The sequence below is a fragment of the Diadema antillarum genome, unplaced genomic scaffold, assembly GCF_040938485.1.
Source record: "Diadema antillarum isolate AM-2024a unplaced genomic scaffold, OU_Dant_1.0 seq00000348_RagTag, whole genome shotgun sequence".
NCBI lineage: Eukaryota > Metazoa > Echinodermata > Echinoidea > Diadematoida > Diadematidae > Diadema > Diadema antillarum.
Window position 1 is genome coordinate 872,608 of NW_027271358.1, and position 72,089 is coordinate 944,696.

Here is a 72,089-nt window from a genome sequence, read left to right on the forward strand (position 1 = left end):
CAAAAAAGACCCACGAGTTCGATACTCTTTAAAGAAAAAAAAAAGAAAAAAAAAAGGTCCACAAGTTTGACACGAGGTTAAACACCACCCACGACTTCGACATTACATCATGGGCTGAATGTGAGGGTCTCGTGGGCCTTGTTTGCTTAGTGGTGAATTTGTAATAGAAATAGAGTCTGACCTAGTGTTTATACAACAACACTGAACAATTTTTCGGTTTTTTTTTTTTGCGCTGTTCCTATTAAAGTGTAGATATATATCCATTGTGAAAGAAAAAAAAAATCCTTTATGTGCCAACCCAGTGTGTTTGGGCATTGTGAGGATAAGTCTCCGGACAGCGCAGGGAGTTCCTACGGGGTAGTTTTGCGCAAGTCAGCAAAGGTGGATTCCCGAACGAGACCCGCCTGACCGGGGCCATACAAGAGCCTTCGGGTTTTGCATGTGAATGGGATCTCGTAGCCCGATTGCGCAATGTAAATTCTTTAATAGCCCAACTTTCTTTTCACAATCAAACACCTTCTTAGGTTTATATACGGACAATAAGGAAAATCTTATGTCTCCCTGCGGCGCTCCTCTCTACATGATGTTATCCCATCATGAGAAAAGTATCCCATAAAGAAAGTTTAACCCATTGATTCCGGTGTAACAAGAGCAGCATCTTATAGCGAATGCTATGTAAAATGATATTTAAAAAGCCGTGGCATCTTGAATTGCAAGAAGTCAGTTTTGCACTCTGTGTATTTTCACATGAAGCACTTATGTTTGACATACAGATTTAGATTCAATTCAGATTCAATTCGGTTTTTATTGTCACTCATCAAAAAGTCCAAAGACTAATAGTTTGAGCTCGCATGTGGTTGACATAGAAATAAAATCAGACAGTGAAATCTAAAACAGCATTGCAAAATTGTAAAGCATGCACTTTAAAAGACAAATGTACATATAATAAAAAATCACATCAAAGAAACATTAAAATTCACCCTAAAAATTAGCACTTATATAAATGAGACTTGAAAATGAAAAAAAAAACATAGCAAGGGAAATAGGTGTGTAAGGATAGAGAGAAAGAGAGAGAGAGAGAGAGAAAGAGAGAGAGAGAGAGAGAGAGAGGGAGAGAAAGTGACAGGGGTAAAGAAGGTTGGTGTAAAAAAAAGAAAGCCAAAAAAAGTAAGAAGAGCGCCCCAAAATGTACATAAGAATACCTTCAAAACTGTATGTACAAAAGGACAAGTTTTGTTATTACTCTTCTTTGCAAAGAGAGAGGGAGAGATAAAAGAAAAGCAGAAAGAAAAACGAAGAGCAAGGAAGAAGAGTTCAGAGAGAGGGAGAGGGAGATGGAAGAAAAATGAAAGAATAGGAGTACAGACAGCCTAAGCCCTAGGCGAAGACGTAGCCATCGTCCGCGCTGCCTCGCCAAACGTCAGACGCGACGAGACCACCGTCCCCACTTGTCTTGTACCAGAAACGTATAACCAATTTTACCTCTTCTCTGATATTATAACTTGCTCTTTATGACTTTCCTGATCACTCTCCTATACCTTACACTTTATACAACCCAGATAAGCGTGTATTTTGTGAAGGACAATAAGAACTGCTTATGACTTTCAGTGACTTTATCAGTTTCCTACCTGTGTGCATATTACTGACGTCTAATACGGTTAGCTGGGGCGTAAAAATGATTTCAAAATGATTTTTTAAGGAAAGTCCCTTACATTCATTAAGTTTGAAAAATTTGTTACCTAGATCTCAAAAGTAAAACCAACGAACAAACGAGCAAAACAAACACAAGCTTCATGAAAAAAAAAAATCGAGGTCCTCGTTATGGGGTCCTTATTATATATATATATATATATATATATATATATATATATATATATATATATATATATATATATATGTGTGTGTGTGTGTGTGTGTGTGTGTGTGTGTGTGTGTGGGTGTGTGTGTGCTTTGTTTTGTTTTTTCGAATCGGGGTGAGTTCGAGGAACTGGGACTGTAAGAAATTTCTGCTGTGCTTAATTATTTAGGATGATGATAGATGTGAGGATTTGATTTTTTTTTTTGGGGGGGGGGAGAGCTGAATGGGCTTGTACGAACGATTTTATTCTTGACTTGTATAATGCATTTTCATATGTATTATCCTCATAAGTAAATGCAATTTATATGATCCAACATACAGTATTCAAGGGGAATATGATTGCGTATGTCAATATTTTCTTGTTAGTATTGATAAGTTGAATTGAATAACTGATTTACTAACACTTTAGATGTTGAAGAGAGAGATTATTGCAGGACAATTATATTGACAATTAATTTGTTTTGGTTTTGAATCATATTTGTATTGCCTTCTTTCATGTTAAACCTAGCATGGGTAATATATGACTTGAATAAAATCAATAAAGATCAAGGAAAAAAGCAAGTGACCAGCAGATATGGAGTACATCCCGCCAGACACGTGACACGTAACAAAATATGTTTTTTGTTCTTCTTTGAAATTCCATATCTGACAGAACATTCGTTAAACAACAACAACAACTGACACTGAAACCGGTAGACCGACAATAATCAATTTGGGATTCAAGCAAAATGATATGTACATAGCCCTTGTGCCAGAAGTACAGTAGATGGTTTAAAGGAGGGAGATTTTTTTGGGGGGGGGAAGAGTTATGATTGGCTGGTTCCCGCCATTGGTGAAGCATTGGACACTAACTCCTGACATCGACTCCCTCCCCATAAAACAGTTTTCGTAGCATTTTTATAACTGGTTATCACAAGGGGTGATAAGTTAGGAAATGAATGGTAGATAATTGCATCACGTGGTCAATACGTTTGCATATTATCTTGGGCAGCATCTGATCTGGTTGGAAACCTGTAGATTGATAATTAACTCAGTGCCTGGCTTTGTCCTTGTCCGCTCCTTTGTTTGGGAGCCGAAACAGAGAGAAGGGACCGGAGTATGAACCAACAAAACTGAATTATGGTTTCTCACCCGTACATCCATCGAAGTTGATTTTGGAGACAGGTGCATGTTAATCCGCTTAAAGACGCTGTAGTGACTTAAATGACCCCCCCCCCCCCACAAAGACATTAAAAAATAGAAGAAGATCATAATAAATAGATAAAAAAATGGGCGAAGTATGTAAACTGAGACTTATTATATGATATACATGTAATATACGCATATGTACATACGTACATTTCACTTTCATTTATTTCATTTACTAAATTTTCCACTCAATTACATTTGTTATGCACATTATTATGTAATATATAATATACATATAACTATACTACATTTCATTTTCATTCATTTCATTTAGACCTACTTTTTTTTCACTCAAATTACATTTGTAACATATATCTACAGATTAATGCATTATAATATGTATTTCAAAATCCGGGGCATAGCTACAAGCCGAACTTTAAATAGTATTTCATCTACAGAATGGACTTATATCAATATGTCATATTCATAGTAGAGAATTTAGATACATGTTAGTTATGTTTGTGTATGTATAAGTTTGTGTGTGTATATGTATTCAAATGAATGGTAAACCACTCATACATACACAAATCATGCCGTCACCACCAAGATATAATGGTCAAATATTACCTTGCCAATACCCACAAAAGTAGTTTTTTAAACACCTCTGTCTATGAAAGCACCGAGTATGATAGATCCGGTCACCCACAGAAAACCTTTTTTTAAGCATGTAGCGTTCATGCACGTCTAGCCGCAATGCTTCTATAGTGCCATTTCAAACAATATCAGCGACGTTGGTAGTAAAGAGGACCATGCGTCTCAGGTTCTGTAAAGTGGAAATATTATTCACAGTGCTTTTACGGTACAAAAACTGCTTCACCTGCACAAACAAAGATTGCAGTTCATTCCTCATCACAAAGTTGTCCACAGTATACAACTTACGAGCACTGCTTTTTAGTGAACCCTAATTTTTTTTTCTCAGAACATGAATAATGTAACAAGTTTGGTTTGAAAGTAAAACTTGTTTTCAATTGGTTGATTTGAAAGTAAAACTTGTTTTCAATTCGTTGGTTTGAAAGTAAAACTTGTTTTCAATTCGTTGGTAAACAATAATTTTCATCATAGCGTCAACCGTTGAGTAATCAAAATAATTTGTTATTTCCTTATACTATGCTATGTTCTAAAACAAATACAAAAGAACTTAAATAAATTGAACTAAGTTGAGATGTACTGAATTGAATTAATGCCATGAAAGGTAACTTTTAAAAGCACAGGTATTTATATATAAAAGAGAAAGTGAAAGAAGTTAAATCAGAATCGGACGAAGAAATGAAATGAAATCTTTAGGTTTTACATGTTTTCACAGAACTGTGGTATAATGATTGTAACCAAATATGCAAATAAGATGAAATGATGATTTCAACATTTGGTCTCATTAGTTTTTACATTATTATCAAATTGTATTGACTCATGATTCCTTGCATTATCAGAACCCTCATGAATTAATTATCTCTGTTTGTGAAGACAACATGTTTTATCTCTTAGATCTCATTCCCCCATCACTACCCCGAACCAACCAATCAAATAAAAAAAAATCAAATAATAGTTTCAGTGAAGTTGTGTGCAGGTTAAAGACAGCCTTTATAGTAATGTCATTATGTGTGTTGTTTTAATGAATTTTTTAACATTTTGTTTAACAATGTTTATCTTAATTGAACTGCATCTTTCCGACATGGAGTAAGATTGTGTCCTATGGTCATGCTATAGTTGATAATATGTTGCGGTATGTTGCATTCCATCAAATCTGAAACCGATGCGTTCTTTCCATGATGTATTCGCTCTAATCTTATGTGCTTATTCAACAAAGTGTTTAAAACATGCAATTCAAGTAGAAGTAATGTAGTACATGTAGTACATTTTTTTTTTCATTCTGAACACTTACTCTGATCTACCCATTAAACGCTGAAGATGTTTGTTATTCATGTTACACGCCATAGGTTTCGTTGGCATTGCGTCAAATATAATTATAGAAAATAATCTGAGATCTCCATTTTGACCTGTCGTGTCAAAAATAGAAATAAGTATCCTGGAAATCGTTCATTTAAGAAGTTAAACCATCTCATCTTGCAATGAAGATTCCTTCGGAGTAAAGAAGAAGTAGAGAGGGAAAATAACACTACGACAGGAGCTGCAATTCCGATTCCTTAATGCTCATATAGCACAGACAGCCTGGCACCTATCTTTATTTTATTATTTATTTAAAGAAACAGCAGACATTGTTGAAGTTGCGCATAGACACAGAGTCGTTTCACCGTGGTTTTGTGCATACCCTCTTCAGTCTCTACGTTCTTTATTCACTACATCAAAATCACTGCTAAAATGACCATCCAGAACATGCAGAAATGAATGAGAAAGACGAATATTTAGCATGTTATACGTGTATCGGCTTTTTCCCCTTTGCTGCTGGTTTAAGGGGGAAACCATGCAGATAAAGGGACGGTACAATGTTGATGGAGATGAAAATTGGGCTTTACCCTTTTTTTGCGAGATACCAAGAAAACACTTATGAAATAGTACAGAGCATACCATTTTAAGAGGAATTCAAAGTTTATTCGAAAAAAAAAATCGAGTTTGGAATAGCTGTAACATCCAAACACATCAGGTAAAACAAAAAACGATCGTAATAAAAGGTGGGTCCCACACTTTATTATGATCGCTCTGTTTTGGATATCTTGGCCATTTCAAAACCAATTTTCATTAAACTTCAATAAACATTGAATCCTTCTTGGAATTATATGCTCTTTTATATTTCATGAGAGGTTTCTCACTATATCACCAAAAAATGATAAAAACCTGAAGTTAAGTCTAAAAAAAAAAACAACTATACGATCCCTTTAAAGGTACTGTTTACCATTGGAAGCAGTAATTTCAAAAATGTTCGAGGTATCACATTGATGCACATGTGTAGGTCAGTTGTATCACGAAACATCTTTCCATGCAAACATAAAACATGAGGAGATATCACTATTTTTCTCAATAAACCGCAACTGCATAGATGGTTTAGTCTAGAAACATTGTTATCATAACTATTGTTCACATTTTGTACATTCAACTATACTTAACAGTACTTAACATATATAAATTATACCGATTCAAATTTTACATTGCTTGTTTCTATCCCTGGAGCCCGCCGCACACTATATACAGCTCACAACTATACGACTGACAGACTTTGAATCTGAAATAAACAAACTTATTTATTCCAAGGCAATTGTGATTTATTTCTTTGTTAAGTTAACAAGCTGATTTTGAATGTTGATAAGACTAATTGTATATTATTAATTTGGAACAAGAACTAAAATTGATAGTAATTTGAATTTGATGTATAGAGGTAAGGAAATTAAATGAACATATTATATACAATTTTGGGGTGTTTTTATAGATGATAAATTGTCCTGAAATCCTCATGTGAATCACATGTTCAACTATATCGAAAAGTATTGGTGTTCTCTACAAATTACAATTTCTTCCACAGAAAATTGTAAGGATGCTGTATTATTCTTTTGTTTCATCTCACATAAAATATTATAGTATTGTTTGGGGTTTCACTGCAAAGAAAAACATTGATCGTATTCATAAATCACAGAAACGCAGAATTTGTTTGATAACCAACTCTTCATATTCAGCTCCCGGTAAAGCCATTAAAAAATTTTACCTGTTCAAGAAAATTTTACCTGTTCAAGAATTCATTTCTTTTGAAAGTGTGATTTTTATGGATTTTTATGTTTAAAGTTTGTAATAATATTCTTCTTGAAGTATTTCAAAATTAATTCACTCTGAATTGCTCCATTCAAAATTACAACACCAGGAATGCTCAAAATATTCACACACCATCAAACTGGATTTCAAAAACTCAATCTTTGATTTTTATCCCCATGGCCTCAATTTTTAGAATACCCTTCTTCCATCAATCAGTCTGATGATTGTTCAGTTGAAATATAATAGTTGTTTGCAGAGGATCATTTCCAACAAGCCTCTTGTGTGCTTTCTATGATCTCCATTCAAAATGTATAAATGTTCTAAGGCAATTATTGTGTTCTGATTTTTGTAAATGTTATATTTTGATATGGAAATAAGTGAATGAATTTAGCCTTGAGGACATTATGCAACAGGACTCTGCATTGCTTTCAATTTCCGTGGGCAAACAATTTACATAAACCACACTAGTGACGCGTAAAAATTCGTACTACTATAGTATCCTGTACATACTGACAACATGTACGAGATGAGAAGGGGAAATCCGAATTGAATTATTTGGGTGGTTGCGCAACATGATGTAAACTGAATGCTACCGGAGATTAAACGAGGGACTATTCAAAGCAGCCCCCAATTCAATGCTCGAACACACCTTCACAAATAGAGACAATCAAACAGATAGAAAAATAACTATGTCATTTAAATTTTGACTTGAAAAAGAAAGCCTGAAATTTTTAACTTATCACACACTTCGAGGTGAGGGGCCCACACTTTACAAGCATTGTCTTTTCAGTGGGTCCCTCCGTTTTTCGCAAAGTGCACATCGATATTTCACTTTATTTCATTTTACTTCAGGCATTATAATGTAAAAATTTGGAGTTTGGAGTTTTTTATCTTTACTGTAAGTTTACAAGCATTATTTACTCTGTTAAATTCACATTGTTTTGTTTATACGATTTCTATCACTGAAGAAAGTGAGATGTATATCACGTTATTCCTATTGTCGAAAAACGGAAATACATTTGAATTTGAATTTGTACTCGAGGTGACAATGATACATGATATTATTCTTATTCTTATTCTCCCTTATTCTTCTATACCCTTTTCATTGCCTTAAAGGGTTGTGATACGTCACTAATGGAGGATATAAGGTTCATATTATGTATTATGTAAAACGGGTTTGTTTGTTTGTTTTTTTCACTCAACTCCGTTTTTGTTGCAATATGATTTATATACTGAATGTATTTCCACTACTGATGTTCTGATGATTTGTCTTGTTGTTGTCGTAATGATTGTATTTTGTTCGTGTTTTGTATATGTATTCAAGTTATTTTGTCTGATTGTATTTTTATCGATGTAAATCAGACACAATTCAGCCCCGTTCGGCTGCGAAGTTTGATTAATAAACCATTCCATTCCATTCCATGATATCATTCCATTCCATTCCATTCCATTCCATTCCATGATATCATTCACAATTGCATCATTATTTTGATAAAGATATGATATAGTTATCTCAAGTTACCTGCGGACCCAAATAGAACATTTTACAAAATCTGTCCCTGTCGAAATGAAATTGAAATAACAAAACATTTTCTTGGAACGAAATAAACAGCCTTATAGTTTTTTTTAGGCGGAAGGCTGTGTAGTTGCTGAATTAGCGACGTATGATGAACCATGATTTCTATTCAAATCCTGCGATATGCAAACCAATGGGATCATTGTTAGGCGATGACTTCAACACTTCTAGTCTCATTCTCAAACGTGATTGGACCACTGTCACTGTTTCCGTGGTTTCTGGAAGGAGTTAAAAACTTTCAAATTTGATAGTTTTCTTCTTGTTGTTCCAACTTCTCATGACACGTAATCTTGCCCTGTTTGTTAGATTTAAACTGTGTTAGATAAAAGAATGTTAATCATAGAATAAAACTGGAGTTGCCCTTTTATACGTTCATTTTTGTAAGCACATAAAAGCAGTATAACTAACTGTGGAAAATGGCGTTCTGTGACTCAAAAATATATCTCAAAATCTCAATTATAAAATGTGTCTTTCTGAAATATCTCTTTGATTTGTCGAATGCGTCTTGTTGTTTCTGGCTCGGTGAGAACTTTAGGCCTACTTTTTTTTTCATTTGTATCGGTTCGTGGTTTTGTTTGTAGATCGATGTGCAATGTTTGTGCATCAGTCTCAGTATACCCACTCGTGCAAAATAATGATTCCCTTGTTTACAGTCAGGTTTTCACACGGTAGTTCGAGTTGCATGCACCGCTGCAGCAGTGCATGCAACTCGAACTACAGCGTGGCAAACAGCGCACTGTACAGTGCTGTATGCCACGAGCGGTTGAATGTCATTCACTTAAAAAGAAATGCCACTCATAAGGGAATCTTTCTTTTCTTCTCAGAGCTACATTGATTACATTAAAGAGAGGCATCGACGGAACAAAGATTAGATCTGAGCAGTACCGCATAAGAGTCTTACCCTTAAATGACCAAAAAATGGAACAAGCGCAAACAAGAATGATCATAGAATCAGGGGGAAAATGTATTCTTTATAGATTTGTGATTCGCCTGGCTTGATGTCTAAAATATAAAAATATGGTCATCAAATTACAAATGAAATTTTAACACTGTTTTGAGCAGTTTTTCTTCTTTTTATTCTCCCCTAAATTATAGTTACCTAAATTCTGAATCTTTAAAGTGTAATGATTTTTTCCGCCAGCTTCAGTGACTCTGATGGAATGAAAAGATATCGTTTACAATCTAAGTCATTTTACAGAAACAAATAAACAAATAATCAACAACTAAAAAAAACACTTGTTTTATGTTCCTTTCATAATTGATTCAAACACAGACTGGACCTTAATTCCCCTTTTAAAGTGCGTAAATAATTCACTGCTTCTTGCAATGTACTGATATACTGACAATTCCTGATGCCTTTTTTACCTTCTTTACTAATATCTACACAGGGGATCACTTTGTCTCAAGCCTTTCGCTTTCTTTGTGAACTCCCCGACATATTTCATACTGTATATATTTCTATTTTTATGATGATCAATGAAGTGAATTGAATCAGATTAGATTAATCAATTAATTGATAATCTTTTCTCATTCCGTTGTTTTCCTATACGAACATATTTTTTAGATTCTTATGAGTTTTTATCTGATTACCGGGTGCATTATTTGGCGGTAATTACAAATGAGTTTCTGTTCGTCTGAAGGAGGATTTTGTGCGACGATGTACACACGCGGCAAAGAGTTCAAAACACGTTTCCCATGTATTTGTTATCACTATAGAAATCGCTGCAAAGTTCATCTAATTTTCGTTTCACTTAAAGGCATGAATTACCATTTGCAAATGAACAAAAGTCTAGCATTAGTGCATTAAAATAGCTCTAAAATGTGAGTTAGGGACGATAACATCCACTGTAAAAGTAAAGAGAAAATGATTCCGATGTTAAGTATTGTTTAGTATACAAACTGTGAACAATAGCTACGATAAGAATGCTTCCAGACTAAACCGTCTACAGTTATGGTTTATTGAGAAAAATACTGATATCTCCTTACATTTTAGGCTTTATAGCGAAAATTTTATGCGGTAGGATATTTAGTGATACAACAGACCTACACATATGAATCAAATGTGATATCTCGAACATTTTTAAAATCACTGCTTCCAAAGGTAGAGTGTATCTTTAAGCCCTTTTCACATTGGGATCATTTCTCTCATCCTTTACCTTCACATTGCGAAGTCTTTTTTTTCTTCTTTTAGACTGTGTTGTGTTGAATATCATATTTTTTTCTTGGTATAAGTAGTGGCACGACATAGTGAACACGAACTTGACGAAGTTTCGGACCCGGAAGGGGCAGGGGATACATTGAAAAATGCCACGCACTTTGTATTCCTTGAGGTTGTAAAATAATTTAAGCCTGCTGGGAAAAGCAACGAAATGTCTAGAAGCTGGACTAAAAGAAAGAAAGACTTTGCTCAAACGTCATGGTTCTGTTGCTTTTATCAACTTGTATATCATTATCATTCTATATTATTTTGTGTGTTTTCTCAATTATTTGTTTTTTAACCGAATATATTGGTTTCGTCTCTTGCCCAAAATTAATGATATAAAGGTGGTTTAGCTCAGGTAGGTGAGGCACAGGTTCATGCTGATAGGCCAAAGTTTGCCATATTGCCTTAGCCGCACGATGCCATCTCTGCCTACTTATCTCCCTGACTCTACCACTGTCTTAATCAATGTCGTCATTGGCCCCACGAATGAGTTTTCTACATTATCTAATCAATGTAACCTACATCAATGTCAGAATGGGACGTGTTGATGCTTCACCAGGGAAAGCCGTAGACAAAACACACGCACACTTACACACACAGCGCAGAGATTGCATCGCTCACAAAAGACAGGCATATTAACCTGTTGCATTGCACTTTATGTTGTTGTTTTTTCCACGACACCGAGTTCATACTAATACGCATTATTTTTTTTCACAGCAATGAGCTAGGACAATCTTTTTAACTTAGGCCTATCATTTTGATAAAGTCAAGAGTTAAACATTATTGATCTTTGTCTGGGGTTCTTGTTTGCCTGGCCCCTGGTGAGCACCAGAGCACAATGGTGTGAATAGAGCCATGCCGGGGTTTTCTCCCTTTCAGTTCCCTGTGCGTCATGCTTATTTTTAGCTGCGTATAGTGTGCGGCGAGTTTACGAAGACGTGTCGGAATGGCTGTGCGTGCAAGCACACGTTTTATCGTGCGCTTTGTGTATCGCACCTGGATAGGCCTATACCGTACACAGTTGACCTCACACCAACCAGCCCACCTCCCTGCACCAACAAAACTCCTTCGAAGTGTGACGGACTCTTCCCTGATGTATGCAAATACTCAAAGGAGACACTAATGTACACATACTTTATTGTAACCCGACTGAGTCAAAAGAGAGGGAGAGGGAAGGGAGAAAGAGAAGGTGTGGGTAGGGGAATAACCTGGCATCATACATAAGCTGCTTGGTGGAGTGTCTGTGTGTATGCGTATCGAACCGAACTGAAGACTGCACTACGGCACCCGGCTCAGTGGAGCTGAATGCAATATCTCCGAGCCAGTGAGGCGACTTGACAAGGCTAGACCTAAGCGCCCTTTTCCTGTGGCGCTGCCAGAAGTTTCGAAGGCGCCGCAGCAGTCAGTGCCCCTGTGCCCTTGCCTGTAGCACCCAATGCACCTCGGAGTCGCCTTTCTGACCAAACCTTCAGGATACGCGGGGACAAAGTTATACGGCACAGGTTTCCGTTCTCCTCGAGTCATGTGATATGATATGGAGTAAGGGACGCCGAACAGGACTTCAGGTAATGTTCCCTATTGTCCTGAGATCATCCTCTCTCAATATCAAGTGGCAATTACTTCACCCTCGATAAGCTTAAAGGCTTCGTTGTATTAACTTCACCAACTTCATATCTTCTACCATTCCTGGCCACAGTTTGTAGCCCGTTAATCTTCGTATTAAGGTTGACCCCTCACTTGCAACGTTTGATGAAATACAAAATGAAATTGATAGAAAAAAAAAAACATAGGATGGTATTCCTTGTAAAAAACGAGTCTAAACACTGAAAATACTGTTGAACATGAATATCAACTGAGCAGTTTCAAACTTAAACATGCAGTATTTGGTATTTTTCCATTCGGAGATGCGTTAAAGGAAGATTTTTTATTTTCACTGTGATTAACATCAGAATTTCGAGCTAAAATGTGGTTCATTACGCTGTTTCTGTTTCTGAAAGGTCATATATACTTCGGTTGACATTGAGAATTGTGATGGTTTGAGCTAAAATCTTATGGTGAAACAATTGCTTCAACAAGTTATTGCAACATATGAAATGAAACGTGAACTTGCAACAAAATTGATCCCATGTATGTACAGGATAAAGTCTCACATAGCAGGTTGAACCAAGTTTCCCTTGAACCATTTCTTGTCATCAGTTTATTGAATCAAACTTTCCTTCGCATTATATTTTCTAATAGGTGATATATAAGGTCGAATTATTGTTCATGCTTCCAGCAACTTACAAAAAGAAAAGAAGTCACTTGCTCACATTAGAATACCGTGGGATCTTGTGATAGTAAGAAACAATTTCCATGAATGCTTGCTATGAGAGTGGATGTGTGTGTGTGTGTCTTTAAACGAGCATTTTATTTCACTTTTTAACAATTCCGCATTGACACCCACGAAATCCTGATATTACGTTTTCTTTGTGCATTAGCAATATCTTCAGAATGTATTACATACTATTTTAAAGTAAATGACATCACCAACTCTCGTGTTCGTGGGAAATAGGTCATGGACTTGTTATGATTAATGCGGTGGTGTGCGTGACAGTTTGTGATGGTTTGATTTTAGAAATAGTGCTGGACATATTGTCAGAATTTAAATTTGTCATTGTAACAAAGAAAATATCATACATACTATAGTCAAACATTGTTATCACTACCTGATACGTTATAGTCAAAATGAATGAAAACGAGTAATCATGCTTTTCTTCGGGTTGAGTGGTATACTGCGATATCAGAAGGCTCTATTCAACAATTTATTCCGTTATCAATGTAGTAATCAATGAATGCCTATTGTCAATCTAGGCGGTCATGGTGTGTGAATAATGAAATGCTCTGAATCAGGGCACTATTGTTGCGATATTATGAAAAAAAAAATCAATATGATTGTAGTAGCGGCACGCATAGATCACTGCTAAGCTGCGTATAACGTTATACGGAGGAACTAGATATAATCAGGTGGAACTTTTTATCCCACAAGAACTAAAAAAACATTGAATCAATAAAGTTTTGATTCAACGGGATGGCACTCATTGACATCCACACGTTTCGGGATTTTTTTTTACTGCAAAAAAGTAATGGATATGGCGATTGTATCAAGCCTTCAAGATAATAATAATATTCAAGATAATGTATTGACTATGGATCTCGCATGATTGTGGTACACCTAAAGAATGAAGGATACACATCGAGCCTGGGTTGACAAATATATAACAATACTGAGCGTTCACCTCCACAAGCTCATGATACTGCATGTAGCTCACCCTTTTATACATCATTCAAAAAATGATTCTGGAACATGGCTTATTCATCTGTTCGAAGTATGATAACCGCCAAGAATGACAGCACCGGGCGATGTAGCCTATTCTGAATCACGGAAGAGACCGGGGTAACTAGAAATAACGACAAGGATCAATACCCCATACACTCTATTTATACACTGGATCCTTCTGCAATGCACTAGACACAAAATGCATTATAGATTTGGAACTATGGTTGTAATGATCATGAGCTACACAAAGAAACACAAGACATTTAAAGACTTGTTTTATGAAGCAGAAAGAATGAAATCATAAACGTCTGGAAATATTTGTTAAAATTTATTCACTGTGCTTGGTTGCCTAGAGAAATACTGTCAGTATTTATTTGCAATATCGTAATGAATCGAACAAATGTTGATGATATGATGACAGTGTCGTGGCCGAGAAATACATTTCGATATTGATTCGGGAACCATAATATTGCTTTGCAAGGCGTTATCATGGTTATATTCAATATGTAGACTAAAAATCTGAAACCGATAAGTTGACATTCCTACAACTTGTATTTCATTCTTCTAAAGATATCTATGAAAAGAAAGCAATTCCGTTTTATTTCAAAGAATTCACTGAAATCATGTATATCTCTGTTTTTGTGTATTAGAGTGTATAATGTTGATACACCACGTTCTTGTTTCATTTACAAGGATCATATTTAAGTAGCCATGACTCATAGATGCATTAAGGAAGTACAGGTCCCTTTCGCGGTACAGGTGCAATTATTATGGGTATGTCAACACTGTAAGTCGCATATAGATTTATAGACATGTGGCTTTCATGTCTCTGCCTTGTGGTAGCCAAGCGATATGGTGTTAAATGGAACACTTGTACGATATTGTCTTTGGTTAATATCATTTTACCGTGAACATTTGCCTCGGTAAAAACTACCTGGCAGAAAGGCTGTTCGATGTCAGATGGATCAATTGTCTTAGTTTGCAACCCCGGCTCTCAAAAACGCATAGGTCCCATGAATATACCTTACAAAAACTTGTAAAATAAAACCACTAGCTAAAGATTACACATCACGTATGTAGAAAAATTACGATAAAGTATTACATACATATTACTAAATGAAGCTGATGGCAGATAAATAGTTCTTCTGGTGATGTTGCCTTCGATCAAATTCATCCAAAGTTTTACGGAAGTAACGAATTTCCCCACAGTTTTAAAGCAACATGGCAAGGGGACCTACTCATAAGTAGAAAATGATGCTACTGAACACAACGAAGTGACAGGGGAAAGCAACAAAAGGTCACTCGGAGGCTGATTTTCAGAACGACTGTTATGCCAAGTTACTCATGTTCATTCTAGGCGCACTGTACTAGGATGTGACGGTCATCAATGTGGGTTTGCATTTTATATGTAGGATGATCATACCGGACTTCGAGAAGGGAAGGAAAAAATAGACGGAAGATAGTTAGGAAGAAGTGGCATTTAAGAGGAAGAGGAAGAGGAAGAAGGAAAGAGGTTGTAAATTAAGATGAACACGTCCTCACATGATAAGAGTTTAGCTATTGATTCTCCAGGATATTTTTTCCTCCTTATGAGTTTAGAATTACCATAGTGGATACTTTGTTGCAGAAAGTTGACAGTTCACTATCTGTGCGTGAGCGAGGGAGAGCGGCCGCCGAACCGGACTATGGGCTGGCCGCTCAAAACATACGGACAATCTTAATATTACGTTCCTACTCGGGGTACCTACATGCTGCCTTGCGTGGATAGGAACGAACTGGGACGATATTGTGAATAAAATACTAACAAATGTTAGCAAAAAAATACATCTGTGGTGAAGCTACAGGATATAACAGTCAAGACACCTGATACTGACAATAGTATGATGTTACCTACCCATTTTTGTCTCATTAGTGTGACTGACCAGTGTTAGCACTGTTCACCTTAAAACCCTCAGCCGTCACTGTTAATAGTGCACGGACATTGATATGACCCATTGGCCAAGACTGATACGATTTGATTTGAATTAATTTCCACTTTGTGTTCACAAAAGAAATAACCGACTTATAAAGTAAATATCAATATACAGTAACATTTTGTTACTGTATATATATATATATATATAAATGTATATACGTTATTGAAACGTATATATTCTTACAACGTCATGGTATACATTTGCATCAAAATGGTGAAGTACATAATAGTCATAAGAGCAAAAGTGGGAAGCCTAAATCAAAAGCACAGCTTGTATTCAATTCAATTCAGTTCAATGCGGTTCAAATAAAATGTTATTATTCTTATCGCACAAAATTTGTGAAAGCAAAATGTACAATGTATCACAACAACAACAAAAAATACATACATTTTGAAACTAATTGTTCAAAATAATTGCGTTAATGGAAAAGAGGGACCCAAGCTGCTTATGCCCCCAATGATCATTAAAAAGGAGGGATCTTGTCCAAGGATGCACGCATCGGGCAAGAATCAGTCTCCATTTCGTTTAGCAATCAATTGTTAGTTAACGCCATTTTGAAAATTACCATAGTGCTCCGTGTGACTTTGCTAGGGAAAATGCAGCCTTGTTGTAGCAAAGTGAAACCTGTAAAGCTTTCTACACCAATACCAACTTCATAGAGACACAAAATATATGCACTGAGACAGACACACACTCACCATGCACACACACTACACAAATACTCCTTCAAACATAACATAAACGAAATGAGGTCTGAAATCTGATGCAGATAATGACAATTCAGCCAGTTTTCAAAGAAATCTTTATAGGAATAGAAACCTTTCATGTAAAACGCCGCTGTATGAAAACATGGAAGGAAAAAAAAATATGAACAAGAAAAGAACGTTTCTGCTTATGACCTAAAAGTGTCATTTTGCATGGACATTTATAACTCAATGAGGAGAGATGAGCGCAGAACAGGTTCGGGGCTCAGATTATTGTATTTGTCAGTGCAACAATATAAGCTCACGAAATGTCCGTGAGTCCTTGTGATGTGTAGGAAATGAAATCGGGCTGGAATTTCGAGTTTGCATAGTAGAAAATGGCACTCGTTCTTGCGATCCACATCATAATCATGTATTTGCTTTTCTCGCAGAGAGCAAACCAATTTGTTATTTTGTGAGGGTTGAAGCATTTCGCAAAATATTTTAGGAAGACGAATAAAGACTCAATATCCCAACCTACTAAAAACCGATACTTTTCATTATAGCATATAAGAACCCTATACCGTCATGACCGTAGAAAAGCCTCGACTTTCAATGCCGCCAGTGGCAAAATACTGAAGGAATCAAGTATATCATATCATGCAGTATAATCATCGTATCCTATAGGTTACTGCATTGTCGACTGCTTAAGCACAATTTAATTCGTCTACCACATTAGTCTACCACATGGTAATATTTTCGTTAAAATCTGCATACTTTATTTTCTTCTTCGTATATTGCTCTATAAATTGTGCTTCTCGATGCACAGTAATATTGGGGGGGGGGGGTCGACAGTTAGTTTTGTTAGTCGATCATGTAATGACGAGCTAGTCCACCACTACCTAAAGTAAGTTTGATTTTGTTTTGTTTTGTTTTGTTTTGTTTTGTTTTTATGAGGAGTTTTAATGGATGACATGCAGGTTCGTTACTGTCAAGGGGACTATTTTGCCATTTGAATATAGCAAGAGAGAATTGTCAGCTGCATACAGACAAATTACGAGAGTTAAATTGAACAACATGAGTTGATGATGTTTAGATTATTCTCGTCGTTGTTGTCGGCTTGATTGATCTGCAGATAATAATTGTCCATGCTTTATGTAGAAAGACCAGAAAATAATAATAAGAAAAGACTAATAATCGGTGGGAGACCTATCATTAGTGAGTACTGCAGACAACCCATCCCAAAACATAACAATTCACTTACTCTTTCCACGTAACATCGCAATTGGTTAAATTCCCTTTCATTTGATATTACATTATGATATAACCTGACCTGGCGGAACACCTCTAAACCACTGTAGGCAGTGGTTGTATGGGGACTCTCTAGGTTTTCCCCTTTCGGTTTCTTACAATACTCACAGGCTCTCATTGACTAGAGGACCGGAAACTCCTTTTGTTTCTTTTCTCATTTTTTCCGTAATATGGGTGGACCTATACTCTGAAAGGAATTGTGGAGGTTTTCTATTTCACTTTGTTGTCATTTTTTTCTTTACTTGTTAGCCAAGTCGCTGAGGTGAAATTCAAGAGAGAAGGAAAATATCTAATCCACCTGTAAAGCTAGGATGAAATTATGAATAAAGGTCCTTTATTTTGATGTGATATTTTAGTGCTGCAAGTGTAGGATTCTAATTTGGGTATTTGGTGTCGTGTGGCCTTGCGCCAAGCCTTGGTCTTGAAATGATATTCTCTCATCATCTGCGTGCATTTTGAAATGAAGGATTAAATGAATTGATGAATGTCTGATGAATTCATTACCTGTATATGTTGAATTAGTACTCGAAATCTAAATGAAAATCGTTATAGTTATTTATGGTCAAAAATTTTCCCTCTTATGCCTTCTTTTCTATAAGGTATAGCTAGTTTATTTTCAGCCCAAACTCACTGTTCCCTTCTTAGTGACATTTTGCAGGAAGAAAAACTTTTACTAGAATTTTACTGGCCGGCTTTGGATATGGTTGATGGCTATGTTGGACAGTTAAGGGATAGTAACACTTAGTGGATTGCAATATTGCTATCATCACACTCAACCCCACGGGGCAAGTCGCGTGCAGATCGTGCCAAACGTGTTATCTGTCATAGATGCTGTATGTTTGGATGTGGATTGCAATGTGTGTACGTGCTGGCCTAGCGTATATCACAATGAATGTTTCGGAATGTCTGGGACCAAAGATGTTATCGAAGGTATTTCACACGATTTAGATGGAGTTGTGCAATGTGTTTTAGTAGTCGGGGGATATGATATTTTTTCAAACTTGTAAATTAGTCAGTGTGTAATTACCGAACACTAAAAATTTGCTTATGGCAAATGAACGTTCCCAATCAAAAATTTCCTGAGAATACAAGAAAACTACCTTATATGGGGAAAATCGGTGGTAGATCATTTACTTCTCTGGACACATGGGGCGTCCCCTCCTATATCACATCACTCTCTTTTGTTAATAAACTTGTTCAATTTCAATGAATCAAGACTATGTTCTTTGTCCAGCTTAATCTGAATAAAATGCATTCTGATCAAAACCTTCACAGTCATTATCGTACGATGACGCAAAGTTCTTGTCTCCTCACTATTATGATCATTTCTCTTAGAGTGCTCGTTGAATAATACAATAGGTTATCGACACCGTTTACACAGCATTGATACCATTTTCTCTTAACTCGCGGTTGGAGTCTATAGTCAGAGTACAGAGGAGGATCGACATGCGCACGTTGTGGTGTATTGCGTTTGGACATCACAAACGTGTTGCACTAAGACTAGTTTCCACAGAACTGGGCATTCATATCAGAATAAATAGTGAGGACTTGAACGACATAGACACAAGTAGAATTACAGTCTGATCTTCGTCGGCAGCACCCGACCTGCCCACACGCCTTTGCCAAGCGATCTAGCTGTTGCCTAAAATTATGTGTATACTTATACAGTGTATATTATATAACAAGTTTTATTTAACCGCTTGATTGCTTGGCAGTATTACAAAATATTATCAATTCATTTCGATTCGAATGACGTGTTTGTGGTATATAGCCATAAACATGACGACCATCAATTGGTGAAAATCAGGGTAATTGTTCATGAACTTTACTCGAAAATAAACATTCTGTAGTCTGCCACATTGCAAACTTATCAGCTTATCAGAGATTGTGACGTCCTAAAAAAAAACCACAAAGGAAAAAAATGCATTCGCAACCCCCTGTATTATTCCATTGTTTTATATTCTTTCCACAAAGAACATGTTGGTACACGAGCCTGTATCACGAATATTGTAATGTGTCCATTAGATAGATACCTTCATGTTGCTATTTGTTAAATTCCCCGTGGAGAATGATAATCTCTTATAAAAGGTGAACATAAAATGAGTGTTTACATGAGACGACCCATGTGGCTGTCTGCAATATTCATTGTTTGACGTGCACGACACTATATTTTGTTCACATTTCCAAACTCATCAAGATAGATTACATATTAACAGAGACAATAATATGCAAAGTTAGAGGCCTCAACTTGTGATTTCATGTGGCGACTTGAGAAATGACGTTTACCTGCCAAAATAAATGTTCATTGATAATTCCTGACGTCGTATTAAACCTATTCAAAGCGATAAAACTTGTGTTTCTCAAGCAAGCCTTTTTTTTTCTTTTCTTTTCTTTTTTTTAAAGTGAGGGTATGTACCTCGCATAATCTTATTCTTAAGGGGGTATCTTACTGAGCGGCGAATGTTTGCGAGAGTAGCGAAATCTAGCGAATTTTATTTTTCGCCAGAGTTCATGAACAGTTGCAATCAAATTCGTAAACAATGGCGATCAAATTCGCAAACAGTTTTCACTGTGGTAAACAGTTTTTCTTGTCGCAAAGAAATTTTAAACATGTTCAAAATTTCTTTGCAATCATATTCTCAAACAGTTTTCCTCGTTGCAAAGAAACTGTAAATTGCAATTGTTTACGAATTTGATTGCAACTGATAACGAACTCTAAAATTCCCTAGCATTCGCTTCGCTCGCAAACATTCGCAGTTCAGTGAGATGAATCCTTTATATCACACGCAATGACTGTAAAGGGGATATATCACTGATCTGCGAATGTTTTCGAATGTTCGCGAATGTAGCGAATTTTCGGTTAGCGGGGTGTGTAAACAGTTGCAATCATATTCAGTTTCTTAATCATAAACAGTTTTCCTTGTCGCAAAGAAACTTTAAAATTGAATTTTTTTCCCATTTCTCCAGTTCAAAGTAATAAAAGAAAATCTTTACAACAAGAAAAACTGTTAGCAACAATGATAACTCTTTAAAAATTTCATCGCACCTGTTTACGAATTTGATTGCAACTGTTAGCCCTGACGAAACCTTAAATTCGCTACGTTCGCAAACATCCGCCGCTCAGTAAAAATGAAAGCATCACTTCAGTACAACTTCGAGCTGATGGCGATGATTGCTATCATAGCTGTCTTAGTGTCAACTAACTTGATGCTCTGTGAGTATTTCAGCATATCTGTTGTGGTCACTTTGTGGTAATAACACCATTTTTCCAACGTGAAACGTCTTGTTGTGAGAGAACTACACGGTATCATATAGAAGCGAATGAGTGTAGCCGTATGCCGGTGCCGTATTATAATTATGTTGCTGAAGACGTCAAATAGACAATGCAAGACCTTGGTAAATTTTAAAAGGAAGTATACACGTAGATGAAAGTGACTCTCGGAAGGACCTCATTCAATGCTTGACCTTGAGTATCGATGAGTCATCAAGGGTCATGGCATCACAGCTCGAGGCTCGTGATCACCATTTTCTGGTATTCCTAACAGCCAATGAGAAAGGAGCTTAATTAGTTAGATGAAGTTGAATTGCTCTGATTGGATGAGGGACGGTTTGCTAGGTTGACGATCACCTTTTTTTGTTCCGGTTTGCGCAGGTACGTGTATCGTACATCTTGTAAAGGTTCCCGGGCATTTAATCAAATGACAGATATGGAAATTAGTTGGCCGCAATCCAAACGAATGAAAGAGGGCATCAGTACAATACAAGTGCTCGCGTGTAGTCGCCTAGATCTGTCATCAAGCCATCAGGGGCTGTTCGTGTGTATCATACATCCCTTGTCAAACCTCCTTGACTTTTCTTTCAGTATGTTTCCGTAAACTATTGACCAATCACAAGTGAGGATTGTCAGCACGTGACTCGATGCAAGGCGCATGTCACCGTACACCGACTTCTAGCAGCACATAATGTAAACACCCTTGCCCTTCACGCTTTCACGCTTATGATGGACCTTACTCAAAATGGGGCGGGCTCATTAACACGCTTATCTGGATGAGGCCAACGTTGGCGATCGGGTGACATTGTTTTGGGTTCAAGCCATTCAGCGCTTTGCTCTCCTCAAGTACAGTTTCCTGCTTGCTCATATTATTTACTCCTCTTAAGCCGCAGACCCTGGACATGAAATTAATTTTTATGAACTCAGTTCCGAATAGGTTTCATCAATAGGTGTCTCCGGCTAATTGGACTCCCGGGCCAATCTCATTGCTGTTATCTTAAAGTAGCGTTATGTCGTCAACGCTATGCATTAGGTGGATTTTTGACATAAAGAAAGAAAAAGCATTTTATAACATAACTTTACTTGATTTTTTTTCAAGGCTTGAATCAATTTCACTATGAAAGTTGTATGAAATTTTGGACTTTTTGTTCATATTTTTTTCTATTCATTTTCATCGAAATGTTTTTTTTTTATATTAAGCTCTGCATAAATATTATGTGATAAAGAGAATGTAGACATATGTTATATGTGTATAGAATGTAGATTTATCTTCCAGTTTTGTCTTTCGAAAATCATTCTTTTTATGTCTTCATCAATACGCCGCATTGTTCTGACCGCAGGTGACTGGGATTATTTTTGATTTTTTCGAACGTTGATATTGCGGAAAATTTAATACCAGTTTTAGTTTCGATGTTGAATGTTTTTCGATCGTGTGCCAAGTCTTTCACTGCAGCATGTTTCCATCCTTAGTCATATCCTGTCAAATAATAATACTTGTGAATGATTACCCGATCAAGTTATGTTGTAGAATTACTTTTAGGAATATGGTCTCCAGAATCTGTTGATGTGCTCATGCACAGTATGTTCTCACAAAATATGAAAGTAGGGTATTTGAGGTCACATAAATCACGAGTAAACTTGACTTTTATAATGATAAAAATCTGCATATCAATGATTAATGATAACTATGAGTGAAAAACAATCGGAGAAAAGGTTAAAACAAGTTTTTATTTTCATAGTTAAACTATAGTAAAGCAAGGGTTCATAATTTACAAAAAAGAAGATACAATTTACCTGCAGCTTTTCAGGATCAATGGCCTGGGAAAAGTAAATCTTATGTTATTACATACTTTTAAGAAAAGAAAACAAACACAAAATATCACACTAACATGATGTACTTTGCCTTGAGAGTTTCTGGTTAAAACTATGGGCAGAGGTGACTCCAAAGGAACTATGAATGTAGTTCTTTTGGAGGCACCGAGGCCTATAAAGTTTTAACAAGAAAATCGAAATTAGGCAAAGTACATTTCTTTTATTTTTTTTAATCAATAAATGTAAATAAAAGAAGGGAAAATGCGAAGCGAGAAGTCTTGTGGTGGATGCGATGTTGTGAAGTTACCCAATACCGACTTTAAGAAGCAGCGCACGATGTCAGAACTGTTTTGTGATGTTACAATATTGTTTTGTTCGAAAATGTTACATTTCACAAAGTGGCAGTACGAAGCAATACCCAATGTCAGAATTGCTTTATAACGTCATAATTGCTTCGTTACATATTGATACATTTCACAGACTAACGGTACGAGCAGTGCGCAAAGTCAAAATTGCTTCGCGATGTCACAATTGTTTGTTTAAAAATGTAACATTTCACAGAGTGACGGCATAAAGCTGCATGCAATTTCAGAATTGCGTTGTGACATCATTTTGCAAACAGTATATTATGTCGTTACAGACGTGACGTCATTTTGCAAATAGTATTTCATGCAGTGCCAAACATGCAAACTTTCTGACATAGCAGAAAATTCCTATAAATCACGTGAAACTCTTTCAACCAATCACCAGAGGATAAATCTTTTATCCAAAATATACTTATCGTTCTGCCGGATTCTAAAATATATATAATATATATGATATATATCGTCAATCGGTTGCAATATATAAAATAGATATCCCCATTTCATTTCCTTGTCAAATGGGATACTTAATTAATTCTTTTTTTTTTGTACAAGCAGGAGTAAAAAAAGAAGTAGCAATTTCAGATGTGTAGGCGCAATAGAAGCAAATATAATATATTTATATATCCGTAGTATTAATAGAAGCTGCATTGGTGACAATAAGACATTCCATCGAAATATAGTAGCAATGACCAAATCGCAGTGGTACAAGGAGAAATATAATAGCAGAAGTAATCATTAATATAACTAGTGCATGTAAAAGGAGTAGTATACTTTACTTACTTTACTTTTAATTTCAATTTTCCGGTACGATGGTGTAGGGCAGGGTCTGTTCATAGATCAGGGTTGAGTTATCTTCTGCTCCTCTCCTTCCAATAGATACGTGTATTATTCTGCACTGCTCTCGTTACAATAAGGTTACATCTCAAAGTGAGATTAAACTAAAATTACAAAACATATACATGACAGGGAGGGTTGGGCGTACTTAATCGTTCATGGAAAAAAAAACGCAGCACCCTTTCGGTGCTCATCTAGCCTATATACTTACAACGGCGTTCGCTGAACATGCTGAGACCACTGCTTCTGGAAGAAAATTCCACATTTCAGTATCATCTCTCAGTTACAGGCGGAAAAGGGGAGACGTGATGGACGTGTACAAGTACTTGGACGGTCAATATCACACTAACTACATGTTGTGTCTTAACAGTGGTGGGGGAACTAATGGTCATATTCAATGAAGCTTGGAAAACAGTATGCTAGATTGGATGTGAGGAAGTGCCTTTTTACAAACAGAGTGGTTGCTAAGAATAGGTGGTATGTATAGACGTCTAGAGTAGGACAAAATGTCTATAAAATTCCTGGAATCATTTTAGTGGCCCTTCTTTGGACACCTAGCTTGAGTGGTGGCCATATACATCCTGACTATTCCAAAATAGGTCTTGCAATGCCTTTGAACATGTTGAACAAGAGCCTAGCATTGTATAGTACTCTAGTATTAGCACAGCAGTTGCGCCAAGAGTTGACTCCATGCTCTTGGCAATAGTAGATAAAGTAAAGAGTAGAAAGGGTGGTGGAAGTCGCTGAGAAGTAGCAGTGATGTAAGTTGTATATTGCTGGATGGTGGAGATCCAAAATTATAAAGCTAAAAAATATTACTAGCAATGATATCATAGAAATAGAGTTCGTGGGAGTGAGAGGGAGAAAAATGTGTGTAAGCGCGGTGAGGTAGTTTCTTTTCATTTGCCGTTAATGGGATCTACGCACTTCTGTATTTGTGATCACTTCTTTGTAGGAGGCAAGTCAATCAAAACAATCAATAGCATTCCACAGCTCTAAAAAAACGGAACATGAACAAAAATATATATCATGTGTCATGTGCTAAGCGATTGTCGAGTACGATCTGAATGGATAAACCCCAAACATGACCGTGTACGGTCGATGGGGAAGTCTTCACCAGATGTAAACTTTTATGACAGTCATGATAGTAATAGTTGGAACACATTACTAGTTGCATGTCAGCCTTATCTCATTTTCTGTAATTTCCTTTCATATCGTTTTTGCAAAAAAAAAAAGAAAGAAAAGAAAAGAAAAACTTTGTCATATCACACCAACTAATATTTACGGACACGCACTGATATACTAAACATTTAATGACGTTTACTGCTACAAAATAGTGTAATATTAACAACAGAGGCCTGTTGGTTTTTCCAGCTTAAATCGTACATAGATTTACGGGCACCTTCTGCTTTATATTATTCAGTTCCTTAATTTACATGATGCTAACATAGTGTACTCACAATGGGCAGTTTGAGGGTTGTTCCTATATGCACAAAGCTCAGAAAACTTGTTGTGCATGTACGTGATACAATTTTGATCTACTGTACCTTTCGAATATGTATATCGTTCAGTGGAATCATGGATATATTTCCAAGGAGAGAGATCGGTCTCTAAAACGTTCATGTCGTGCTGCCTGTATTTCGAGCATAATATCTGTTTTCTTTCATCAGTTAGAAACATACTCTGGTGCCATGTCGTGAGAGCATAATGACCGTTGATACAATACTCTACACTGCAAGATGTCCAGTCATTCAGGAAAAATAAAAGCAAGTAACAACAATAACAACAATGAATATGCAAATGGCGTTGTAACTGGCAATCTGTATAGGGGTGTCCATTCATGTATATGACTTTGATACACCTGCCAGAGTTCGACAAATTAACAGGTGTTTGGTACGAAACTCTGACATCACGTTGTGTTGTACTTCTATGGTCCCTCTCTTTGTTTGCCACTATAAAATCCTTCTTTTATGTCCAGTTTCTTAAAAAAAAAGAAACAGCAACCTCTTTGATAGCATTTATTACAAACTCTATAATATGAATGAAAATAGAAACTAGACTGTAGTAGTATCGTCAATGTGCAGATATAAAACAAACGATGCTGTTTTCCAAAAGTCACCCACAAGGGCCTTTGATGGAAGCTATACTGAACATCTCAATGAAGGTTAGTTCTTCCACAATGCACAAAGGTTATTCCCTTGAACAGTATGTAGGAATGAATTGGTGTGCGGGGGATGTTTAATTAATATCTACATACAGTTACCTCTAACTTCTGAGGTATTTTGTCATCTTATCTATCCTTTATTTCAACAGATTCTCAGATGAGCAAATGTTCGTGAATTTGGTCTTGAATAAATGCTAGTACCACTTTACGATTCAAGTCCACTTGAAAATAATGATCATTACATGTAAACGACCATGATTTAGATTCAATATCGATTTCAATATCTAGATCATTGTGGGAGGGCAATGAAAGCCCGTTTGCTTGACTGAAAAAAAAATGGCTCGAAATAATTACATGTCTACATCGTGAATGTATATAACAAGCTGAAAAATATAGAACTTCAAATTGTACATAAACAGTACATTGAAGGACAGGGAGAGAGAGAGAGAGAAAGGAGCAACTTAAGCTTTTTCATTTTGATATCATGCAGAAGAAATAATAGAAATAACTTATCAAAAAATCAACAGTAGTGGTAGGGGCTTAAAGGGGCGAGCAGCTAATTACTGCTGCATTATAACAAAACAACAAAAACAGCTGATTTTCGTAATATTTCTATAACAACCATAGGACGTATTTTATATTACCACTTTATCTAATGTGCATGTATGGCAATATAATCGTGGCGGATAACACTGTTTCATTAAAGCTTATATGAAATTTGAGTTAGATGTCTATTTCCTTTCTATGTCATAAAAAACTTAATTGGTATTGAAACGCTCCATCCTGCCGGAAAAATGTATGGTTTAAGAAACAAAGCTAATATATATAACTTTTCCAAATCCTTCTTTCTCATGAAGGAAATGTGTAGCTTTCAAATTGTCATAATTTTCTTGATGTAAACATGAATTAAATGGTTGGGAAAAAGAAATGACGCTGTGTATGTAATGAAAGATGCAGTTATCATTATATCTTTATTTCTCATCTATTTTCTTATCTATAATTTTACATTAAAAATATCATAACTTTGGCTATGTCTATACCTGGTTTGCCTGGGAAAGAACTTCGTTTGTTTACTGAGGAAGTGCTCTCCCCCGGGCTCTCCCGTCCAGCTGTCTCGACAATCGAACGAAACGGATCTGTATCACGAATTAGGCAATTCCATTGTGACGTAAATAAAAAAAGATAAAACTTTCGCTGTTACAAAGCAGTACTCTTCGCTGAAGGTACCGTTACTGTGACCTCATGTAAACGAGTTCGCTCTCAATTCAGTTGTGGAGTAACGTACTCACCGTTACTCTGTCATACATAATCACTGCAAAGTTATGTTGACTGTCATAAAACAATTTAAACGTCCTTTTCAATGGTGAAAAGAGTAAAATATCTTGCGATATGGAATTCTGGCTGTCACGTATGTGACTGTAGAATTAGAAATATGAAACACAATATGAGCGAAAATATAAGCTTATGTAAATTAATGTAATGTTAGTGAAGAAGTGATCGACGATTCATAACCGTGCCCTTTCGTTCACCCCTATCTAATGTAGGCAGGTCGGAGGACCCAAATCGAAAGTTCACCATAGCCCTACATATCGTCCTACAATCTACAGGGTCGGCTAGGCATCACACAAGCTGATTATTTGCTGTTTTGAATGGAATTTTTCATTTTTTTCTCTTTCTTTTTTTTCGGGGGGGGGGGGGGGGGTTGTCCTTGAAAGTATGGCACGTTTTCCTGTTGAGACCCGAAAGTCAAGCCCTTCTTTCCGTCATGTTACATTATTTTGAGAACACCATAGAATTAATTTAAATGAGTAGTTTGTAGCGGAGTTGGGAGACTAAACAAGTGGCATTCAAGTGTCTTGGACTATTTGTCCGTTGTTTCAAAACATGGTTTATTTTTTACTTCCTAAACACTGATTTCCGCAGAACGAGACAAAGAAGGTATCGGATCGTTATTTTATCTAGAGAGAAAATTGAAGCTACTCTCCATATTGGTAGTGTTGTCAATAATTATAATGTTAAAGAAATGGAAAAAAATGATATAACTTTGCACCCAGCATACAAACGAACAGATCAAACCGTGTAAGCTTTAAATTAGAAGGATACATTACGAGCAAACGCATTGCAAGTTTGCGTACAAGTTTGAATGGTATAAGATGTGAACAGAAGAATTGATCCCACGAACAAATTGAAAGACAATTGTAATATTTGTATCCTTTTGGCTGATTGAATATGGCTGCATCTTAGATAAAGCCGGAAGAGGTAAAGATTGTAACAGAACTTTTCTGACACTCAGATCCCTTATTGAATAACACTTAATGGGGATTCGTAAATATGAAATCAAAATGGCTTATTCATGCCCTTCATTAATTACGCACGAAAAGATTTGCCACATGTTCGAATACTTTCTATAGGACGTTGATCTTGAAATTGATTCCTTTCGCTGTTTTTTAATTCGGCACATCTAAGAATTGCCCAGGTTACTTCAGTGTTAAATGTTTATGATTGTATGTATATCCTTTCCTCTCGTTTTTTTTGTTTTTTTGGTTTTTTTTTTAGTAAAAACTGTTTCATATTTGATATAGATTTATAGAGCATCACATGACTCACTAAATTACTTCGCGTGCATCGGCCTTGGTCTTGTGAGGAACATTCGAGGATCGATCTTATCATATTGTTTTTGGTTTTGGTTTTGGGGGTTGTTTTCTGCCTCACCGTGTTCACAGTAGTCCAAAGTGTTGGATACATGGATGATGTAATTGCACAGACACTATACTTATAACGAAGGTTATGATTCTAAAAACAGATGTATGTGTGTATGCATACACAGATGCAAAACCAGTTTGTTTGTTTGTTTCAGTCTGTAACTAAACACATATCCAATTAGGATCCATTAGGGAAATTGGACAGCTTGTTCAAAATTATGAATTGGGAAAAATTTTAGTTAATTCATAGTTAGAGGACAAGTTCACCATTCACCTTTATAGACATGTGGGTTGATTGAATGCAGCAATATGAGTAAACACATCAGTGAGAGTTTGAGCAAAATCGGACAATCCGTTAAAAAGTTATGAATTTTTGAAGTTTCTGCTTTATCACGGCTGGATGAAAAGACTACTATAACTTGTGATGTCACATGAGGACAACGATATAAAGAAAGAATAAAGAAAATTCAACATATTTCCATTTTTCTCGCATAACAAAAGAACACTCGACTTCTCTCTTTCAGAAGGCAGGGGGGAATAATATTACCCTTAACATACGTCAGTAGCAAGTCGAAGAAATGTGCACTTATTCAAAAAGTAAAGTTTTGTGAAATTCTCGTTTTATTTTCCTTATATAGTTGTAACGCATGTGACATCATACACTGTAGTAGTCTTCTCTTCCAGCAGTGACTGCGCGGATACTTAAAATATTCGTGACTTTTGAACGGATTGTCCAATTTTCCTCAAACTTTCACTGATGTGTTCTACTAATATTGCAGCATTCTCTCAATCCTTATGTATATGAAGGTGGACTTGTCCTTTAAGAGCATATTAACAGAACATCGAAAAATATATTTTGACCTACCTCTTCCACATGGCATGAAGAATAGTGCTGAATATAACTTAGTAGCAGGTCGTAGGACTTAAGTTTACTTTTTATTCTTTAAGAAATAGTAAGATTTGCGAAAGTCCTTTTATATTTTGTATATACATATAGTTCTGGTATCGTTATAAAAATGGATTGTTGGAGAATCCACATCTGGAGAGGGGGGAACATGGAATTAGCCAAGACTTGTATCAAATTATTACTTTTGAACGGATTATAATGTGATTTTCCTTAAATTGATACACAGTCGGGTCTATTGCATTCTCGCTCAGTCATAAATACAGCTACTTCCAATAGAGACTAGTAAAAATCCTCCACAAATCAATTATTGAATTGATATTGATATTTGATATGAAATAGAATATAACATAAGTCTTTTGCACCAGAAGTCAATATGATAAACAGATTTTTAATTCTTGTATCTTTCAATAATCACAGTTTATACCGCGGCACACTTGCTTCATGGTTGCTATTATAAACTGTTGCAGATTGCGATTAATAAAAAGAAAAATCTTCATTTGACAGTTCTGTGAAAACGCACACACACACACACACACACACACACACATACACACAAGACAATTTTTGAAGCATCCCAAAGAACATACGTGTATCCTTGACTTCGCATTCCGAATTTACAATGATTAACTTTGCTGTCGTAACTTTATTAGTCTATAATACTCTGATGTAGAATCGGTCGAGAAATTCTGCAAAATACTTAATATGGAACATTAAAGGGATTTACCAATACTCATTAAAGTCTTTTCGCCACACAAAGTGTGTTTTCCCCTGCCGGTCCACCTGTCTCCACAGTTTCACAATTCATATGATAGCGACTAAACAAAATGATGGAAACCAAGACTTTAAACTAAACCTGATATCAATCTCTGATTATGGCCAGATACTGGTGTTATTGACTGTATTTAAACATTAAAGGAGTAAGAAAAGAGGAGAAGAAGCCAACCAATCCGCTGCGAGGGAAAGAGCGACAAACACAATTATCTTCTTCAGCTGCACACAGTTTTGTTACGTCAGAATATCGCCCTATCTACAATCCCCTTCTTTCAACTGATTCTATTGCTCGTCAAAACTGATACAATTATTTTCGAAGGATAACAGACATAATAGTATATTGTTCAAATGGGGGACATATAAGATTGATAGATGATATCTATTTTAATGTTTCTATTCATAATGATTCAATGAGTCGTATGCCACTGTATGTCTTATTAACTCATCTGTAAACAAATGCTACCATGCTTTCAAATCTTGGTTTATTTTAACAATACCCTCTTTGCTGAAAATGAATATAATACTGCTGCATCCGGTCATTAATAAATTTGTTGACTTTCGAAGATTATTTTTAATCATACTTATTCTTTCAACGCCTCACCTTTAAAAGTACGATATACATCGGTAGCATGTAATATGAATCTGAGATTGTCTGAACTGTCGACGTTGTCTAGGAAGGCGATACAATAAACACTCAATAATGACTTCATGAAACTGTTACAAACGCTTATGAATTCACTGCTTCCTCCGGTTAACTCAATCTTTGGGGGGAAAAAAAACGTTCGTAATGGTCCCTTTCCCCAGCAAGAGAACATTCTAGGATGCTGAAATGATTGCACGGTATGCTTAAAAATGGCTCAGTTTAGAGTGTGATGTATCCAGAACTCAACTGCTCAAAGGGTCTTGTCTGAATTAATCACAACGCAAGATTTAGCTCATTTCGAATAAATAATCATAAAAAGACCCTGCTGATAAGTCCATTTCAAAGCTAGGTTTATCTTCCGCAGTTTCTTAGACAATATAAAGATGTATACTCACTTATTGTGCATAATTTCCTAGGTACAAGTTGAATCTTGTATGTATGTACATAATCATTGTGCTGACCGTCTTCTAACGCCCTTTAATGCTCATCGATGCTGAATCTGGTTTTGTTTGGCTGATGCTTGCAATACAAAGAGAAAGTACATCAAATCTTTTATCACCATAGCTTTGTGATATATTCGAAATACCCATGCTCCTTCCCGCAAAATTATACTCGTATCGTGACAGCAATAATTGCTGCGTGTTGCGTGCCGGGACACCTCCAAGCCTTTCCCGGATTTCACTGCATCCGTTCGGAGTGGGGGTGGTAAACGAGTGGGGTATCAGTTTTCGTATGTAGGCAATGTCACTGAGTTTCCTAGACTATGTAAACTTTGGTTGTTTACACAGATGCAGTTGTTTGTGAAAACAACCCGGGTTTTAAAGCCACAATAATGCTCATATCCAAGAGAAAGTATGTGACATTAATCCAGAAAGATTTCTACAACTAGTCGATCAATGGTATTCTTCTTTTTTTTTTGTAGAGTTTTACACGTAAAATCCCTCTGTGATATTTGGAGAATTTGATTTGAAAAGTTTATACAGAAGAAAGGTTTAAATTCAATCAAAAGCTTAATGGGATCGTACACTTTTGGTTGAGACATAATTTCAGGTTTCTAACATTTTTTTTTTGGTGAGATAATGAGAAACCTCTTATGAAATATGAAAGAGCGTGTAATTCTATGAGGAATTCAACGTTTATTTGATGAAAATTGGTTTTGAAATGACTGAGATCTCCTAAAAAGAGCGAATCTAATAAAGTGTGGGACCCACACTTTATCATGATCGCTTTGTTTTACTTTGCTTTTGGATGTTTCAGTCATTCAAAACCCGATTTTCATCAAATAAACTTTGAATTCCTCTTAAAATGGTATGTTCTGTACTATATCATAAGTGTTTTCTTGGTATCTCGCAAAAAGTTAAAAGCCCAATTCTCATCTCCACCAATACTGTATCATCCCTTTAAACTTATGGTGTAAATTCACAACTGATGCATGGTTTTGTAGTGTTTAGCATAATGCTGTTTTTCACATGGTTTTTTTTTTTCATGTACATTCGTTACACTATTAAGATGGCAAAGGGGGGGGGGAGAATACGCCAACTTTAGGTGGCTTCCAAAGACCTTACCATTGCTTAATTCATTACAGGGATAGTTCGCATGCATCCCTCAATTAGTCTATCTTTAACTCTTTATCTATCTATCTTTCTATCTATCTACCTATCTTTCCATCCATCTGTGTCAGCGCATGGCATATTAAGCGTTGTGTTCTGTTCGTGTGTGTGTGTGTGTGTGTGTGTGTGTGTGTGTGTGTGTGTGTGTGTGTTGTGATTCATGTTTTGCAGAGTAACTTCAAGAGTTCCCCCAAGATCAAAGAGATCCGTTGTTTCTCACTTTTCATTTCGTCATCTCACTCGTCTGCTTCTCTGTATTCCAATGATACCACACAGCAATTGAAGGCAGCTGTTCTTTATGAGGGACTTACAATGACGTAGTCATCTTCTTTTCTTATACTTATACTTATACTGTAGCAATTGAAAATTTCACCAGCTGCTCCCTCCCTTTATCTTGTTACCAAAAGCACGCAAGAGTCGACTATCAAACATGGACGTCGTGACTCGAAACTTTGATCTCCAAACTGACTTTACACTACTTGTCTGTCTCCACAGGATTCAGTTGCGCTGTAGCAGCACAACAAAGCAAGTTTTTACAGCATCGGTACGTACGCCAAAGTTTGGAACAACAGAAACCGCAACATCTGCAGCATTACCACTCTCATCAGTCCCAACCTCCCCACACTCCCGGCGAAGACAACCAGAACACTTTCCCTCCGCCCGCCTATCCGTCAATGCCAGCAAAGCCGGCTCTGTACGAAAGGCGACCTAGCTTCAAGGCATCCCATCAGCACCTCCAACCACTCTTGCTAGCCGCCGCACCCGGCGGCACTGGTCAGATCAGTTCTTCGTTGAACCAGCAACGGCTGCTCCACCACTGCAGTGCGCAAGTTATGGCAGAGATGAGGGACCATCATGTGATGGATTTATCGCCGTCTCCGGCCGCCGTGACACTCTCGGCAAACTCCTCAGCCTTCCCCGATGACAACGGGAGCGATTTGAAAAATTACGCCGTGCTCACCCCATCTGCACACCCAGTAAGCCTCACTGTCCTGTCGTAATTATTTGGTACTAGGCAAACAAACAAACAAACAAACAAACATATGAACGAAAAAAACCACATACACATTAAATGATATAATGTAACCAATAATATGTTATTGATATATGCCGAGGAATGGTATCACTATTATGAGCCAATGTCTTGTTCTTTCAGGGGATGACTATAATTGAGTTTAAACATTACATTCAATCGACACGTAAGCAGTTTGTAAACAGACGTATAGGCAAATTCGCAGCTTTAGCTGGAGAAAGTAAGCAGAGAAGGATTATAAAGAGAACATTGCTCACATGATATACTTCAAAAGGCAAAAGTGAAATTCTGGAACACCATCAGAACATTAAACACAATTTTGAAAGATACGCAGTTTTGCTTTTGTCTGTCTTTTTGCGAGCGCATAAAAGTGTTGAAATCGTAACATGAAAGTCATTTTCTTCTGTCATTCTTGCCCAATGTGGTCAACTACAATGAGAAATACTATTGGAAATATACCAACCTCTCTGCACTGAAAATAAACTGAATTCGCCTGAAGTGGCACGTAGTGGACATAATTTTATTGCATCACGTGCAGGGGTATTATGTCAGTGTTTGCAAAAGTTAATCTTTCTCGAGGCTTGTAGTCGACTTTGAGGGTGATTTGATTTACATTTTTTGGAACCTTAACATAATGGTACACACACAACAACAACGATGATTGATAACCTTTATGTAGCGTCATTTTTGTAACTCTGCTGAAGTAGTAACACAACTAGCCTTCTCTTTGATAACTGATCTCAAGCTATTATAATACCAGCTGCATGAAGTTAATTGTTTCTGACGTGACACATTACAATTTAGGATCCCCCTTAAAGTTTTGGTTACTGTCATGATTGGAATCTCACCCCCTCCCCACCTCGCCCCCCTCCCTTCCCCGTAAACGCACACACACACACGCACGCACACACACACACACACACTCTCCTAAATGTTGCAATACGAAATAGCAGATCGACAATTGTACAGAATGTATTGGGACATGAATTTGGCTGGCGCGCTCAGACATTGTGTTGTTGTTTAAAACAGCACTATAACGGTAGAGCAAATTAACCCGAAGAGAAACAGAGAAGAGAAATCAGAGAGCATGTCTCTCGTCGCAATTATCAGCTCGTTAAAAAATAACGATAATAAAATAAAAATGAAAAAAAAATGGATTCAAGAGTAAAACTGAAGTATCTTCATCTCTACTCACCGGAAGCCTTCTATTTAGAACAGGAAGCACACCCTCTCGATCGACATCAGTCTCAAGACTCTTAACTATGTCGGGACAATCCCTGCATGGTTTCCATGGTATTCGCAAGAGTGGAAACCACTACCATTTGTTCATTATTTTGTCTTCTATTTACATTTATCGTTATCTGGTCATACAGAGCTAACGACCAGGAACCTCACTGGGTAGTATGTATAATAATGCGAGACAATTGTATCAAACAAAGATGGTAATGTATCAAGTGGAAACAAAATTAAAGAGCAATGACACTCTCTTCAGTAAGTGTTGTATCTATTACGAAGATTTTGAAATTGTTTTGATTAGCCTAAAAAAAAAGAATCGGTCAGTCATAGTCTCGAATCAGAGCACAACATCAAGCTGCAGCGTGATGTTATGATTGCGAAGGTTCGGGAAAAAAAAGCAAACGATTTAATTGGACTTGTTAGAGTTCAAGTTGGTACACTGTAATAAGATCAAGTTGCAAGACTCTTAGCCTATCTGGTAAAGAGCTAGTTCACGAATTTCTTATGACAGTGCCACATGGTCCTGTTAATGTTTACTTTGTTGTGAGAACAAATTTGCACCTAAGAGTTCTTTTCTCCTCTAAAAAAAGAAAGAAAGAAAGAAAGAAAGAAAGAAAGAAAGAAAGAAATCATAAAATGCGCTTCACGCGAGAAGACAGACCCTGAAGTGTCATTGCGTGTTGACGTTTTAACAAACAATTTGGTGCATTTAATGTCGTGTCTACTACAATTCAAAAGCTAATCTCTTCATTTTATGAAGTCATAAAATGAGGTGGAGTAACTTTCATGTTCCAGACAAATTGTTCGATGGTCTCTTTATTGAATCTAAAATTCTGACAAGATGTGAACAATAATAAATAAAACATCTGATTTGCATTTTATAGGTGTACAGCTTTCAGGCTACATCTGCTGAAGTTTGGCATGGCTGTGTCAATTCAAATAATTCGTCCGACTTTCTACAGAATTCTGAGCCATGAGATGCATTGAAACACGTTTGAAGACTTTCTTGTGGAAAAACTACAACACATTTTTATGTGCACAAGAGAAAGCTCTCCACTGTTTTTTATTTTTTCTTGCATATTGCATGGAGGCATACAACATAATGTGATATGCATTTTGAAATAGTATTCATTAGATAATAATTATACATTATATGTTTATCATTTCATTTCATTCATTTCATTTTATTTTATTTTCGACAAAAATTTAGAGTATGATGTGACTTTTGCATGTTCAAATGAAATCAATGCAGCTCATTTTCTTAAAATTCTTAGAACAAAACAAATTAGGTCGAGGCACGCATTGTCAATCCTACACGTGACTTGCATTGTCAGGGAGTATCTCAGAATTTGTTCAGTATGTAAAGCGAAATGTATAAACAATTTGTTTTTACAGAGTAAAAGCGGTCCACAGCGTTAACTGTCTGAAGGCATCAGTGAAAAATGACCCAGGCTGATATTGTGATATTTTGTCACATAATGATAGTTTTATTACATATTTTACGGATTATTCTAGAACTCTATATCAACATGTTGAACCTGAGATGTTGTAATGCAAATGCGACAATGGCACGCCCGTTGCAGTCACTAGGCTACTCTGTTCAGCCGCGCTACACATAGACGCACACAAGCAAGCGCGCACTCATGGTGCAATCATTGTGGTTATAGTGCATGGTCGTGCGCTATACCGAAAAGAATGAATTGCATGCAATGTGAATTCAACGATTCACAAAGTATGTTATTGATGTACTCATATTTACTTCATGATAAACAGCTGATCTTTCTCTCCGTATGTAACTTGCAGGAATCGGGAGGTGTCGACTGTCTGCTCCATCTCCTCGTGAAAAATGCGCAAAAACAGAAAATCGAGGCATGTTACGAGCACAACCTCCCTCTGGGTAAGTTTTCCACCACGGTAGAGAGGCTTTAAGGGAAATTCCAGATCAGTGAAAAGGAGGTCTGAGAAAAATGTAACGTTTCATGAGCACAAAAGTGAATGTTAAAACTCGGATTAAAATTAAGGAAGTTAATTTTACTTTCTTATCAGGAGGTATATTGGTCTTTAAATTCAATCTTCTCCTTTCTGACTGTGATGAACCTCGCCTCTTCAGTCATTTTAAATAACTGTTCCCTGTAACTTTATTTCATTTCACTATGTAGGGTAAGTGTGGGGCACGCAAGCAGAAAACTTGAGTGCTTACCCTAATATGGATTCATGTCAATAAGGGTAGCACAAATATTTTAAGTGGTTGAGACACAGAACTGAAGGTTGACACGATCACCAAAAATATGCAAAATGGTTTCAAGTACCATTATAACTCGTCTGTGTCTGATAACTGTCATTTTGAAAAATGTGATATGAGCACGTAATGATCTCATGCTCCATGTAAACAGCATGTGTTATCACTATCAGCTCAAACAATACCAGACATGCCAGATAAAGTTAAGTGTTCGAATATAGGAACGTAAAATCTACAATTCGAAAGGTCAATCACATATGAATACTGTGCTCTAAGTTCATGTATCGTATCAGATTTGGTTAGAATAACTCCAAGTCATCCATCCCTTGAAATGATTGGATCGCACGCCTGTTTTGATTTTTTTTTTAAATGGTAGGAACAACATTACTCGAATTCGTTGATACACTTTCTCTTCTGCATTTTGAATAATGATTTTGATATTTCTATAAGAAGTCATGTTCCTTCTTATTCCTTTTTTATTCTCTCTTCCAAATTATGTGTGAAAAGTTCTTTCTGTTATCAATATTTCGATACAAATTGTGCAATATCCTAGTTTTAATCAATATTGGTATCTCAAGTCAACCTTCAACAATCTATTTCTTAAAGCACCTTATTAACTTTATCACTTACGACAAGGCGGCACACTGCAAGTCTGAACTTGAAAGTGAGTTTGCGTAAGAGCACCATACGATGAGTTCATAATCAATCTGTGTCAATATAGCATGATATGTTTCTTTACATAGAGAACACTCAAAGAATACAGATAATAGAGAGATAGGATAAGATCAACAAGGATAAATTGGGAAAATCCCGTTAAAGATACCTCAATAGACAAGTAAACAAGGTACTCCTTTCATATCATCATCTGTATACTACATGGTATGTGTAAGCTAAAAGTGGATGGAATTATGATAGTATTCTCTTGTTTGTCGTCTGTGTACGTGTGTGCCATACGCAGATCCATGGAAGTGGACATCGACTGACGTCACAACCTGGGCATCATGGCTGATGAGCGAAATAAACCCCGATGACCAACATGAGGTCATCAACATGTTCAGAACATATCCGATCACCGGCGAGACTCTGTCGAACCTCTCCGAGCAGGAACTTCGGCCTTACTTCGGCAGATCGTGTTTAAGGGCCTTCGAGTGCCTCCAGCATTGGTTGGAAGGTAATTATCATCTTTGCTCATGTCTATACACTACACAAGGGGGTCATCCCACGAGACCGACACCCATGAGTCATATGCAGCCGACAAGTTTGATATTGACAAAAGGTCCATGAGTCATACAACCCATAAGTTCGACACTATAGGCATTATTATAAGTCTCATGAGTTCGACACTAGGAAAAGGGCATACAATTTCAACATGGGGTTTGATGTGTCGGTTCCGTGGACCTTGTTTGCTTAGTGTCAAACTCATTGACTGCATGACTCGTAGGCTGTATAGCTCTAACTCGTGGGCTGTATGACTTGTGGGTGTCGGTCTGGTGACGTGCACCCGGTGACTAAATTATGGAGGCGTTCATTAATACTGTCATGTTTCTCTATGATAAATCCTACAAAGACAATCCTGAAAAGCTCCCTGATGCTTTGATTTTCCTGTAATTTTTTTTAAAGGGCCATTTGACATTTGCCATTGTAATATTGCTAAGTTTTAGTGTAGAATTGTCATGCGTCATGAGGCAGTGAAGTATAATTATCTCAGGTATATTTTCTCAGTTAAAAGGAAGTCTTCTTTGACATATCCATTGACATCTCAAATAGCAGAGTTCCTTGGTAATGACTGACGTTAACCGCAGTAGCTTCAAGAGCATGTCAATGAGACAAGGGTCAAAATTTGGCTTTAATCCTCTTTGCTCTCCCACTCACAGGGATGTCACCCAGAGGATTTGACCTTCAGCAAAATCTGATGAAGGTCAAGCGAGAAGAGCAGCACTTCCTCATGCAACTGGCCAATGACTGCCTGGTATGTCACTGAGAACTCTGGGAGTGGCATCTGGCCTCTGGCCAAGCTATATCGTGTTGTCGTGTAATAAATCTCGTTAATCTGTGAGGAAAATATCACGTGTGTTTGATCTATCATATCATATCATCATGTTACGTTATATTATGTTTTATCATATTCTATCGTGTCATTTTTATATATTATACTTATATACATAAATGTTTGTGTGTTTGTGTGTGCATGTTGATGTATAAAGAGGTACTTATGGGAAAATCATTTTCAGTCTTGCTTTATAGCATGTCAGTATTTAGTACCTTTCTTCAGCTTTGAGGCATGTGCAATAGTATGTAACTTGTTTCTTGGAAGTGTCGATAAGTTGTGTTGTCTCAGTTTTCATTCCAATCTTAATTTTCATTCAATTTTCATAAAATTCCTCTTGTTACCATGACTCTGAAACACGTCTTCCCAAACATCATTTCATGAAAGAACGTTACATTGCTCTCTTATTCAAGATCAATAGCACATTAAAAGTCTTTCTTTTTATGCAAAACATTATAACAAGTAGGAGCCTATTGAATGACTTGGCTTTAAGGTGATTACGAATATGGCGTTGTTTTTCGATCTATCATTCACATCTGAAACCATGGAAACGTCTGTCATAGGAGCTGAATCCTGCCAAAGCTGCTGTCAGTGATGTCAGAACATGGAGCTAAATACGAAAGGCAAAGCAGCTCCATGTGCTGTAGCTCCATGAACAGAAAAGCTCTTGAGGAGCCGTTGTGAAGTAATGTGGCTAAGCAGTAAGTGGCTGAGACTTCTGACAATAGCACTTGATCCTCATCGCCATTACTTTGGGAGGGACTGAAAGCCGTTTGTCTCTTGGTAGCGTGATCAAAAGCCTATATATAGGTGATTCCATTACGAGTATACGGGGACACAATTAAAAGAAAATCCAAATTCCATTTTTTTTTCTTCTTTTCCCCGTCCAGAACGATCAGGGAAATTCAAACACACTGGAACTACCGAGCCATTTGCCAGCCATGCTGACTCCGCCCCATTCGATTTCAGCCGACGATCCTCTGCCTAGTATCGATACCGTCTTCAAGTCCCAGTCCGATCCATGTGCCTTCCCTTTCCCTTGTGTGACAGAATTCCAGCCTGGCTACCACACATCGCCAGAGAGGGTGAGCGGACTTGACCCCTTATCATATTCATACTAACCGTACCCATGTGTATGTAATGTGGAACAAGTAGGGGGAGAAGTGCGGATGTTGGTTATCCTTCTCGAAATGAAATTCGACTGTGTAATCGTTACGGGATTTCACATTCATCACTTACTCAGCATGTAACAGATCTAATTTTTGTGTAGCTACACCCTTTCATGTTCAAAACAAAGGAAAATTGGAAGTAATAATAGAACGTCGTTTCGTAGGAAAAAAAAAAAGAAAATTAATGCATAAAGGGCGAAATGTTTGAATCGAAATGTTTGAACTATTTACTCAATACAATACTTTGACCGTGGTGTGTTTTCCTTTCCTACTTTGCACTGTTCTCCATTGTGTAGTGTCATGACATTACCCATCATGACGATCTCGCACACTTTGGCGTCGGCGCTGACATTTTCCCGCCAGATATTCTTCACATCGAGCCCGAAAATGAAGACATGACCAAACTCGACGTTGTGAAGAAGGAAGCGCCGAGCCCATTGCCACCAGTGAAGAGAAAGAGAGGTCGGCCCAGGAAGCAAAAAGTCCCCAAGCCGAGTGAGTAATCATTGAGGGTTGTGGTAGCTGATGACATAATGCACGACAACGGACCTCTAGGGCATTTTATCAACCATTTGATTGTTATTATTTTAAAAAAAAATAAGGACAACAGCGCATTTCACTTCAGAGTGCAAAATAAACGCTCCCTCAAGGCATAGCATCTGACGCTAAAACTTCAATAAGTAAGATGCGTTTGTCCTTTTTCCTCACTTTTCTTTGGGACATTCAGAGAAGATTAATTTAAAAAAAAAATTAAAGGTTTTTTCGTTGAGGAAGTTGTCCGATACTCTAGTACTTCAAAATGGCATAATTGATATAAACATGAAGCCTCCCCAATTATTTTCCTGAACTATTTTCGAGGAGGCAACAGGGTTACTTACATTGGTTCAAATGGCCGGAAAGTCATAAACTTCAGACACCACAGTAGGAGTTTTGTAGTATAGAGGAAAGGGTGTAGACTCTGCAACACATGATTCTCAGTCCGAATCTTGACAGATGCACTCAGCTCTTACCAAATGTTGTACTCGCGATGTTCCACTTTGTCACCTCACAGTCCTACTGTGATAGTGGCGGTGAGTTGGCTCAGTCGGTAGCGCGTCTGCCTCACGATCCTAAGGACCCGGGTTCGAACCCGAGTCTGGACTGAGCAATGTTGAGTGTAATCATACCGTCCCCTCGAGCGAGAGGCAAAACACTCTGTCCCTCGGATAGGACATAAAATGGAGGTCCCGTGTATGGAAGAGTCACAACTCATGCACGTACTCAAGATCCCGCTTCATTCATTCATCGCAAAGAGCAGGGTGTTTAACCCGGTGAAGTAGTCCCACCTCACATCCAACTTGACCCCATGTAAGACCAGCTTAGCGTAGCTGAATATGGGCTAGCCAGCCATCTTCTCAGATGGAAATGAATAACAAACAAACAAACAGTGCTGGGGTCATTAAAGGGGATGGCAACTGCTCAGTGGGAATCAGCGAGAATGCTGGGAGATTGTTGTTCCAATCCTTGTGGGATTCATTTAAGAGTACATTATATATCTATTGTTGTGTGAAAATTATTTTTCTTCAGAATGGTATCATATTCAAGTAATGTACACTTTAATGTTTCCAGGTTAGCATGCCTGTACAGTGACGGGGCGACCGTTAACGGGCTGTTAACGGGCTGTTAATCCACAAGGATTGGAACAATCATCCCCACCATTCCCACTGATTCCCATTGGTCAGTTACTAGCCATTCCCTTTAATGGACGTTCCAAAACCGCAAGGACTACGCTGGAGACTCTGTGCATCGAGAAATAACTCCTCATTGTTGATATTGTTATAATCATTGTAATCATCATTAAAATCATTGCTCTTTTTTAATAATTTCATTATCTCATCATTATCATTGCTGTCATCATTGATAATAGCAATAATAATTGTTCCTCAAAACATTTAACATCCATACTGGTTAATAGACTGCAGTAACCATATCATGGAGTCCTGCGAAAAAAAAAGCACACGCCGAATTTGTGATTGTTCTTTTTTTTTCTGGACACTACACCTTGTTTGATTTTTAAGCAATAGATTACAAGCACTTTCGTTTATATATTAATCTTTGTTTTAGGAGTTAAAACTTCATTTCATAAATTATGCTACATATCCGTTTGTTACGGGAAACTTCATATCTAAGTATTGCTTTCCGGAGATAAAGCCATGACGAAGAGCACCAAACATTCTAATTTATCTTTTTTCCTGATGTGAAGTGTGATAACAGACAACGGTACACATTGCCGGGACTGATGAATGAAATAAGTGAAACGACAGAAGATACATACTCTCACTGAATATAATAACAACATTAAATTGAATGTTTCTTTGTCCACAAATGAAACTGTGAAAAACAATTGTTTTTTTAAAGTATTACATGCACAAAATACAAAGAACAGAATATACATTGCGTGCTACAGGGAGCGTTTGACAAACAATTCTCTCTCATTTCTTTTTTTTTTCTGCAATGATTGTTAGAGGAAATTGCGACTATATAGCGACTATTTCAAGATATCTATAAGGCATCCTTAAAAAAAAGAAAGATATAATTGGGTAAAATACAATAAAAGGAACTGAAAGTCAACATCTTAAGATATTCCTCCTCATCTTGTCCAACTTCCTCATCTCCATTTGACCATTCTTCGTCTTACTGATGGAGCATGCACATGTTATTTTAATGTATCAATATGACACAAACAGATTTGTTACATTGCTCCTAACTGCGTTTCATCCAACGTCCCAAAATATTTCGGCAGAGATTAGACTTTCATTCCCGACTTCTTTTTCTCGATCGGGACTGACGTAGCCCCTTGTTGGAAATTTTCTTTATTTGTCCGTTTGTCTGAAGGATTCTTACCCCCCCCCCCTTTTGCCACTGACAACACTGCGCGATAGATACAAACTCTTGTCATTTTGTATCAATATCTTCTCTTCTTCTTCTTTTTTGTGCACGTTTAGGAGGTCCTTTTATTCAAATGTATAATACGATGTCCTTGCTACTTTGAAGGCCTAATCTAGAATGAATCCCAAATCTGTAGTCTTCTTCAAGATGAAGGGGAAGTAAAGTGCTAAAATAACCTTTTTGTGGAGGTTTCTTTCGTTGGATACCTTCCGTCTCATTTTCCAGTAGGTTAATGTATACCATGTAATTAAAAGCAATGATTGAAATCAACGCGATTGAAAAAGACGGTTTAGTTGGATGTTATTCATTTATTCGTGTTACATTGATAAGCAGCCTTGTTTTCACGGCGTCTCTGGATGCTCTGCACACACACAGCCCCAACCAGTCAAACCAGCTGATGCGGGCATCTTATCACAACGCCTGGGACTTTTAACTGAAATGTGACAAACATAAATATTCGCCTCGTCTCAATTTGATTATGATTTACATTTTTGAAATATGAGTAAAAGACGAGAGTTTTTCAATTTTCTAACATCTTTTCAAGTTATCTTGTATCATTTCTTACAATTAGACTTCAAATATACCGATATTCTTCATGTCCTGAGTCCAATCCTTCATCTTATGACAAGTTTTTATAATTGTGTCTTTCAGAAAAAGACCAGCCAATCCTTTACAAGTTCATCCTGAAGCATCTAAACGACACGACAGGTGGTAGCCGCAAGTATCTAGAGTGGGTTAACAAGTCCGAAGGTCTGTTCCGATTCTACTCGTCCAAGAAGGACGACTTTGCTGAGATGTGGGGCAGATTCAAGGGAAAGCGAGAGCAGATGTCCTATCAGAACATGGCGCGAGCGCTTCGCAATTACACGCGTGGCGTCGGCAACCGAAAGATCATGACCAGCGTGCGGAAGAAGTTGCACTACAAATTCACACCTGATTTCATACGCTGAGTGGCTCTCCGGTGTTCCAATGCAACAAGACAGTCTTTCTCCTCACTCTGAACTTTGTGCAGCTTGCTCGAAGTATACAGCAGCTCTATCAAAATGACCTCTTTTCGTCTTCCATCCACCGTTATCTTATACCGTAAGCACATTGGGCTTACATGATAGAGTAATACTCGGATACTTGTTTACTAAATGCATTTCCTGCGAATAGTACGTTCTGGAGATCGAAGTCGAGGGCGATATGGATATTAATTTTACGATGTTGCCACGCTCAGAGATGGCAATGTACGCGTCAAATGATGGGCAAAGCAAAGAAAACTCTGGGTAAATTAAAAGAAGACAAAAAATGTCGAAATGAAGATTTACTTCACCACCGCAGAGGATCAGCCATGTGTGTATCATACGGACCATAATTATACAACAGTTATGTGGCTATCGACAAAACTTTCTGAAAATGCGCCTGTATGTCATCATGTATAACATGTACTATAATGCACCTTGTCTCTGTGTATGTGGTTATGTGGGTGTACGTTGTGTGTGTGTGTGTGTGTGTGTGTGTGTGTGTGTGTGTGTGTGTGTGTGTGTGTGTGTGTGTTTGTGCGTATGTGTGAATGTGTTTCTCTGTTTTGGGTGAAGGTTAATTGTTTCCGTGTGGACGACAGCAAAGCAGAGAAGTTGTGTATATACCAATAGTCTTGACATAAAAATATCATGACTCAAGAGCGAAGCTACGAGTGAATGTCCGTAGGACTCATGTACGTTGACCAAAGACCATGTGATGTTTAAGACAATCGAGTTGAATGAACTTTAAAGTGACTTGTGTTGTCCGAACACTCATACCTGTGTCGTTATAATATCTTGAAGTCGTGACCAATTTTTTTGAACAGAAGAAGATTGCGTATTTTGTTTGTTTGTTTGTTTGTTTTGGCGGTTTTCCCTGTTGATGAATTGAATATTTTTAGCCATGTTTCAACAAAAGGTTCTAGGTGAAATGCTCCTACCCTCGTGTTTTCAACAGACATGACAGTACTGATGATAATTCTAATTGGATACTTTTTACTGTTGAAATTAAGATACTGTGAATGCATCAACACGTCACATGTCATTGCTATATAAAGAAAAGTGCATACCTTTATACGAGGAATGGTTTGAATAGGCCCTCTGTTTCTATCAATATATTGGAGCAGATGCTAGATGGGACTAACTTTTTATTTCAGCAAAAATATATAATTATACATATTACCTGTTAATGTATTGGCACATCTCATCTTCGATCATATTCATATTTTTACTGTATTCTGTGCTCATTGCATTATATTACTCCTGCATTCCATTTTCCTTCCATTTTGTTTAATATGAAGCGTTTTCTTAAATCCTACGTCCCATTTATAAGAATACAGCCAAGTTGCTACAAAATAGCTTTGCGGCGGCGTATTTCACATTGAAAGCTACATTACAGCTGCAAGGTATTCCAGTATATACATTTATACCTTATGCCTAACAAGTATATATCAAGATAAAAATTAGAATATTCGGCCATGAAATTTATTCTCAACGGCGATATCATGTGACATTCTAACTGTATTCGGAAGAGCGGATGGAATACAAACAAACAAATACTTGAAATCACCTTGATAGGAAAAAAAGTAACCTGTTACTGAAAACACCGCGACCACAAATATTATCAAAAACATAGAAACAAACTGTCATAACGAAATGCTATTTACGACGGAATATTAGATAAGAAATTGGACCAGAAAGATATCCCTTCGATTGAATTCCGCACTGTATCTGTAGCTTTAAACTGAATTGTAGTGTCACACGTCCCGGATAAAATATAAACAAATCTATGCTTATGATCACCTTGACAGAAAAAAACCCTCAAAAAATCAGCCTATTAGTGAGGACATCGAAATGTTATGACGGAATATCAAGCAAAAACATAAATGAATGAATGAATGAATAAATAAATAAATAAATAAATAAATAAATAAATAAATAAATAAATAAATAGATTGTCTACTGTAGGAAGTCGCCGAATATTTTGTCTGTTTCTGTTTGTGTGTCTGTATGTTTATTTGTGTAAAAAAAAAACAGTGATTTTACTGTAGTGACGCTATACATGAGAATGGCAAACTAATGAGATTATAAAAAGTTGGATATGAAGTGGTCTCTATATATATACAACAGTATGACAGGTACTTTGATGAGTTATTACCGCCTTTCTTCTCTCTTTGTGTTGTTTGAATCCACACTGGAAATAATGCAATTCAGTCACCAAATGAACAATTTATGATGATGGTACACGTATACTATATAGTAGATGGAACCGAAAGGAAATGTCATTTCAGTACTAAATGAAAACAAGGGACCATGTAAGATACCCACGTTATGGATTAGGGTATTTTTGTCCTGAGGTACAGCATTTGCTTAAAGGGATGTTACAGTATTGGTGAAATGAGAACTGGGCTTTTAACGTTTTGAGAGATACCAAGAAAACACTCATGATATTGAACAGAGCATACCATTTAAGAGGAATTCAAAGTTTACTTGATGGAAATCGGGTTTGGAAAGACTGAAACATCCAAAAACAAAGTAAAACAAAGCGATCGTGATAAAATGTAGGTCCCACACTTTATTAGAATCGCTCTTTTTTTTGTTGATATCTCAGCCATTTCTAAACCTATTTTCATCAAATAAACGCTGAATTCCTCATAGAATTACATACTCTTTCATATTTCATACGAGGTTTCTCATTATCTCACCAAAAAATTTTAGAAACCTGAAATTAGGTCTCGACCAAAACTTTACGTTCCCTTTGACGTGTTCGTTCCTGCTCTTACGAACTGTAATACCGCTACGTGATATGGTTAGACATGGTCCTCTAAACACAAACAAAAAGGGCAGGTAAAGTATTTTTATTGTTTGCCACTTGTATATAACGACGTCGTGGACGTGGAGATTCATCCATTTACTAGGCCCTGTATGATACCTGGGCCCTGTTTCATAAAGCTGTTTGTAAAGTTACGAACGACTTACGAGCGACTGGTGATCGTAAGTTGTTCGTAACTTTACGAACAGGTTTATGAAACAGGGCCCAGCTATTATCATGACTTATGTGTGTATATAGGCAAATAAAAACAAAACAGTACATTGTGTGAATATAAAGTGCAGTAATTCACATACACTTTGAAGTTTTTCCTTTGTGTAAATTATTCTTGCGAATCAGCACTGATAAATAACTTGAAAAATCCTCGATTTTCAATAAGTTATTAAATATTACTCGCTGTATATTGCTATCATTGTTTGATTCCGGAATCTCTTCATGGTGAATGCATCTATTAAGAGCCGGTCTCTGTTGATATGATATTAATCATTCTTTTGTGTTCGACGTCTTCCTCACAACGTACACTTAATCATATTTTAGCCTTGAAAGCTAAATACATTCAGCTTATGCAAATAATGTGTTCGCGATAGTTAAATCAAAACGTTAAAAAAGCTCTTATCGTGTAAGTTCGATTCCCTCCCCTCCAAAGATTATCATTTCAAGATCAGTCCTCATTTGACTATCTGCAATGTTTTATGTATGTTTTAATAATTTGAAACGTATTAACGGATATCCACTACAATCGCTTTGTGCAAAACTCAGTCATTATTTTGTGTCTCAATATTCTATTCAAGCAAGTATTCCGTTCCGCATAGCAACAGTCCCACAAACAGCGCTGCGGTTTTCATATCATGGATAACCAAATACTTGATTATAAATGGCTATACGATTCCTAAATGAGTTTAGCCGTTATATCAATGTACACTAATTTATAGGAATCAACACACTATACGCTCAAACCTTGTCAGTTATTCATGTACTTGAAGGAGATGAAATGTGAAATTATTTCAACTTCATATCGCTCCAGTGCTAACTAGATTTTTTTATAATAGAGCCATTGTAGAAAGGATTGTGGATTGTCAAAGAAGTATTTTTCTCTGTATGATAAAGTGTACTTACCTTTTATTACCTTTATATATACTCTGCAGTGTAATGAAGAAACTATGACTTTGAAGTAGAATAAAAGTGGACGGTTATATTGTGAAACTTGAAATAACGTCATATTTGCGTTGTGTACCTGTCAATGTGCTCAGTGTGGTAAACTTATGAAATGTTGTAAATATCATGTTAGATTTGTTTACAATGCCTACGGCAGTCAGCAAATCTATCCATTCACTAATCTCGTCGAGTCATGTGGTACAAAACTTTCCGCTGAATGACAGCTGACATTTTGATTGAGAGAAAAGAGTGTTGACGGAAGTTGGGAGAAATTGATCAGAAGGGACGTTCTAGAAGTTGTCATCATGAGGAAGGCAAGTCATTCACCTATCTCTCACTCCGTTATAATCTTTCTTTCAACCTCAAAGAAACAAAATCCTGATTTCCCCCCAAATGTCCCTTGTGAGGAAACAAGGAAGTAATTATGTGCATCATGCATGGTGGAATCTTTTGATGATGCCGTTTCAATACCAATGAAGAAAAGAACACGATATGATATCCCACCAAGCTGTCATTGAAGAATGAATATCAAAGTGGTAGACAAAGCAAAATGCTGTCCGCTGTAAGAAATATGCATACATACAGTATATATACACACACACACACATACACACATATACACGCACAAACACACACGCACACATACATACTTTGTTTAAATAGTGGCATAATTCTGATAATGTATCCAATGGCTTTTGTCATTTTTTGAGCTTATTACAGATGTAATTTTAAAAAATTGTGACAAAAGATGTCGCGTTTTGCCAGATTTTGTAGAAGCTTTTGCCATACGTCTCCCTCAGCTTTATTTTTTGTACAAATACAAGGACAAGGAGTATTAGAAAAATAAACTTAAATGGAAATGTTGATGGAATAGATATATTTCCGCCGAAAGTGAGTTTGTGTGTGTGTGTGTGCGTGTGGGTGTGTGTTTGTGTGCGTGTGTGTGTTGTGGTCGAGCAATTTGGTCTCTCGTTTCTAAGTTAACTGCTTCGTTGTAGTTGCGTGTTACACGAAAAGTCTGGTTGAAGCATTTGTCTGTGGAGAAGTGTTGAAGAGCAAATTGAAAAGACAATGCTGGAAATAATCATACACAGAGCAATGGCTGATTAATGAGGATCAAACTTAATGACCAGTCAAGCATGGAAGACCAGCTTAGCGTAGCTGAATATGGGCTATCCAGCCATCTTCTCAGATGGAAATGAACAAACAAACAAACAAACAATGGAATAAGAGTTATAGTTGGTATCAAAGCTGGGTTGTATGACTTTATCACAGGTAACGGGTACCTACAGTGACTATTACAGTATATAGAAATCTGTTTCAGTGCAATATTTTCCCTTATCTCTGTTAAATCATCTTTTATTGGGAATGGTAATGAATAAATCAATTATATGATTCAAATTAGTACAACAAAAGGCACCGTGATGAATTGAAAGGTAAATTGATAATTCTACAAATTAATCTCACTTATTTCATGTGAATCGTTCCATCAACTTAGACATGGCTCAGAACGACAGCATTCTGATAACATAATCACATTCTGGGTCTGAATAAAACGTGCAGAAAAACACGTCCATAGCTAGGACCATTAAGACGGGGAAAACACCAAGAAGGCTTTTCACATATTTCAACAAGAGAGATATGAAAAAAATAATAACTATTTGCTGCCCCCTCTGAGTGGAGGAAGGAAGATTGTAGTAATTTGTATTTCCCTGTTCGAGAGGCATTACTTTATCCAGCCCTAACTTCCCCGTAATGAGTCTGTTGATGCCTGGTACCAACTTCATTAGAAGGTCAAAGTGACACTTTGAAATCAGCAGGAGACAGCGCGTCTCCCCATTCTCGTAAGCACACGTAAGCAGACGTACAAGACAAATCTTAGCGTTTAAGCACACACAAACAAAATTCGTAATTGCACGGATGCACATAATACACAAGCGTGCTCAACACTAAGGGGAATTTCCAAACCCTTTTGAATGGCGGAGTGCGTGCATGCCTGGTTTAAATTTTCATCGGTGTTCCTTCCTCAGGAACTCAGTTTGTTGTGTAACACTGCTTTACTCCACGAGTCAGCTACTTCCAGTGGTCAGCCACTTATCAAAAATCAAGTGTGTGAGATATTTGACTCTTGTCAACTCTCCTGCTCGTCTTTTTAAACAGACAGATCCGTTTGATCCGTTATGAACATGCCAATGTTTGTGAAAAGTAAAACAATGTTAACTCAAAACCACTTATTTCAAAAATAGAACCGAAGATTATGTAATTGTGGATTATTTGTACAAGTGGTCGATTTTTATGTTTATTTCTCTTTTATTGATTATAAAGCGCTAAGAAACATTTTGGTCATAAGCGCTATATATTTGTGCACATTATCATTATTATTGTCATTTCCGATGGCAAATTAATTTATGTGGCATAGTATTGTATGTTTACTTATCCTCACTTGAGCCTTCACATTAAAACAGACAGGTACGTGTACGGTATATTATCTATATACTGTTCTGCGCTGCTGTGACATGATTAAGAAGCTAGTCAAGTCAGGAGATGTAAATTTTTCATTGATTTTTTGGTGTGTGTGTGTGTGTGTGTGTGTGTGTGTGTGTGTGTGTGTGTGTGTGAATTCTTTTTCATAATCGTTCTAATGCTGTAACATTACAAATTGATGTAAGTGAATTTGACCACATTATATATGACATAATATATTAATGAAATAGAGACAAATTCCGTTTTTAAGTGCCCAGAAAATATCAAGTATATTTGAGAAAACTGAGGAAATATTTTCAAGCCCACTTTCTAAACAGGATGCCGTTTAATGTCCAGAGTTTTTTTTCACACGAAAGTTTTGAGAAGATTAAAAAGGGGGATTGAATAGGCCTACTGCACCTCTCTGTCACAAGCTCCCAAATTTTGAAATTATTTTTTTTTCTTGTGTGTTTGATAGCATTTGATCTGAAAAGTCACAGCTTTGGTCAAATTTCAATACACATTTTTTTTTTTTTGTTATTCAAGATCACTTTTTGTTAATGAATATCATAATATTTAAGTGTTAAAAGTGTGTGTGTAAGTGTATAATCTACCTTTAAAGAGAATATCATTGCTAAGTTAGTTCATTAAAAAAAAAAAATACATAGAGTACACTATCATTGATGCCAGCACCAATGTATTTTCTATGCATGAACTCTCAGGCCAAATCCATTGAAGTGTGTTATAACCAATTTTACTTTATATTGCAGATGAAAAGACATCTTTATGCCATTGAGGTGAAATTGTTAAAACGGATGAAAACGGATGTATGCTTTAAAGTCGGTGTGTTGCTGTTGTTGTTGGTTGTGTGTGTGTGTGTGTGTGTGTGTGTGTGTGTGTATGTGTGTGTGTGTGCGTGCGTGTGTGTGTGAGGATGGCACAGAAAAAGGTTGTTCCTCAAATTCCCCAAGGAAGGAAACCCAAATCCTACTGCATGAAAGTATATACTTTCTATAAGATGCAAGCGCCTGTCTTACATTGGACTACAAGAGCAACACTGCAAGAGTGCAGGGAATGGTTTGAAGATAGTATACCTCGTTTGCAAGAGGAATCTCGAGCAAAAACAGTCCCGTGAGTTCCGCCTCAGCATAGTTTGTGGTGGCGCATCTTGTGATTATTGCAGTTACCATGACAACAGTTAAGCAGCAACACCCAATCCGTCAGAAGCGTATAGGTGGTAAAATTCTGGGTTATATACTGTGTGTTATTCCGAACTCAGTAATTTCGAAGGCTCGAATAGTACGAATTTTTTTTTTTAAGTTAACGAACCTTATTATTCTTACCGTGATAACCTGTACTGTAATCATTACGACTTAAAACAACATTGAACCTTGTATTTGATAAGCAGACGTCTGTTTAGGAATATCTACTGTGAGGGATGAGTGGCCAGACAGCGTTCTAACAAAATGTTTTGTCGGCAAACTAGCACAATTTCTATGAATCATAAAAACGTATTATAAACCATGCACAATAGAATCAGAAACACTGATCCGACCAGGCGAGCTCTGGGCCATGCATGGAAAGATGAACAGACTGTATTTGTCTTTCAAAAATCTTCTTATCAAGTGGTCTCATTGTCTTGTGATTTTATTGTATTATCTTTATTTGTCTCCTTATGTGAATTATTTCCATTCAGATGCACTATTCTCTGAATACAGAATTCTAAAATTAGAAGAATTCTTAGATTCGTACTAGTGTGTCTTGTTCTAAATGAGAGAATTTGTGTTTAATCACAATAATGATACACTCCCACGTATTTTCGACTCCATATGTTTCCGAAAAATGAATCATTCCCTGGGTATCCTGGTAGGCAGTCTAATGATTTTTATTTACCTAGCTCTTGAGAAATTTTACATTTCATATACGCAGGTCCATATTTTAGAACTCTCTTGATTGCGAAAAAACCCCAACGCTCTTTTAAAGGGGAATTAACCTCAAATATACACGTGGACTGAGTGAATACAGCAATATTAGTAGAACACATCAGTGAAAGTCTGAGGAAAATCGGACAATCCGTTCAAAAGTTATGAATTTTTGAAATTTGGTAACGAGACCGCTGGATCACAAGACTACTACATATTATGACATCACATGGACTATACGATATAAAGAAAATAATAGAAAGAAAATTCCACAAAATATCATTTCACATAAAAAGTGCACATTCCTTGGTGTTGTTACTGATATATGTCATCAAGCTTAATATCATTCCCCCTGCTTTCTGAAAGAGGTAAGTCTAGTGCTCTTTCATTTAGAAAAGTGAAAAAAATGTTGAATTTTCTTTACATTTTCTTTATGATAAATGGTAGTCCAAACGTGATGTCTGGGTTTTTTGGACTGGTTTCGAGATTATTTATCAAACAGAAAACAATTTGTGAGTATAAATGGTCGTGATTCTCAGTTAAAGTTAATTTCATGTGGTGTTCCACAGGGCTCCTTACTAGGCCCACTATTGTTCATTTTGTACATTAACGATCTTCCTAGTTCCTCGCCAATTCTTTCCTTTATATGTTTTGCTGACGACTCCAATCTGTTTTTTACACACAGAGATCCTTATACTCTTGTTAACACAATGAATAAAGAACTTAAATCTGTGCAATCTTGGATATACGCCAACAAATTGTCACTTAATATCGATAAAATTCATTGTATGCTTTTTAGCAACAGTCTTAAAACCCTTCCTTGTAACATTAAGTTTAATGAAACTGAATTAAATCAGGTTAGTAGCATAAAATTTCTAGGGCTTTTTATTGACAGTGATTTGTCTTGGAAATCCCAAAAATACGGGTGTTCTTAATAAACTGAAGAGTGTTTTTCCAAGTCAAATCCTGCTTAATCTTCATTCTATTTTGATTACTCCGTACCTTAATTATGGTATTCTAGTTTAGGGGAATGCACCTAGAATATATACTGTTCCGTGTTCAAAAACGCGCCATCAGAAATATCAACCATGTTGGATATTTGTCCCACACGAATGATTTATTTTTCAAGAATAAGATACTGAAAATATTTATTTAGTTACAACGTCGGCATATTTATGTATAAATTTTCTGACAAGGAGTTACCGGATGTTTTTACTCGCATGTTCAGGAAAAACTATTTGATTCATAATTATCCTACCCGCCAAAGTGACGCATTTCACCTTCCACGTCTTCGAACAATTTTCGCTAAAAAAACGATAATGTATACGGGCCCTAGATACTTGAATGACCCTTCCCTGAAATAAGAAGCTGCTCGTCTTTATATTCCTTTAAACGCAAATTAAAAGAGTCTTTACTGAGTGCATATCTTGCAGAAACTGAATAATTGCAATGTCTTATGTAATATTGTGGTATGTTATTGTCCGATCAAACATTCTTGTCAACACGCTGCAGATTCCATTTTGGGTCTTGCTGTCAGGCTCTCCGAATTCATCATTAGCAATTCCACATTCTACTTCATTTCCCTCTCTTCGTCTTTCCCTCTTCCTCTCTCTAACTTTCTATACAGAGCTTGACGGCAGGCACCAAATGGCTTAATAGCCGCACATGTTACTTTTTGTGTCTTACTGATCATATCCTGGCGATAGTTTTATTGCAACAACAGTTTATAGTGTATATACCAAAGTAGGTTTTATGATTATGCAAATCATGTTGTACTACTGAAACCAATGATAGCTCGGTCACAGTAATAGTTCACATTTTAGTATTTTTTTTTCTTATTTGGCACCATTACATCATCTGGTCTTATCTTCTATCCGCTCTCCGTTTCTTTTTCACAAACACTGATTACTCAGGGCTTACACCCAAACAAGCTTGCTTTCATGTAGGTCCCGTCATACTTTTCTTTGATCAACCCCATCTCGATTTCGATTTTGACCAATTATCATTACATATAATTACTGTGTTATCACCATGTATATTGTTTGTGTTTTGCACATTGTTTACAAGGTGAAAGAACTTGTTTGATTTCTGTTATAATGTCCACAAATGAGAAGTATGGAAATAAATGAATTGAATTGAATTGAATTGAATTGAAATGTCATGATCCGTAGTAGTCTTCTGATCCAGCGGTCTCATCACCAAAACTTCAAAATTCATAACTTTTGAACGGATTGTCCAATTTTCCTCAAACTTTCACTGATGTATATGATTCTATAGATATTGCTATATTCACTCAATCAACATTTTTTTTTTTAGTTTCATTCTCCTTTAATGTATTCTTTTAAGTACTAATGATTTTTTCCTTTTTTTTATTCCAACTAAGGCAGTGTTTCGAACTGATCCAAAATAAATAGAAATACATGTACATTAATTTTCGTCATATTAATTTCACCAGAACAGCCTATAAACAGCTACACTGAATCACTGGATATTCCGAGCCACTTTCGTGATCTCCTTGTTCCAATTTCTCATTTAGGAGCTTATGGGCATTTTGCTGTCACGTAATGTTTATATTTTGTTTGCAGTTTTTCTGTCTTGTCCTCCCTATTTATGGTTACTTTATATTCTACTTTTGCAATCAAGAAAGTCTAAGTTTTTGCTTCGATTAGTGTGAGTTGTGAACAGTTACAAGCACTGCTTTTTATTGGACCCTTTTTTCCCCTCAGAAAATTGGAAAATGCAATTCATATTGCTCATTGATTTTACTGTCACAGTAGATAAATTGCAGTGGTCTGGTAGTATAATAGAACAACGCACAAACTATCTCTGTCCACACTGCCACAAGATATTCCCACCATGGATTGGCGATTCGGTCATTTTCCTATACCAAATGTTTGAATGGGACGACTGGTACTACAGTGCACTCCGTTATAGCGAACACGGTTATATCGAAATTCCGGTTACAACGAAGTAAAAATTCAGGCCGCCGCCTTAATATCAGTTCTACGTTTTTCATTGTCTATTTTTGTTCGTTTATAACGTAATTTCGATATAAAGAAAGAAAAATGCCGGTCCCGAGATGTTCGTTATTACGGAGTCCACTGTAACGAACCATGCACGCTCTTGTTCCCCCAGATCAATATCAAAGCTATAAAGATATTTTTCTTTTCTTTTATACATCTTTGTCATAAGGTTATGTGGGAGGAAAATTAGTCATTTGAATGAATACCTCACACAATGGAAAGCTAACCTATAGGACTGTGTTTAATATAACTGAGATAAGAAGTATACGTGTAGCAGCAATGTTATACAAATGATGCACAGGATAGAGTGCGTCAGCGTTTTTCACGTACCTTTGTGGGTCAAGACGTCCGAAGATGTTCGTCCCAAACTTTTACGCACGTCGCACTCGCGGAAGTCCCGCACATACAGTATAAGTATAATGGGGGGTTGGGTTTCCGGACACCCGCATGAAAACTTACTTATTTTACATAGAATATGCACCCTTTACCTTAAAGACTTGATATAGACTCCTCATATAGGCCTACTAGACAACATACTCTGAAAACGGCGTGAGAATTAACCTGCTAAATCGTTGGATTTGCTCTTCAAAGTGACTCCATGTACGCGTCCGGTCCCATAACGCTTGGTCTACTGTACTGTACAAAGTGTACGTATACTAGTAGTACAGCTAGTATACGTACGTACGCCACATATGTTATGCACAAGGGAAGACAGGCCGGCCGGCCGGCAGCCCGAACTAGAAGTTGTTTACAGGATTGACAGCGCGTACGCGTATGCATGCAATTCATCAAAGGAGCCGCCGCGCGCACAGACGATCGGCAATCTACCATAGGATTACAGGCAGTGCAGTTCTACTGAAGTAAAGGAAGGAGGTGTGTCTCATTTCAGCGCTTCCTATTGGCTATATTCTTGAACCTATTTTATAACACATAATGGTTTGCACTCAGAAATGAAAATTATCAGAACAACCATGCCTGTTGTGGATGGTTTAACATTGACAACCTTCCCCATCATGCTCCACTTCTAATTGGAAGTGAACGTTTTAACACGTTTATTGAACGTTCACCAAGAAATAGGTCCGGGAAAAATCGTTTTGTACACGTAAGGTACCGGACGTTTAACTTCGTAACGTCCGAGAACGTTTGCAAACGTTTCGTTTTAGAAACACTAAAAAAAAAAAAACAACAACTGTGCTTTGCGGTAAATACTAAGTCCAAACTTTGACGTTATTAGTACGTTTTAAAAACGACCGTTTTTAGACGAAGATGTACAGAACCTCAATAAAAACGTTGAGGAAACGTTCTGAAAACGTTATGCGCTTGCTGGGAAGCTATCACAACTCTATACAAGAGTTAGATATACGTGGATGGACATAATGCTGTTTGATCTCAGTGGATAGAGGCATGTGATAAATAACATCATCACCTCAAGAAGTTTGCGTAATGTGAGTGGCTACATTATCGTTATAGTCCTGAAAACGTTTCTTTCTCAATTGAAGATGTGATCTTGATGAAATTCTCCAGTTTTGATAGTTGGATTCTATACTCCATAATAAGTTGATAGTACAAGATGGAGGGGTATTGGATTCTAAAGTGGCATCACAAAAAACGTTGCATTACCAAATAATTATTTTGATAGACAAAAGTTCGTTCCATTTCAACGAGAATAATACCATGAGTTGTTTTCTTGCATTCTTTTGTGGCTGCTATAAGGAGTGCCATCGCTGTGGATAATAGCTCCATGGACAGGGAATACCCCTTAAATTCACCCTGAGTAAACCAAAAAGGTAAGCTATTGAGGAAGTTTGTTCGATTATTTTTACTGAACCATATCGTCTGGTAACGCGACCTGCGTGGTAGCAGATTGGAGTGTTAACCCGTTTTTTATTGTCTGTGATTGTGATTGTAGTGATTGCTTTGGTTTAGATCTTTTGGTCATTGTGATATCTCACGTTATCTATGTGTATGTGCACGCAAGAGTGTGTCTACTTTTTAGTGTAATATGTTGACGAAGTCACCTTACAGATTTTGTGTATGTACATCTCTGTTAATTCTTTCTTCACTCAGAGATGTAAAGAGACAATTATTTTATTCAAGCCAAAATTTTGTTTTGATAATATTTCTGTTTTCTTTGCTTGTGGTTTCTGATACATGTAGGCTACATGCACTGTAGTCTAAAGGTTGCAATATATGTCGAACAATGATAAAGCACAAGAAGAATAATTTCATCACAAATACAGAAAGGACAATATGTTATTGATGGAAGTTGCGTATGTTTCAGTACTTTTATGGTATGACTGAAACGACCAGGAATTACCATACAATTCGTACAGTTAAATGATAATCAATTTTATACACATTATGCTTTGAAGGAGTTTGTAAATGATTATATCTCCAATGTCGATGTATACCAGCTCCTAATCGTCCCCCGTTACCTCTCGTCTCTCCCTCTCTATTCCTCTTCGCTCTCTTTCTTTCTATCCTAAAACTCGGTTTCCCACAAATCCTGATATTTGGAATTGACTACGTCAATATGCATTCGTTGTCTTCTATGCCTCAATTAACAGTGTAATGTGTTGAAATGTGATTCATAATGTCTCGTATCTCATGAGAGCTGAAATTTTACGGAAATTTCGAAAACTGTGAACACGGCAGTGAAAATAATCTGGATCTTCATTGAGAAACACGATAGATATAATGGTTCACTACTCTCTGATGGTGATAAGTTATTTATTCCCTTCTTGTATCGGAGTGTGATAATCATATCGGAACAGGATACAACATAGGAAATGCGATACATGAGGGAAGGAAGACAAGAAAATTGCGAGAAAAGCGGGCTGGAGAAGCCTGGAATGAGGGCACTATGACCAAGAGATGGCGCAATTTCAGAACACCACTGGGAGTGTACCTTATTTTTTTCCCCCCACCCACTCTCTTAACCCTATAAAGCCCAAGGGGGGGGGGGGGGCACATTGTGCCCCCCCCCCCCACCAGATTTTCATTTGCCACTCCTTCGCCCTTTATCCGATTTCAACCAAATGTGGTGACTTTTCCTAAGATCTTATTGCGAACATTTTGATATATAATTTAGCTATATTTGATGTTGCTGGTTGCCATGGTAACCATAAACTGGCAACCATGTCAGTCAGATTTTGCATCTTTTTTCTGTTCCCATTTTATCTAACAGCATTACAGTGGATGAAATGGGTGTTTCTTGGCTGAAATTTGTTGAAGGAGCAAAATTTGAAGTAATTATGGTCCTGGGAAGTTTTTCGTATTATTTCCTTTGTTTTTATGAGACAAAGGCATAAAACAATAGATATAATAGAGATAATTGAAAAAAATAATATTTTCTAAAGATTGCCCTTCTATTTTGTGTTATTTTGATTCCCTCATCGAAGTTATGCCTCTAATATCATTAGTTTATCATATTATCAATTTGCAATCTTGAAATTCCACTATTATGCAAATATGAAGTGTCATAACTATACATGTACCCATCCGAAACATTTCATCTCAGGTCTCATAATGTATTATTATGTTGACATGAATAGCGCCCCCCATGTGGTGACCTTGAGAAATTTCAACTGTAACAAATCATAAGATTCCACTCGCTTATCATTTGTGACGAATATGAAAATGATTGGTCTATAATAAGACATATATAATGGGGATAAAGAAATTATACAGAAAAATCATGTTTTTAGCATATTTCCTATGTATTTCTTTATATTTTGGAAAATAGCGCCCTCCATGGGTGACCTTGAGAAAATTCAAATGTACGGTCATGTAGAGTATGAGTTACTCTACCCATGTGCCAAATATGACGATTATACATCAAATAATAAAAAAAGTTATATGGGGGGGGGGGGGGCACAATGTGCCCCCCCCCCCCCCCCCCCCAGGGCCTGCGAGGGGTCAAAATAGCTTGGGCTTAATAGGGTTAAGTTTCATATAAGTCTATGAGACTGTGGTTAGGGACAAATCCAAAATTAGACTTAAGAATTAGACTGACTTCTAGATCTATCAGACTGAGAGTTTTAATCCAGTTTTGGATTTGTCCCTCGTCTAAATCGAAGGAATTTAGAGAGCAACCCATTATACATGTATCTGAGGAATGATCTTTGTATCTGCAGCTTTCGCAACGGGAATGGGAGGGTAAGAGAGCGGGACATTTCGGTATCGAAGATTTACCAAAAGACAGGGATTGCGGGAGAGAGGAGGGGAAGGATGTCCTCATTTTACGCTCGGGACGTCCTAAATTCAGATTTCCATAACATCAGAAAGATCCATGTTATTCCGAAAAGACTGTTACAGGAAAATTTGCACAAATTATTTATGTGGATTAAGTATTATATGGAGAGTTCCAACTATTAAAACTCTCAGTGCAAGTGTGAGGAATGTCGGACAATAGTTTGGAAGATTTATGTGATGCTGACGTTTTGGTTTACTCTACACGCCGTCCTCTCTTTTGACATGTCACAGAGGCAGAACAAAATAAATGAAGAAAATAAGAAATGGAATTAATTTTCCTGGACATAAGAGCATCGTATACATTACAGCAATCGCTCTACTTAGCATTTGGGCAAAGCATTCCGTTGTAATTTAAAAATTTAGGTATTGGCTGTAATGTTGTCACGAATGACTGTATCTGTTTATCTAAAGGCCGTGTCACACCTTTCCGGGCAAGCGTTGCTTGCGACTTGCGAAGAACAATTTTTACTACCCGGAGGTCCCCGCAGATGCAATCAAGAAAGTCTAAATTTTTGCTTCGATTAGTGTGAGTTGTGAACAGTTACAAGCACTGCATTTTAGTTGGAAAATTGGAAAATGCAATTTATACTGCTCATTGATTTTACTGTCACAGTAGATAATTGCAGTAGTCTGGTAGTATAGAACAACGCACAAACTATATCTGTCCACACTGCCACAAGATATTCCCACCATGGATTGGCGATTCGGTCATTTTCTTATACCCACTGTTTGAATGGGACGACTGGTACTACAGTGCACTCCCGTTATAACGAACACGGTTATAACGAAATTCCGGTTACAACGAAGTAAAAATTCAGACCGCCGCCTTAATATCAGTTCTACATTTTTCATTGTCTATTTTTGTTCGTTTATAACGTAATTTCGATATAAAGAAAGAAAAATGCCGGTCCCGAGATGTTCGTTATTACGGAGTCCACTGTAACGAACCATGCACGACTCGTGTTCCCCCAGATCAATATCAAAGCTATAAAGACATTTTTCTTTTCTTTTATACATCCTTGTCATGATGTTATGTGGGAGGAAAATAGTCATTTGAATGAATACCTCTCACACTGGAAAGCTAACCTATAGGACTGTGTTTAATATAACTCAGATAAGAAGTTTCATATCAATCTATGAGACTGTGGTTTGGGACAAATCCAAAATTAGACTTAAAAATTAGATTGACTTCCAGATCTATCAGACTGAGAGTTTTAATCCAATTTTGGATTTGTCCCTCGTCTAAATCGAAGGAATTTAGAGAGCAACCCATTACACATGTATCTGAGGAATGATCTTTGTATCTGCAGTTTTCGCAACGGGAATAGGAGGGTAAGAGAGCGGGACATTTCGGTATCGAAGATTTACCAAAAGACAGGATTTCGGGAGAGAGGAGGAGAAGGATGTCCTCATTTTACGCTCGGGACGTCCTAAATTCAGATTTCCATAACATCAGAAAGATCCATGTTATTCCGAAAAGACTGTTACAGGAAAATTTGCACAAATTATCTATGTGTATTAAGTATTATATGGAGAGTTCCAACTAATGAAAACTCCGAGTGCAAGTGTGAGGATTGTCGGACAATAGTTTGGACGATTTATGTGATGCTGACGTTTTGGTTTACTCTACACGCCGTCCTCTCTTTTGACATGTCACACAGGCAGAACAAAATAAATGAAGAAAATAAGAAATGGAATTAATTTTCCTGGACATAAGAGCATCGTATACAGCTCTACTTAGCATTTGGGCAAAGCATTCCGTTGTAATTTAAAAATTCAGGTAGTGACTGTAGTGTTGTCACGAATGACTGTATCTGTTTATCTAAAGGCCGTGTCACACCTTTCCGGGCAAGCCTTGCTTGCGACTTGCGAAGAACAATTTTTACTACCCGGAGGTCCCCGCAGATGATCCGCACATGACAGTACCTAGCACGTATCTCACCTGTAGTCACCCGGACGTGAGATATGCGATAGGTACTGTCAGGTGCGGAACAAAATAATGCAGAGAGCTCCGGGTAGCAAATTTGTTTCCCCGCAAGTCAACCCGCAAAACTTCCCCAGATATGGTATGACAAGGCCTTGAGCATGCCATTGCTCAAAACTTGTTCCGAGTGACTCGCGGGGGTTTGCCCGCGGAGGTACACGCAGAACACCAGTAGGAGACCCTTACGGCAGCACCATTAATCGCTCGTAACAGAAAACGACCGGTTTCAAAGCTCTGGCACGCAGGTCACACTGAATACACGCAAGTAGAAGGTAAGTAGCACGCATCTAGCAAGTAAGACACAAGTGTGAAACTTGCAAACATTCTTGTCGGCCCGCAGAAAATTCTCCTGCGTGCTGGAAAATCCCTACTCGCAACAAGCCCGCGTAGCTTGCCCGGAAAGGTGTGGCACGGTCTTCAGAGATACAGATGACTTTTGTAAGTCAGCCAACATTTGAAGTGTTACAGCGCCATCTTTTGACGACGATTTTTTTTTTTTTTTTTTTTTTTTTTTTGCTCGCTTGCTTGCTTGTTTACTTGTGTTGTTTCATTTTCATATAAACGTGCGTATGAGATTTTAAAGCCCTTTTACCCATTTTCCGTCCCTGAGAACTCAAGAAATTACATCCGTGGAAAAGGATCGATGTTTTGTATTCCGTAAGCTTTTATATCTATACGTGAGTGTAACTTTCGTGAATTTCGCGAATCACTGTTGGACCGAAAAATTTAACAACACGCGAAAATTTCGCCGTACACTAGGGTATAGTAAGAAAGCAATTTCCACAAAGCCTCGACGTCAATTCGCAAAAACAACATCTGACCTCAATTGCAAAAATATCTGTAAGCGAAAATAACATCCTATATACAATTTTGTTGGAGGTAATTTGAAAATGAAAGCAAGATTCAGTTTCGTTAAATTCAACATCAATTTTTCAGTTAGGTTTCAGATTCTGCTCTATTTTCAACCCTCTGTACAAAACTTCAACTTTGCACGGGGGGGGGGGGGGGGTGTCATTGGTGTGTATCATAAGAGTGTGTTGTTGATACCCAGACAATGGTCCTGGACAATGGCAAGGATTGGAATGCTCTATTATATTATTCATGAGGAATTCCACTATTACAGCTAGTCTTTATTCATTCTGAAATACGGTGTATGCAAGCACATGGAAACAATGTGCTCACTTTTTCCATGTGCACGCATTCAACCCTGTGTCATGAATTCAGGCTAGCAGTGCTCAGGGCAATCCACATGAATAATTAATAAAGTATTCATGAGCCTTGCAGCAGAGCTCTGAACAGGTGGTAGCCATGTCCATTGTTCAGGGTCATTGTAAGCGCACACTCACATACACATCATTGGTTCCTGTGTAAAGTTCAAGTTTTGTACAGAGGGTTAAAATTTGCTCAAAATCTGGAACCTAACATTGAAATAAATCATAGATTTCATGAAACTTATATAGGCTTTCATATTCAAATCACCTCCAACTAAATTGTACACCATTCAGCTCTTACTCATATCAATGACAGTTTTATCTGATATATAGTTGGGTTTTTTAAACTATTAAGAATCAAAAGTGGGATTTTTTTGGGTAACACGTAGTATAATAGCCCATTTTCCCTCAAGGATGAAACGAGATTTTCGTATATATATGTGCGGTAATTCTTGTTTATGATAAACGGTCGAGGGGTGTCCCTATCACTATTATACGCTGTATATGTACCGGGGATTGTACTTCATCGTAAGGACACTCCTGCCGACGGCTATGTTTATTCCCGTATCAGCTTCCTGTGTGAGCTTCCAAAGGGACTACCTCATCAAGTATCTAGCATTAAGGACGGTGATTACTAAACGGTGCAAAGAAAAAAAAGAGGAAAAAAATTACATAATGAATATTATAGGAAAAAAGATATCAGGTTCTTCACAACGTAGGATCTTCAACCCATGTATGTATATTAGATACACAATCTTGAATGAATACTGATTTGCTATTTTTTATAAAGGTACATACGGCTTATCACTGTTGTTATTGTCCTTATATTATCATTCTATATAGATATGCAGTTTAATGACCATGATTCCAATACCGCCATCACACGCTAAATGAGTACTGAACATGCTGAATGTTTCGTATATATTTTAACAGTTTCTCATAAAATGCACAAATTGCAATACTTTGTTTACGTGCTCACAAAAGTTGACTAAGCAATGAACAATTCCTTTAACAAAGGACCGATTGATTCCATCAACACAACGATCTGAAGGACAGACAATATTGAAAAAATCATCGAAGAATAAAGAAGGAAGAAAGAGAAACAGAAGCTCGAGAAAAAGAATACATGCTTAAAGAAAAAAATGAAGGAGCGAAACCAAGAAGAATCACAGAGATGAATACTAAATGGTTTTGGAAACGAAATAGAAAGCAGGGCAAATTCCATTTCGACGAAGTAAAATGTAACTCTCCTGATCTTTGTTGTTTCAGTCAATGTCTAGGCCTAAGTAATAGACATGTTCGTAATTCTACTTTGCGCATGAGCAGAAAAAGGTCATTTGTACCATGGACCTGAACCAACAGGCATTTTGATTTGTAAATTCACTGAGATAAGCATCTGTGATGAGATGATTAATCACGTGATCCTTCTCTAAATGGTGCTTGCCAGCACATCTACCTGACAGCAAGAATGGTATTTAGCAATATAAAAGGAAATATAGACTGTTATTGCATTCAATACAAAATAATGAAATGGATGCCTGCTAAATTGTCAACTTATGGAGTATTCTGATCACCTGATCTAAACGCAAGTTTATTCTTTGTTTGAACATGAATTCCATAAATTGTTACGTCAGGCAAGCTTATGCATTATGCCGCTTTGAAAACGAGTGAAGTGCCTAACCAACTGAGAAAAAAGAAAGGTCATGATTGTATACCAATGTGTACATGAGCTAATTACGAACTGGCTTGCACGCCAAGACCTTTGAAAACGAACTGCTGTACGACTGCATCTGCAAAGCCCGGTTAGCTCAGTCGGTAGAGCATCAGACTTTTAATCTGAGGGTCACGGGTTCGAGTCCCTTACCGGGCGCAGCAATTTCTTTTTGTTTACCCAACGGTGCACAATTTCGTAGGACTGAATCAATTCATCTATTCAAGAAAATCATTTGTTTGTTTGTTTGTTTTTTGTTTGTTTGGTTTTTTTGGGGGGGGGGGGGTAGGGGTTCAATATTCATATTTTTTCCAACCTCTTGCCATACATTCATAATAGGCCTTCATGAAAGGAATCTAAATTATTACACCTTAAAACGAGATGGACTCATAATACATTAAGAACACTTCATTGTTTTCCTTAATGTTCGAGGAGAATCTTACATTATACAACATTTTTTCGACCAAAATACCAAAGTAAAAAAAGGCGTAATACAGACGGATATGGAATTGTATTGCCTACCCCACTAAGGCTCACACCTGTAAATAAAATGGAATGTCCCAGATCCCTTCACAAATTCGTACCAAAGATACCAAAATAAATGAAGAAAAAAATCAATTAGAAATCATCAATGCAGTTTCGCATAAAACTGAATAGCTGCAGATATTGAGCATAAATTCCTCTACAAACTGCATGTTGGTTTGAAGATGAAAGCAGGGGCCCGTTGCATAAAACTTACCGTTGAATTTCAATGGTAAATACCGTCAAAATTAGGCATCACAGCCAATCAGCATCAAGGATTATAAAGTTTACCGCTAATTTGAGGACTTACCGCTAGAAAGGAGCGGTAAGTCCAGCGGTAAGGGTTTTATGCAACAGGGCCCTGTTCTCATGGAATTTAAAGGTGCATGGTCCCCGTGTTTTAGTCAAATGCGTACGCGGGCGCACGGCGCAAGTTTCCTATAGAGACCTACGCTGTCGACTTCTCTTTGGCGCTTACGCTTTGGCCCACTTTCCCGAGTCCGAAGAAGTCCGATTCACTGTAGTCAGTGGTCCGATCACAGTTCGGCTCATGATTCGGCTGAGTGGGATGACAGCTTTAGCAAACTTCTTTTGTGATGTCATAATAACAAGCACATATGCACGCACCCTGGCATTACTACAGACTGCGCGATGCGCAGAGAAGACAACAAAGGCAAGGTTACTTAGCAACACCTACGCACTTTCCTCTTGATGACAGCTCTACTTCGGTAATCTTCGTATCAATGCTAACGGTGATCGGCAGTATCATCAACAGCGCCATCTACACTACCGGGACTATGCCCCTTTAAAGGGACTATATTTCATTGGGTGCGTGTACGGAAAATAGGTAGTCTGGCTTTGCGGACCCTTGGACAGAGTTTGAGCCGAAGAACCTGCCTTGGAAATTTGATGGATGACAGGGTATGGCTCACTTATCCAGGTTAGTGAAGATGAAACACCTCATTTCTTCCAGCTATTTTACAGAATTTTTTGAAATTTGAATTGTAACGCACGTCTCTATGGGGACTTATTTACCCGTGTGAGCCCATTCTATTGCTGTTGAAGAAAGAGGTATAGCGCCATCTATCGACCTCCTGTCTATGTTCCATTTGTCACAGCGCAGTGTGGCGTGTGTCTGCGCTTTCATGCACCGATGGATCTCACTACTGTGGTAACCGTAAACTCATGCACTCTTACATGGCATGCTGTATCTCCGAAAATAAAGCTATAGGGCCTACCGTAGATATATTTTTGTCTGTTGGAGTCTACGTTGGAGTCTAAACATGCACTCCTCCAATAGCGATGTAGATTCTAAACTGTAAAACACGATATTTTCGCGAATGGGAGCCGAAGGCCATGTTCGCAGCATAAAATTTTCGCGAGTTGCCTCTAACATTCAATGCATAAATTACGAGTTAAAACAAGAATAGTATACTAGTAGACAGGAATTAAAATACTAGTACACGCGAACTTTCCTCATTTTACAGTTATCATCAATGCGAGTCGACTTGCTGTGCACGGTGTACACATCGGTTTCTCCAGGGAGGTGGCTGCTCATAGCATTTACACATAGCCAACAGTAACCGCAGCAGCGACCCCATACGGACAAATACGTACGTTACTGTGTTACAGCGCCCCGCGACGGGGTTAAGCCAACAGGTTCCCACGAACGGACTTATCGTTTTGTCTCTTTCTTCTTGTTCTCCTCCTCCTCCTCCTTCCCCTTCTTCTTATTCTTCATCATCTCCTTCTTTTTCTTCATGAAATTATAGGATGGTTAAACACGCTTGAAGAAAGTGGGATTAGGTTCTTACTATTATGCCATTTCCTACTCACTGTTTGCTCCGCGGTTGGGCAATAGAGCAATCACGCTGGTTCATATATTTTCTTCAACGTGATACACGCGTATCACCTCTCGCTGGTATGGCATCACTTCGGTGCGTGCACGATACCCATTCATTTGTACGTGAAAATCTAACCTGGCCCGACTGGTATATTGGCATATTTCGATAGCATCCTTTCGTCCTAGTGGTCAATTTTCGATTTTTATTTGAAGAGATTATGGCATTCTGGCCAATATGTTTATCGAAACTTGTGAGTCTATATGTCTACTTTTAAGTAACAGCGCCCTCTTGCGTTATAGAGTATAATAAGCTTACAAACAACTGGGGAAGCACCGAAGCCCGGTTAGCTCAGTCGGTAGAGCATCAGACTTTTAATCTGAGGGTCACGGGTTCGAGTCCCTTATCGGGCGATGGATATCCTTTTTGCCTTTTTCCTTCTTCTTTTATTTTTCGTTCTTCATGTATACCTGTATCAATAAAACTTTAAAAATGCACATTTTACTTGAGATACAGCTATTATCTAAACATAATTATGTAGTGTGTGTTCATACCTGTATAATGTACGCAAGTTACACTATTCTATTCTATTCTATACTATGCTATAATCGTAAATGATTCTGTTTCAACATAAAACCATTGGTATCCCTGACATTCATTTCAGTTTCTTTCGTCTTTTTGTTGTTGTTTTTTCCCCAACAGTGTTGTACAGAATGTGATCCTTTTACTAGTATCTGTTTTTTTAATGATATAAGCCTATAATAGGTGATCAGTACTTAATTATTACCTGACAGTTTTGAATTTTGTTAAAGTACACATACTCTAAGTTGAACACTGCATATTTTATGTTAGTAGAATTTGTACAATGAACACACATTTCTGAGTGCAATAAGATGATGCTCCCTCGTGTTCTTATTTTTCAATACAGTGCACATATACGTGTAGTATCCCTTACAGTGTTCAAAGCTTATCCAGTATGTTGCTGAAACTTGAACATCCTTGCGTCTTGTCATAATTACTACATGTATTCTCTATCTGAGAGATTACGTCTGTTTTTATTCACTTACGTTGGGTAATGGTAGTGATAATGATAATTATTACAATAGTAATAATTATATATTACAGCGCGTTTTATATTTTCGCTTGGAATAAAGAGATCAATGTGAAATTGAATAAATTGTAGAATATAAAGCTATAGATTAAAAAAAATCATCATCTCAGAAGACTCCGATTAACTTGCACTTAGAACAATTTCACTTTTTTTCCTTTCTTCAAAATGAAATCAACAAGAGTATCCTTTTTTATTAAGTCTTGCAGTAATCAAGTAATAACGACTTTCAAAAAGATCAGGATATTAATTGCAGTAGATTTAGTGGTAGGTCCCATAAATCAGAATGTTGATTATTGCAGCAGTGCAGTCATTTTTGGCACACAATAAGAATCAATTCCTGTTTTTTTTTTATGTCCTTGTCCAACTAATTAATAATTAATCAGGCAGCTGACTGGGCTACATCTGTCTGCAGTCAGCCATCGTATGGCTGACGTAACAATACCGTTGATAACTAAAAGTTTGATACATGTATCATGGTTAGCCATGATGTTACCATGATCACGCGTGTATATTCCCATTGCCTGCTGGGAAGGAAGTTCACCCAAGTAAAGTTCTTAATTGTATGAACGAACGCCTTTGTAACGTTCACATTCTACAATTACGTGCAAAATCCAAAACAGAGATTTTTTTTAATTTATTTGTTTATTGTTCCATGCTCCACATTTTCGTACAAATGTTCACATTCCATCTGATTTTGGGAAATAAGTGCAACCATGGAGCTACAAGCAGTAGCTCCATGGTTTAGAGCCCTGAGGTTTCAGAGCCCTGAAGAAGACCGGTGTCACAGGCGATCCGTTCCGGCCAGTCGATAAGTTCCGCCGGAACTTATCGGCGGACTGTGGCCGGTATATAAGATCCCCCAGATCCAATCGGCGGGATTTTTGCCTCACCGCCGATAAGATCCCCCACCGCCGATTCGATCCGGGTCTCTACCGTACAATGTATACAAAGTGGTAATGGGGAAACACCCCTTCAGTAAAATGTACTCTTCCAGTCTTCCTCTACAGCCAATGAACTTCTCCAAATCTCTCTGACCAGCCAACCGAACAAAGTTGCCAATTTGAAACAAGGACTACAAAGCGATTCCTTTTTTTCCCCTCCCTTATCTCTTTCGTCGTCATGGTGGCCATGGTACAGTCACAGAACTCTGCTCTGTAGAGTTCTGCACGATGTGACGTTGGTCATGCCAACCTCTCTCTGATTTGAATTATTTTGAGCAGAATAACCGAATGACTAACTGTAATTGGGATGTTCGGCATGAGCTCAATAGTCCACCTTCATTTTAATGTCTATTTTCAGGGCACAGAGTCTAATCATTTTAGTGTGATATAACGACAAATATGATCGCCGATGTCATACATGCATGTTCGTTTGGTTCATTATTTTTTCAGTTGTAACAACTAAAAATGACGGGATGAATTTTGTTTTTGTGTGTTCAGTTGTCTTTATTATATGTTGTGTCCGTGTGTATGTGCATATGAATGTGTGTGTGTGTATAGTGTGTGTTTTTTTCTCTTTTGGGGAGGCGGTATATCTATACACAGAGATTACTTCAAACAGGCAAGGTATTCTAAAGAGATACAGTATAGTTTTGATTGAGATGGGCGATTGAAAATTTAACGTTTTGCAAGATAATTAGGAAGCACATTTGAAATAGAGAGCATACGATTCTAAGAGAAATTGAAAGTACATTATACAAAATCGGTTTGGACTGAAAAAGAAGACATGTGTAGTGGGCAGATAAGGTGGGTCCATCCTTTAATTAGGGTCTCTTTGTTTATACAGTGCGTATAAAAAAAAAACGCAACAAGATTTGATTTCAAATTTGTGAAGATTGTGTTATCTTTACACCAAAGTGAGTAGCAACATCTTAAAACCATATGATACTCCTCTTCAAAATGATATTTATGCATACACGGTCATGGATGGCTAAGTAATCATTCTTTTTAGACAATGGGTAAATTGGACTTGAGACCAAGTTTAGACACTTCAAGAATCAATGCACCTTATCAGAAATTAACTTAACAAATGGAATAACGAAATTAATAATCACAACTTACCATTGTTTTTTCGGATATCTCTTTTTAACATTACATCCCATGCCCCTCAACATGGCCACCATTCCTTCCCACACAGAGATTAGCTCTTTTCTACATCTCACGCACAGCTCTGCGAATCATTGTGGCTTGATGGCGTAGAGCTTCAAATTCATCAGTGATTCTTTGTCTCAGAGTTGCAATGTCAGGTTGAAGGGTAATGAACACTTTGGTCTTGAGATAACCCCAAAGGGGGAAAATCGCAAGAAGTCAGATCCAGAGATTCTGGTGGCCAATCCACATCATGATACAAGGCAATCACCCGATTTCCAAATACCTCAGCCAATCTGTTTCTTACAGCAACTAGTCGATGGGCTGGTGCGCCATCCTGTGCCCACCATAGGCGTCTGAACACACCCCTTTGTTGCACAGGAAAATTTTCCATTAATTCAGGAATCACATATTCATTTAAAATTTGTAAGCATCCATTTTTGTTGCGGTTGTTCTCAAAGAAGAAGGGCCCTACAATAGGTATGTTTCACCAGTCTGAACATTCAAAAAAAGTGAATTGAAAAGGATTTATGCTGGTCTCACTAACTGAAATTCAGCCATCCATGACCGTGTAAGAATAAATAAGATGTCATTGGAAAGAGGAGATTGTATGGTTTTATGATGTTGCTAATTACTTTGGAGTAAAGTAAACACCATCTTCGCAAATTCGAAATTAAATCTTGTTGCTTTTTTTATACGCACTGTAGCTACATATATCTCAGCAATTTGAAGCTAATTTCTGTAAAATGAACTCTGAATTCCTAAAAGAATTGAATGCTGTTTAGTATTGCAGGTTTCTCATTATTTGTTTGTTCTGAACACCATCTTATAGTCAATACTGTACCATCCGTTCAATCTTGAATGTCTTCCCTTTTCATGATAGGGACTGAGGCCCCCCAAAAATATCTTCTGTTAAAAGGGGATGGCTAGTAACCGATCATTGGGAATCAATGGGAATGCTGGGGGATGATTGTTCCAATCCTTGGGGGATTCATTTAAGAGTACATTTTTTGTTCTGTGAAAATTATTTGCTTCATAAAGATGGTCTCATATTCAAGTAATGTGCAGTGTAATGTTTCCGGGTTAGCATGCCTGTACAGTCACGGGAAATTAAACAACACATTGCTTGAATATGAGACCGTTCTGAAGCAAATAATTTTCATACAACAATAGATATATTAATTTACTCTTTAATGAATCCCACTAGAATTGGAACAATCATCCCCGAGCATTCCCACTGATACCCATTGATCAGTTATTAGCCCTCCCCTTAAAAGAAATTGGAGTGCATGCAAAATATGGGGTATCACAAACTCACGTAAATCTTCTGACTTCTAGTGATACCCTAACTTGAATATCCAAACAGTGCCCCTATGTCCGAAATCTGGTGTTCCACAAAGAAAAGTTACATTTTCTCTTCGTAAACATTACGT

General features: G+C 37.2%; 1 protein-coding gene and 2 non-coding genes across 3 annotated transcripts; all 3 read left to right on the forward strand.

The window, feature by feature from the left end:
• The first annotated feature begins 11,945 nt into the window (after positions 1-11,945).
• LOC139731016 (uncharacterized) lies at positions 11,946-46,495 on the forward strand. The gene is made up of 8 exons (XM_071641892.1): positions 11,946-12,086; positions 33,382-33,863; positions 36,959-37,052; positions 38,353-38,565; positions 39,269-39,363; positions 40,332-40,526; positions 40,907-41,105; positions 44,190-46,495. The coding sequence occupies exons 2-8, from the start codon at positions 33,561-33,563 to the stop codon at positions 44,486-44,488; spliced, it is 1,398 nt and encodes a 465-aa protein (XP_071497993.1). The 5' UTR covers positions 11,946-12,086; positions 33,382-33,560; the 3' UTR covers positions 44,489-46,495.
• Positions 46,496-65,181: 18,686 nt separating this feature from the next.
• On the forward strand, positions 65,182-65,254 carry Trnak-uuu (transfer RNA lysine (anticodon UUU)). Its single transcript has one exon. It is a non-coding gene; the product is annotated as a tRNA-Lys (tRNA).
• A 2,544-nt stretch (positions 65,255-67,798) lies between these two features.
• Trnak-uuu (transfer RNA lysine (anticodon UUU)) lies at positions 67,799-67,871 on the forward strand. The gene has a single exon. It is a non-coding gene; the product is annotated as a tRNA-Lys (tRNA).
• The last annotated feature ends 4,218 nt before the right edge of the window (positions 67,872-72,089 follow it).

What these genes read in the sequence shown, in the direction of transcription:
- LOC139731016 (XM_071641892.1), top strand. Translation starts at nt 33,561, where the DNA reads ATGCCAGCAAAGCCGGCTCTGTACGAAAGGCGACCTAGCTTCAAGGCA. An exon ending in TCACCCCATCTGCACACCCA is followed by an intron (nt 33,864 to 36,958) that starts GTAAGCCTCACT and finishes TGTAACTTGCAG; the next exon opens with GAATCGGGAGGTGTCGACTG. An exon ending in AACTGGCCAATGACTGCCTG is followed by an intron (nt 39,364 to 40,331) that starts GTATGTCACTGA and finishes TTCCCCGTCCAG; the next exon opens with AACGATCAGGGAAATTCAAA.